Source organism: Theropithecus gelada, chromosome 10 (genome assembly GCF_003255815.1).
Source record: "Theropithecus gelada isolate Dixy chromosome 10, Tgel_1.0, whole genome shotgun sequence".
NCBI classification, from domain to species: domain Eukaryota; kingdom Metazoa; phylum Chordata; class Mammalia; order Primates; family Cercopithecidae; genus Theropithecus; species Theropithecus gelada.
This window is the reverse complement of record NC_037678.1, coordinates 35,530,783-35,602,871: the sequence shown is the minus strand read 5'-3', so window position 1 is coordinate 35,602,871 and position 72,089 is coordinate 35,530,783. Positions and strand designations below refer to the sequence as shown.

The following is a 72,089-nucleotide window of genomic DNA, read 5'->3' as shown; positions in this document are numbered from 1 at the left end:
GCAACAGGGAGAATTGTTTGCTGTTCTGATGATCTTACTTGATTTCCCTACTACTGGTTGTAACATTGTTAGTGATTCTCAATACACCGTTTATGTTACTTCTTATATTTCTCAGGTCACTTTACCTCTTTGTGCTACTTCTTCTCTTCAAAAATTCTTTTCTTTGTTATCCTTTACTTTGAGCCAACATCGAGCTCCTTTATTCATCACTCATCTTCGTTCTCATTCTCAACTGCCTGGACCATTAGTTCATGGAAATACTCAGATTGATTCACTTCTAATTGGCCACTTGCAGGCTGCAGATCAAGAACATGCTCTACATCACACTAATAGTTCTGGCCTTCAACGACGGTTTCATTTAACTCGTAAATAAGCTCATTCTCTCATTCGAGCTTGTCCTTTCTGTGCTCCTTTGAGCATTCCATCCTTCTATCCTAGAGTTAACCTGAGAGGTACTCATGTTAATCAAATTTGACAAATGAATGTTATACATATTCCTTCTTTTAGACGATTAAAGTATGTTCATCATACCATTGATACTTTTTCTCATTTTCAATGGGCCACTCCGTTGCCATCTGAGAAAGCTGATTCTGTTATTACACATCTCTTAGCTTGTTTTGCCATTATGGGCATTCTTTTTATACTTAAAACTGATAATGCCCCTGCCTATGTCTCTCATAAATTACAAGTTTTCTTACAACAATACAATATTCAACATATCACCGGGATCCCGGGCAACAGTCAAGGTCAAGCCATCATTGAGCGTGCAAATTTAACTTTAAAAACTCAACTATTAAAACAAAAAGGGGAAAATGAGCCCCCCCAAAAAACCAGATTTTTTTGAAGGTTAACCTTTCTACCTTAATTTTTTTGATTTTGAAGGTTCTTTTTACCTTAATTATTTTTTGAATCAATGGAGACAATTGCAAGACTCTGCTGTCGTAACCCATCTTTCCTCAACTCCCTCGGTGATAGTCCCTGCTGACAGTTTAAAGGTTTGGTATCCTAATGAAGAAGGTAAGTATGTTCAAGGACAAGTTCTAAAACAGGGACGGGGCTATGCTCTTGTCCTTACAGGGAGTGGACCTGAGTGGTTTCCTACAAGATGATTGAAACCCTGTTGAAAAGAAAACTGGATTCAGCATGCATTTCTTCCTTTGTTAGATGTGCCTCGGCGGGGGACTTATTTCTCTTAGTGAGGCTTTGTATGAATATTGGACTTATATTCCCTTTCCACCCTTGTATCAGGGAGTCGCCTGGGAGGAGGCGGAAATTAAGGTTTTCACCAATAACATTACTTGGATGCCGTCCCCCTATATGGACAAGGACAACATAGAACGGAAAACAGCAATTATAATCAGCACATACCAATTTGGAGTGAAAGGACTTCCAATATATATGGGAAATAGTCCTCATTGTCTCCGAAAATCGCATGAAGCTTGGGCTGTTTGTTATAATCATAGTCATGTGGCTGCTAATACTGTTATTATTGTAACTAGAAGTTTTTAATATAATCATACTGTATATAATAATGAAACTATTCCTAGTTCTTTACTTTTTTGTCCTATTCTAGAGGTTTCTCCTAATATTGAGGTGCTAGAGTGACAACAATGTCGGGGAACTAAACCCCGGATTTTATTAGAATACAATGAGATGCAAATAACTGATTAAAGTGTGCACGGTGATTTTCAAATAAAATTTAGTCACATACCTTTGAAATGGCACCGGGTAAATAAAAGTATTGCTGCTAACAGTAATGAAACCTTGGTATGGCGTGAAAGAGGCCTGAAGTACAGAGTTATTTTTGGAAGTTGTTAGTTGCAGGCGATGCCATTAGCACTTTTGTGGGGAATATGCCCCTTAATCTTTCTAACCTGAATAACTCCTTTCATATTCAATTATATCGGAATACCTCCTGATATATTATTGCTTGTGTCTGTGAGCCCTACCTATTATTAGCAGGAAATTTGACATGGGATAATCTTACGGGGATTGTTAATTGTACAGATACGTGTACATTTTTGTCTTGCCTCAATCATTCCTAGTGGCACAACTTTACTGGGGATATTTATATCCTCAGGGCTCGTAAGGAAATTTGGCTACCTGTTAACCTTACGCGACCATGGGGGGCATCACCTCTTGAAACTTATATTTGGACTTCTCTCCAGCGAACCCTCCATGCCCTTGGACTTATAATTGCCTTGGTGATGAGCCTTGTCGCCATCGTCTCCACTGCAGCCATAGCAGGACTCGCTCTTCGTCAAAGCATACAAAATGCTGAATTTATGCAGCAATGGCACGAACAATCTCACCGGTTATGGCTTCAACAACGAAACATTGATTCTCAACTTGCTAAAAGATTGGACAACATGGAGCAAGCGTTAACATGGCTTGGAGATCAGCTCACTGTACTCAGTACTCGGGTAACATTACAATGTGATTGGAATTCCACTCAATTTTGTGTAATGCCTGTGCCTTTTAACATCTCTCAAAATTGGACTGTAATCCGAAAATTATTAGTAGGCCATAAAAATATTAGTTTGGACATCCAAGAACTCACTCAGAACATTTCCGAAGCATTTCGACAACAATTACGTGTGTTGTCCGGAACTATAACCCTTCAGGAGCTGGGTCAGCGCCTTGCTGCCTTTAACTCATAGACCCAGATGAAGACATGGATTTCTACAATCTTTGGAAGTATATTGCTTTGGGCACTTGGTTTGGGTCTACTTCTTTTGGTGATTTGATGCTCCCTCCGTCGCCACCAAAAACAAAAGAAAACACAGGAACAAATATGGGCTACCTTTTTAGGATTGAGGCAAAACAAAATTAAAAGGGGAAAAATGCAGGGGCCTTTGAAAACAGTATGCTGAGATAGATAGGGCTCAAGGACAGTATCTCCAACTGAACTTTTAATGAACTCCCGTAGGCGCCAAGAAGGCGGGTAGATAAGAAAGAATATAGAAACAAGGTACTGAGTAAAAGGTTACATGTGGGAAAAGAAAGTTTGTTTTGCATTGCATTCTTTCTGCTGACGTGAGGTTTATGGAGTATAAATAAAGTGAGGCGGAGGCTCTGAGTGCGGCCGCCATGTTCTCTGTGTGTCTTTGTCTTTGTGTGTGTTCTTTCATTCTCCACCACCCCCGGTGCGGCCCCCAACACCATATGAAATTATAATCTTAGATAAATAATACAAAGAACAATGTTATGGCAAATATGGCAGATAAAGTGACGTTATAACCATACAGCTTTTGTTGTTTCTGTTGCTTTTTGAGATGGAATTTCACTCTTTTTGTCCAGGCTGAAATGCAATGGTGTGATCTCAGCTCCCTGCAACCTCTGCTTCCTGGATTCAAGTGATTCTCCTGCCTCCACCTCCCAGGTAGCTGGGATTAAAAGTGTGTACCACCACTCTGGGCTCATTTTGTATTTTTAGTAGAAATGGTGTTTCACCGTGTTGGTCGGACTGGTCTTGAACTCCTGACCTCAAATGATCCACCCACCTTGGCCTCCCAAAGTGCTGGGATTACAAGTGTGAGCCACCACACCTGGTCTAACCATACACTTTTTGTAAATAAACTATTCATATCCATGTTGGTATACTAAGATAAAATAACCTATTACTAAATATAATCCATAATCCAGAGATGAGTAACCAAGATATAAAAGTAAAACACATATGTTTGAAAAAGACACAAAAATACATTTTGATACCCATTGACCACAGTCTATAAGAAGAAAAAAAAGTACACACAAAAAGCATCAAGGACATTGTTCAATGTAGAAAAAGAGAAGTAAGAAAACATCTTTAATATCTGAGTTAAGGAGAAAATGGAAACAGGCAGTTTTAGAAAAAAGGAAAGGGGCAGAGAGTTGTGTGATGATTTAAAGACTTTGAAGAAGAGATCTAAAGATCTTTGCTGACATAATGTCAACAAAATGAAAGAGATACAAAGCCACATAGAGAAAGGAAATGACAGAAAAATGTAGATTAGAATCAGAAAACCAACTTAAGGGCTCAGGAAATAAATAGAAAAGTAGCTGTGTTCAGGGCTTCAAAAACACATTCCATTAAAAAATAAAAAATCTGTGACCAAAACATGAATGCTCATTTTACTTTTAAGTTTTACAAATATTTTTATATATATGAAATTTATTTCTTTAAAATAGAAGTTCAATAACATGTATACTTCATGTATACAATGGAGTTATCTGTGTAAAATGAGTAAATTTCCGAGTTTTATATGTAAAAGAAAAGGAAAGAAGTGGAAACAAAATAGAAGCTACATATCAAGATAAATTTTGATGTTAAAGAATGACACAAATAGGTCTTCTTTAAAGAATTTGAATGCAGCAGAGGATACTACAAAAGGAAGAAAAGATGACCACAGACAGCAAAAATACCTTCAGAAATAAAAATTCAAACTAGATAATGAAAAGTGCACTTGACATTATATGTCCAAGGCTTTATCATTGTTTTCAAAATCATTAAAGAATAAGTGGCCAGGCATGGTGGCTCATGCCACTTTGGGAGGCCGAGATGGGCAGATCATGAGGCCAGGAGTTTGAGAACAGCCTGACCAGCTTGGCAAAACCCCGTCTCTACTAAAAATGCAAAAATTAGCCGGGCATAGTGGCACATGCCTGTAATCCCAACTACTCAGGAGGCTGAGATAGGAGAATTGCTTCGAGGCATAGGTTGCAGTGAGCCGAGATGGCGCCATTGCACTCTAGCCTGTGAGACAGAGCCAGACTCTGTCTCAAAAAAAAAAAAAGTAAATAAAAAGAAAGTAAGTATAAAATTTTGGCATTTTAAAAAACGTTCAGATTATGTTGTTTCCCTTTTATACATATTTTTCATATAAATTTTTTCATCCCAACATTGCCTCAGCAGCTCAGCTGACTCCCGCCCCAATGATGCACATACCTATAAAGTTGAGTTGTGAGTTTCTGAAATACATTTTAAAATAGAATTTGTTTAATTATGAAAATGCGGACATAAAATAAATTTGTGTCTCAATTTTGGTCAAGTAAAATTAGAGTTAAATCGATTAATGTATGATTAACCTGTTCTACAATATGAAAACCATACCCAGTTGCCTCTTCTTCTAATTCACGATTTTCCTTTCTTATTTGATTCACGTTATACTCCAGTGATGATACTAACAAAAAGTTTCCTTAACTATGAAGTTTCTGTGTCCAAAATCTAGTTGCTGTCTGGGTTTTGATCACAGATTGCAATATTTATCAACAATTCCCAGCTTCCCAGGTTTTTGAGAAGTCTTACTATTGATGGTTGAAGTAGCAGAAATATAATCTACACTATCTGAAAATAAAGTTTTTATTTATTACAATGTAAATAGTAATGCAAACTGTAATAAAGTATAAAATGTATTTCTTCACTGAAGCAGTACCGTATTGTCCTCTACCCCTACAAACACACTACTTCTTTATGGTCTAATGTATTTTACAAGTCCTGTAATTGCTGTTAGACAAGTTTACTTAACTAAAATCTCTCACTTTGTTCTAAGGTTTTGGTATTTTCGACAATTTCCTTTGAGTCACTCAATGATGTCTACTATACATTTTGTTTTCCATGAGAAATTTGTTTTTTAATAATGAAGATTCTTCAGAGATAAGAAAATATTTGAATAACTACCTTTGTGCATAAACACATTAAGGTTAAATACCCATGACATTACTGTGTGTTTCTGTGTACTAGAGACAAAAACTTCAAAAAATATTTTAATGAATATACATTAAATTAAAAATTACTTTCATTAAACTGAGATGATCTTCCCTCAATGCATGAATACTTTCAGAATTCATATGTGAAGCCTTAAATATAGACCAAAGATTTGTATGAAATATAATAGCCTTTAAAAATCTTCTTTGTAGCTGGCACAATGACTCCCTCCTGTAATCCCAGCACATTGGAAAGCTGAATTGGGCAGATCACCAGAGGTCAGGAGTTGGAGAGCACCCTGGCCAACACGATGAAACCTCATCTCCAATAAAAATAAAAAAATTAGCAGGGTGTGGTAGCACATGCATGTGGTATCAGCTAGTCGAGGGGCTGAGGAAGGAGAATTGCTTGAACTCAAGAGGAAGAGGTTGTAATGAGCCAAGACTGAGCCACTGTACTCCAGCCTGGTTGACAGAGCAAGACTCTGTCTCAAAAACACAAACAAACAAACAAACAAAAAACCTAATTGTTCCCATATAGAAAAAGTCTAGTTCAAACTAGATCTGAAACATACACAATGCTGTGAGACAGGATAGAAATATATTTAACAAGTTATATTCCTGGTTTCTGTATAAATGAAACTGTTGAACTTAAACTTTTAAGACAAGTCAAGGAAAAGATAAAAAATTGCAAAAGTGAAACTTGAAAGTTCATTTCACCCTCAAGGGCTCATGATCACTAGACATTCACAAACTATATATATTGTTTGAAACGTTAGTTCTGAATTTTGATCTGAGTATCCTCGGAGTTTAAATTTCATTCAAGGATGTTCAAGAGGTCAAGTAAGACAATGCCATTTGCTCTTTTCAGTTTTCTTTTTCTGAGAAGAGCACAGCAAACTTCTTCAGAGAAATGAATTGTCCTAACTTCAGAGACTAAAGACTCGTGAGTCATAGTTCTAAGTGCATTTATAAAATATGGTGGTGCATGCTTGCATTCTGAATTTTTCAGCTTTAAACTCATATAGTAAACATGAGTAGATACAAACTGATTGAACAAAAGCCTTTTTAATCTGACATTATATTTGTTTTTATCTCTTTCTTCATTTGTCAACAACAGGAGAGTAACTAAATGTGGTAAAGTGGTCTAAGGGAATACAGTGAAAAGTGTAAAATGAATTAAACCAGAGATAATCATATCACTGTGGATACATCTGGAAGATATAATACAACGTACACCAAAGAAAGTGACAGAAAGGTATGTAAAGTGTATAACCACTCACATATCATTTTAGGACACAAATAAAAATTCTGCATATTATTTCTGAGCATCACAATATAGTTAAAGATTTGAATAGGGCATTGAAATGGAAAACAACCAATTTGTGATGTTGGTGGCCTCTATGCAACCATGTTTCAAAAACCTTAACATCAAAAAGTCTCAAAATCACCATTCTAAAAGACTGTGTCTACCAGTTATAAATGAATAAATACTTTCCTCATTTTTAATAATCAAAGATGCAACAAACACACACACACACACACACCTATACATACACATACACACACAGTCTGCTCATTAGAACATCTGATTGGCTTCAGATCATCAGTGTAAAAACACTAGCAGCAAGTCTCTAAAGTTAAAACAGAAACTGACACATTAATCAGTTAAGATTTCCTCTAGGTAAAGATCAGAACTCCAACTGGTACATAACTCACTGGAAATATCTGAGAGTCTCGAAATTCACTGCTTTGAATCCCTGACAAGAATAAAAATTTTGTATTGAAAACTTTATGCTTTTCAAAACATTAAAGCAGAAACATCTGAGTGAAAGCTTGCATTTTCAAAATATTTTTTATGCTTCTAAATTTATTTTTATTCAAATATAGATACCAATAGTAACATTTATATCAATGTTTTCCATTCAATTTCAGACAAATAGAATTAGGAGTTAAGAATAATGTGAGTACTTCCAATCATTTGATGCTCTTATTTCCCACATTAAATTTATATTGAAAACGTACCTGCTCACAATGTCTGAACATTCTTCCTTTGTACTGCTCCTTTCACAGCAGGATCTTCCATTTCAGTGTTAGGCTGAATGGGTTTTAAAAGAAAATGATTCATAAATCATATATATTTTGTACAATGTGGAGTTAGTGATTCAAAAAATATATATAATTAATAACCTTCAAGGAACGATGTTGTTCAAGAGGCCCTAGAAAGCAAAGGGGATATGTCATCAATTATATGTAAGTATGACAGGGCCAATCAAACATTCATGCAGTATTATTATCAAGCTGAGTTCTAATGCCTGGCTACAAAAAAATTACTTAAGGTTTTGAAGGTTCTTCTTAACATCTTCTTTTCATTGCCTATGACAACAACATGACAGAAATATAATGCAGAAGATACAAATATAGGATTACTCAAACGAACTACATTTCAATAGTGAGATTGTGTTTCAAACACCTTTGCCTAAAACAGAAAAGCGTGGATGTCACTGTGAACACATGGGCTCATGAGGGGAAAAGAGACCATTAAACAGAGGAGCAAACCAAACCTGAGGGAATCAATGTCAAAGCTGATGGTGAATGTACGGTGTATTTTTTTTTTTTTTTATTTTCAAAAATTTTTTTATTATACTTTAAGTTCTAGGGTACATGTGCACAATGTGCAGGTTTGTTACATATGTATACATGTGCCATGTTGGTGTGCTGCACCCCTTAACTCATCATTTCCATTAGGTATATCTCCTAATTCTATCCCTCCCCCCAGTTCCCCACAATAGGATCTGGTGTGTGATGATCCCCTTCCTGGTTCAAGTGTTCTCATTGTTCAATTCCCACCTATGAGTGAGAACATGTGGTGCTTGGTTTTCTGTTCTTGTGATAGTTTGCTGAGAATGATGGTTTCCAGCTGCATCCATGTCCCTAAAAAGGACACGAACTCATCCTTTTTTATAACTGCATAGTATTCCATGGTGTATATGTGCCACATTTTCTTAATCCAGTCTGTCACTGATGGACACTTGGGTTGATTCCAAGTCTTTGCTATTGTGAATAGTGCCGCAATAAACATACGTGTGCATGGGTCTTTATAGTAGCATGACTTATAATCCTTTGGGTATGTCCCTAGGAATGGGATGGCTGGGTCAAATGGTATTTCTAGTTCCAGATCCTTGAGAAATCGCCACACTATTTTCCACAATGGTTGAACTAGTTCACAGTCCCACCAACAGTGCAAAAGTGTTCCTATTTCTCCACATCCTCTCCAGCACCTATTGTTTCCTGATTTTTTAATGATTGCCATTCTAACTGGTGTGAGATGGTATCTCATTGTGGTTTTGATTTGCATTTCTTTGATGGCAAGTGATGATGAGCCTATTTTCATGTGTCTGTTGGCTGTATGAATGTCTTCTTTTGAGAAGTTTCTGTTCACATCCTTTGCCCACTTTTTGATGAGGTTGTTTGCTTTTTTCTTGTAAATGTGTTAGAGTTCTTTATAGGTTCTGGATATTAGCCCTTTGTCAGATTAGTAGATTGCAAAAATTTTCTCTCATTCTGTAGGTTGCCTGTTCACTCTGATGGTAGTTTCTTTTGCTGTGCAGAAGCTCTTTAGTTTAATTAGATCCCATTTGTCCATTTTGGCTTTTGTTGCCATTGCTTTTGGTGTTTTAGACATGAAGTCCTTGCCCATGCTTATGTCCTGAATGATATTACCTAGGTTTTTCTTCTAGGGATTTTATGGTTTTAGGCCTAACATTTAAGTCTCTAATCCATCTTGAATTAATTTTTGTATAAGGAGTAAGGAAAGGATCCAGTTTCAGCTTTCTACACATGACTACCCAATTTTCCCAACACCATTCATTAAATAGGAATCCTTTCCCCATTTCTTGTTTTTGTCAGGTTTGTCAAAGATCAAATGGCTGTAGATGTGTGGTATTATTTCTGAGGGCTCTGTTCTGTTCCATTGGTCTTTATCTCTGTTATGGTACCAGTACCATGCTGTTTTGGTTACTGTAGCCTTGTAGTATAGTTTGAAGTCAGGTAGCGTGATGCCCCCAGCTTTGTTCTTTTGGCTTAGGATTGTCTTGGCAATGTAGCGTCTTTTTTGTTTCCATATGAACTTTAAAGCAGTTTTTTCCAATTCTGTGAAGAAAGTCATTGGTAGCTTAATGGGGATGGCATTGAATCTGTAAATTACCTTGGGCAGTATGGCCATTTTCACAATATTGATTATTCCTATCCATTAGCATGGTATATTCTTCCATTTATTTGTGTCCTCTTTGATTTCACAGATTATTTTAACTCAACACATCAGAGGCATTGCTGCCAGCACACCACAAATAAATTTCCCTTGTCCTGTCGCTGAAGAAATACACAGTTGTGATGAGAGTTCAGATGAACGTGCAATTCACCTCTCATCGAAGAAAGTGTTCTAAATTGATCAGCTAGGATACACACATATGAAATGACAGCAAATCAAAATACTAATTTTTCCCATGACCACATGGGCTACCGCAGCACCTACGTTTCTCCTATCCCCTCGTTAGGCCTTGAATTAGAGCTCCTTGGTCCACTCATGCAAGGCAGTCCAGAAAACACATCAAATAAACCGTGTAGAATAAGATTCCAATATCAAAATATTTATCAAAAAAGGAAACATTGAATTACCACAGACTTGCTGGATATGAATACAGTTTTATATTTCAAAATCAGTACAGGATACTTTGAAAATGACAATTTTGGTATTCACAGAATGGATTTTATATTATGACTGCTTCTAAAATTAGCTAAGTTTGGTATATCATCTTACCCTGTAAAGGACTTTTATAAAACACCTATCATATCAAAGAGCTAACTGTCTCAAAAAAAATTAGCCAAATCATCTATATGCAACTTAATCACATCTTATTCACTCACGTCAATGAGACTTCTCTCTCTGAGGCCTGACAGTTATGAAGTGAAATGAGCGGCTGTGGTTTACCCCAATTCTAGCACTCCCTCCTGCCTCCAGCACTCTACACAGCAATAACCTCTTTTGTGAGGCTGGGCATATGCTGAAGCCACTGGAAGTGAATTGTCTCAAGTTTACTTCGCCTTAACTCCCAGGACTGCAGCGAATGTCTTTCCTTCCTCCCTCTTTGTCCTTTCACAATCACTCTTCCTTTGAAAAAGTAATATTTATATCTGTCATCCTGATGTTTCCCTTCCTACCTGTTTTTTATAGATAACTGCGACCACTTTTTTCATCTGTATTCAGCAGTAGTATACACATGTAATCTCTATTTTCTCATCTCATACTCTCTCCCTGTGGCTAGAATCATGCTCAGAAATAAAAGGAAATTAATGCTTGCCCTTGATTCTGTTTTTCTTCACATTGTTGTCCAATGGTTCTTTTTCCACATTTATCTAAAGGAAGACTATTCCCTTGCTATTCAGAGCTATGCCCAAGGACCAACACCAAAATCACCTGAGTGAGAAATACAGAATCGACCAGAGTGTGCATTTTCCAGAAGCTCTTCAACTAATTCATGAAAATTTGAATGCCCTGTTCTACCCTGATGTGCTTTCATATTTGTTTACCCTAGTTGCCCTTTTTGGCCTAGCCTCAATTTCTTCCCTGTTATGTCCCTGAATTAATTACTACTTTATAAGCCATAGTGTTCCTAATGAACTTTTCATCAGGCAATACCTTCTTTAATTAATTTCTTCTCCATATATCACCCAACACTATTCTTTTCAATTATGTTAATTTGACCTACATGATACTATCCCATGAGGTTACCACACTATCTATGAAACTTAATTCTAGCCATACATGGCTAACCATTTTTGGTGATGCTTATCTATGGTAGATAAAACGCAAGTCTGTGTGGTAAAGTACCTCAATCCTTAACACCTCCCCAGTAGTGAGGATGACAGTAAGAGTAGGAAAATGTTACTCTAATTCTCTGACACATGGTGGTCCTGGAAGCTCAATTTATCTTCTTTCCTATTTCTAACACCCTGTTTTTCCTTCTTCTACAAAATAATTTCACTTTACTACCCTCCATTACATGCACCAACATATTTTTTAAAAATTTATTCCATGTACACTCCACCCTCCTTATTCTTACTTTCTTTTATTCATTTCCTCTTTTCTCTTTCCTGATTTGGTTCAGGTCTTAGAGTATCTTAAAATAGAACTCATAACTCAGCTCCTTTAGTGGTACTCCCAATAGAATCAACTGCTGACCCTTGGTTAGAGACACAACTTATCACCATTTGACTTCTCCTTTACTTATTATACAGATAACAGGACATTTTACTTAGCTATTAGACTATGTTAGTACCCATATTTTAAAAGAAACATTCCATCAAGTGATTTTTAAATAAAATACGGTTCTCACCTTCTCCTTTTCCATTGACTATTCTGTTTTCTTTTTCATGGGAAGGTCCAGGTAAAGGCTCTGACACTTTCTTGGGGACATGCTGCTGAGGTAATATCAAGAATGAGTTTCCATTTTAAAAATTATAATGAGTTGCATCAAGAGATTCTTATGAATCTCTTTTTATGAAACTGGGTCTCACTCTGTAAAACCAGGGATGAATGTAGTGGCATGATTACGGCTCACTACAGTCTCAACATCCTGACTTCAAGAAATATTCCTACCTCAACTTCCTGAATAGCTGGAACTACAGGTGCATATCGTCATGCCAGGCTAATGTTTTATTGTTATTTTTGTAGAGACAAAGCCTCATTATATTGCCCAGGCTGGTCTCAAACTCCTAGGCTCAAGGAAACCTTCTACTTCTGCCTCCCAAAATGTTGAGATAACCAGTGTGCAACACCATACTCAGCCCTCATCAATTCCTTTAAATAAACCTCAATGTTGCCCAGGCATGGTGGCTCACACCTGTAATCACAGCCCTTTGCCAAACCAAGGTGGGTAGATTGCTTGAGTTCAGGAATTTGAGACCAGCCTGGGCAACATAATGAGAACACATCACTACACAGAAACACAAAAAGGAGTCACGCCTGATGGTGTGTGCCTGTATCCCAGCTGCTCGGGAAGCTGATGTGGGAGAATCACTTGAGCTTTAGAGGTGGGGACTGTGGTGAGCCACGATCATGCCACTGTACTCCAGCCTGGGCAACAGAGCAAGACCCTGACTCCACAAAAATTTCAATTTAAAATATGAGAACAAAGTGAAATACAAACAAAAAACAAACATAATTGCTCAATGAAATACGAGCTTAAGCCAAGAAAGAAAGGAAACCACATGAAGTACAATAAAGTACATGGAGAGATAGATCTCTAACAGGGCATTTTAGTCTTTCATATCTCTAATAATACTAATTAATATTTATGCTGCAATTAGATTTTGTAAGTACTTCTGTGATAGAGATTATTACTATAAGACATTTAATTACTTAGATATGGTCATCTACCACTACCTGAAAGAATATTATTGTGACAGAGAGAGAAACCTGAAACTTACTACTTTCCACCTAGAAAAATAATTGGTCACCAGAATTCTAAAGAGTAATTTATGGCTTGAAAAGGTATATTTCATAGAACGTGAGTGGGAGCTAATAAAATGTATAAGAAATGTGAATCTGCAATAACAATGTTATGATTCCAGTTGAATGATACTAGAAAATACATTGTAATCCTCTTTTCTACTGATGACCTCTTTCTTTCTTTTTTTTTTTTTGAGACAGAATCTCTCTCTGTCACCCAGGCTGGATGGCAGTGGCCGGATCTCAGCTCACTGCAAGCTCTGTCTCCCAGGTTTATGCCATTCTCCTGCCTCAGCCTCCCGAGTAGCCGGGACTACAGGCATCTGCCACCTCGCCTGGCTAGTTTTTTTGTATTTTTTAGTAGAGATGGGGTTTCACCATGTTAACCAGGATGGTCTCGATCTCCTGACCTCGTGATCCACCTGTCTCGGCTTCCCAAATTGCTGGGATTACAGGCTTAAGCCACCGCGCCTGGCCTGATGACTTATTTCTAGTTTATTTCCTTTTAATGAATGGCATAGTTTCTCAATATAACACCTTAAAATTTATACATCCTTCAATATTAAAAAATAAAACGAATGTAAGCAATATTTTAAATATTTAATTGTGAGATACTTGAGGTATATGACTTGAAACATTCCATTATATAAAAATTCACTTGTTTATTTATTCAGATTAAACAACTATTAAGGCTGAATGTCTCATGCCTGTAATTCCAGCACTTTGAGAGGCTGAGGCAGGCAGAACACTTGAGCCAAAGAGTTCAAGACCAGCCTGGGCAACAAGACAAAACCCAATCTCTACAAAAACTACAAAAATCAGCTGAGCACGGTGACACAGGTCTATGGTCCCAACTACTTGGATGGCTGAGGTGTGAGGATCACCTGAGCCCAGAAAATGGAGATGGGATTGAGCCAAGATCTCACCACTGCATTCCAGCCTCAGTTACAAAGTGAATCACCGTCTCAAAAAACAACAATTAAAATACTTCTTACATGGAAGACTGTATTCTAGGTACTCCAGGATACACACTAATATGTTGACTGACCTCCAGTACCTCATGGTATGCAGGAGCTTCCAATGATTCTTTAAACAACTAAATATAAAAATTTCTGAAACTCAAAATTTTAGAATGTGATATAAGGAGTTTGAGTGGTTATTTTATTTTGTAAGATGTAGTCTTGTCCTGTCACCCTGACTGGAGTGCAATCATGCGATCTTGGCTCACTGCAACTTCTGCCTCCTGGGTTCAAGTGATTCTCCCACCTCGGCCTCCTGAGCAGCTGGGAATACAAGCATGTGCCATCATGCCCAGATAATTTATGTGTTTTTTCTTCTTTTAGAGGCAAGATTTCACCATGCTGGCCAGGCTGATATCGAACTCCTGACCTCAAGTTATGCCCCACCTCGGCCTCCCACAGTGCTGGGATTACAGGCATGAACCACTGGGCCTGAGCAAGTAAATAGTTTAGATAAATGCAATGACAAAATTATGATGTTAAAGTCTTAACATATTGGTATTAAGAGTCTCTGCTTTGAGAAATGTTTATTTGCAGCAAAATACACGTTATTCAATTAGATGAAGAGTTTTATAGAAACCCTCATGGACAACTTATAAAACACACAAAAATCCCTTTACGATACAAATTTTGAAAGCATAAATTTAAATTTCTACATTTTCACAATTTATATTTTTAAGTCAGATACAGTATTTTTATGTTGTCCAGGTTTTTCTGAAACTCTTGGGCTCAAGCAATCTTCGTGCCTCAAACTCTAAAGTAGCAGGGACCACAGGTCTACACCACCACACTCAATGATTTTTCTACAATTTTTAATATTATTTTAGTCTCGCTACAGAACCAATAATATAAGAAGAGAAACAATCCCTCCTAACAACTGTGTGATACCAAAATTGTAAGTTTCCAAGGGGGGAAAAAAAAATCTATAGACTATGTGCTCAACGTTTGGCAACTAAAAGGTACTGGTGGATTCCATGATTACTGCAAATAATTTGATCCCCTGAAGATTTATACAAGCATATATATGATAGTTACCCTCATATGATTTAAAAGTCAAAGTGTTAGTATTTATCCAAATAAACCTTAACCAAATTTCATGTTTCGTCTATTGGAGAAGCATTTCCTAATGTGATTTTCCTGTCACTACTTATTTTCCAGTTCGTTTTTTTCAGCTCACACCCTGTCACAGTACTTACCAATCTTTGTTAGTTACCAAAGTTAAACAAATTTTTTGAATCAACTAGCCCCATGTATGATTTTCTCTGACCAACTTTCCATTACCATCATAAAACTATGATAGGTATACCACTGCTAAGTTTTAAAAGTAAATACTATGCAAAACTAGATTCAGAGTGAGAAAATTAATTTTACAAGAGACCACTTTATCTTAGTAGCAACACTCAAGTCTTTGTCATCTGATGTAGGCAATGAACCCACACACAGTTCATGGAAAATTCTGGAAAGCAAAAATATACAATAAAAATGAGCAAGTTGATTTGTTTACATTTTTTTTAACTGCCAGTTTATATCCAGCTTTCCCATCAAAAAAGGAAAACATAATCTGGGGAAAGGTCAGTGACCTATATATTAAATAATGATTCTTGATATAATTAAAATATGTCCTCTGCTGTAAAAGATTTTAGTTACCTACTTCTGCCTCCACCTGTCTAAATCTATAAAATATTCAATGAAAACTGACCTTGAGCTCTACAACAAATAGTGACAGTAATTTACCCTCACAAATTATCTGTCCTGAAGCTGAACTTTAAATTCAATTAATGGATGACATAAATTTTGTTACCTAATCTGGAAGAAAACCGATGACCTAAAACAAGGTAGAGAGATCCACTGTCTCTTGTCCATGATCTATCTCTGGTTAAAAGACTAATCTGCTTTACTTCAAAATGTCAATCTTGATTCCTCAGCATGGAAAAAACTTAGGAAGGTCCTATTGCTTTCCTTTTCCCTAAATCAGTAGAGGGAAACCCCTGCAATTTTGAAATGTACGAAAGCTAAATGCCCAAAAGTCAAAAAACAAAGGTGTATATTCTTATTGAGAATACTTTTTCCAGAAAGATTAAAATTCTAACAATTATAAAATCCCATTGTTTTTACTCTATAGGTCCTTACCTTATTCAGGTCCATATAAACTAGCAAGCCCTTAAAAATTTTCATAGGCACTCAGGTACACAAGGACAGAGACTGCTGAAAAAAATAGAGTCCTGGTAGTTGTGCCTCTATTTCTCTAACTACTATCTAAATATCTTTCTTCCTTCCTATGGGCTCCCAAGTCCAGATTCCACTTCTGCAAGGCTCCACAGAAGTCTCCAACCTTCAAATCTTCAGTCTATGAATGCACAGATTCCTGAAAGGATGGCCTCAAATGACCAAGTGTAGGAGCCCTCTATATCCCTGCTCCTGAAAAACAAGCTAACTGGACTCTCCATCACCTGCCCCCAGCATAGACATACTACCAACTACCCAACTGAACTCCATGACTGATTTCAAGCCAATCATGCCCCTGACCTAGGCTACATCAACAAGGGAAGGACATCAGTGAATTGGGAAAAGAGGCAGAGGTGAGGAGACCACTTGTCCTGGGCCACAGATCTATGTAGTTCAGCAATCTCCAGCCCCTTAGTATTCCAGGGGCTCTAAGCCATGCTCTGTAAGTCAGGATGGAAGTAGATGATACCACATTTCTCTCTGCTATAGACACTACTCCCAGTGTCTCAAAATGTTTTAGCATCTTTCAGTAAAAATCCTCATTTGTCAGTCCTTGATAAGAAAAAAAAAGCAGCAAATTTTTTTACAGCTCCCTTGAACCTTCTATTTTAATGTGCCTTTGTAGATAATTCCCAACATCTTGTGTGTCCATCATCTTTATAATTTATCGATTGATAATTGTTTCTCTTCAAACTTGGCCTTCCCCTGCTTATTCCATTCTTACCCACTTTCCTTGGGTTCACTAGTTAATTCCACACACATTTTAGACATTGGGTGCACGAGACTCACTCCCGTTTGTATTACTAAAACACAAGTCAATAGGATATAAAAAGAAGGAAAAGTATTGGGCTTTAAAATGAGCACAAATCTCATTTCTGCCAATTCCTATATCTAAGAAAAAAATCCTTATCTTTTTGAGACTCAAGTTCTCTATGTAAAGAATCACTTGACCAGAATGTTCAACCACATGTGACAATACTAGAAGGTATTTTAATTCATTCTAAGATTCCTTAAAATTCTGTAATTCTATGTGCTTTGGATTCTGGGAATACAAAGCCAGCAGAATTTGAAAAAAGAATAGAAATAAAGAAACACCAAAAAAAAGCAGAGAAGAACGTTTTAAAAAATCAAGACAAGACTATAGAAAATTCATGGATAAAGAAACAAGACTACAAAAAGTATTATGGAAGTAAGCAGAAATACTAGCCTAAATGAAAAACAAAATTGGGAAATCAAATAATTTCTAAGACTTGCCTAAACTTGCTTTTGTAAAACTTACTGTCCCATGGCGAAAGCTAAGTAAGATCTGTCCTCAAGGCTTTGATGGCAAAAAGAAGATACTGGTTGCCACTGAAATTGTCAAATTTATTACGACAGACTCTTGGACTAACCACATTCTAATGATAACATTAAATGAGTGTTGAAGGTATTTAAACTCTCATTAATTTAGACATTAATTAAATTAATGAATCTAATTCATCTGATTCAGACCTATACCATGATCCAAGTGCTGCACAGATGTCTATCAATTTATGCTGAGCAGCAAGGGAAGGGACTTGGAAGGCAGGCAGGCTGACAATCAACGTGGGTCAGCTACCTTGTTAAGAATAGGATCAAAAGCCTATTAATCCACTGCTTATATCCATAGTTGTTTATTTAATAAATGGTAGGTTATAGGAACACAGATGTTGTGATGGCCTTATGAGATGATAAATGCATAGGACATAATAGGATGTCGAGCCCAGAATGCAACACTCAACAGATGTTAGTTTCTTGCATCTATATTTACTTGGTTAACATAATTTTTTAAATCTATAAAATCCTACCTGACTCCAGATTAATCAGAACTTCCAAAATCTATTAAAGAAAAAGGCAAAATGCATTTTAAATTAATAATAAATGTATAGATTATTAAAAGCATAAGAATGCACAGAGATGCATGCCTGTAATCCAAACTACTCAGGAGGTTGAGGCAGGAGGATCACTTGAGGAACCCAGAACTTTGATACCAGCTTGGGAAACAAAGCAAGACTCTACCTTAATAAAAAAACTTGTGCACACCTGTGTGTATGCTTTAGATCCAGTTTTTGTTGTTGTTATTGTTGTTTTTGTTTTGTTTTGTTTTGTTTTTTATGCATAAGACTGATGCTTTGTTACAAAGAATTCCTTTGTGAGCATGCCTGGGACGTTATTAGAATTAACATCGATTATACTTATTGGTAGGTAATTAATGCAACAAGAACTGCTACTTCCCTTTGCATATATTAAATACAAAGAATAATAAAAATATTAAACTTTGGTATCTTCAAGTGAACTGAAGTATACAAATCATCCTAGCCAAACCCTATGAGATTGAGTAAAAATTTTATTGTTAGCAGAACAGGTGTGAAGAGTCAACAGTGTCAAAGAGCATGATTTCTGGAACAAAATATGAGGGGCAGTTAAAACAGAGTATACAGTACTATCCCTTATCCACTATATGTGCAGAAAGACATACTTGATATGGTTTTCTCTGCTGTCACACCACAATAACAATCATCAACAAAGAAGGCTTCTGTGGCCAAATGTGTGGAGAGTTTTTCCCCACCAACAAGCAAGCAATCATGTCTGCTGATGACACAATTCAATTCTCCACTCTATCTGCAGATAACATCAGATTTAATTTAATTTAGAAATTAAACTTTATCCTAGATATGTATGTATAGGAAAAAACAGTTTATAATTCAGTACTATTCGTGGTTCCATGCATCCAATGGGGGTCTTGGAATGTATTTCCCATGGTTAAAGGGGAACTACTGCACTTATATTTTAATAAGACAACATAGCCTCTCTAGCTCTTCAGTTCAAACTGTTCAGTTTAGGAGAAAACACCCTTTCACCAGAAGCCTGCAAAACATAGGAAACAGATCAGAAACAGGAATCCTTGCAAAGACTTTCCAGCCACCAGTGGAAAAGAGCTCCAAAGAGATCAATGTGTTACTCTGGCTACTTCTCTTTGGGGAAGGTGCTGGGTGGTTTACTTAGTGGTAGCTATTTGCTCTGCCCTCCATACAACAAGGCCCAAATTCACCTGCCATTTTACCTCCCACAGAAAAACCACTGGAAATATCACTCTTTTAAGAGCTTATCCACTATGAACCACAACTCACATTCAGAAAGAAGCTTAAGAAACACTGGGGAGGTGTGACAGGCTGCCAGGCAATACTATATGATGCGAAAAATATATAGAAAGAAAGCTATATCAAAGCCCTTTTACTACCAGAAAGTTCCAATGCTTGCCCTTCTCCCTAGTAAGGGAAATAATTCTTTTTCACCTTACATAAAGCAAAACTCTCTTGCCATCCCTCATGACAGAATCTAGTTGTAGGTGAGTCATATCAATATAATAGACTGTTGTCAAACTTATCGCGCAAAGGAAGAGGATCAGTGAGGAACCTATCTATATACCTATAGCATTCACCATCTGCTCTTATTTCTAACCGAAGGTAAGTAAGAAAGACTTTGTGATTCCAGTTTTATAAAATACAATCCCTTGAACTTGTCCCCTTTCATTGCTAGAGAGTCTGTCAGAACCCATCTCACGGAACAAGAAGTCCCAGTTTGGGCTGTGTGGTACTACACGGTGTCCTTTTCCTCAATCCTTTCCATTATGTGGCAAATACCTATACAATCATGTTTTCTAAGTATGTAAAGCATACATCAACAGCATATATCATTCTTTACAATGATAAAGAAGCAAAAGAAAAACAAAAGGAAAAAGAACATCTCAAATGACTACATTCAATTATGGTGGAGCTCTTTTTATATATAACTATTCTAAAAGATATCCACTGTAGTATTCCAAGTATATGACTCTTCTGAAAAAAGTAAAATTAAGAAGACAGAGTAAAGATCAATGGTTGCCAGGTGCTGCCAGGTAGAAAGTGAGAGGTGAACATGCATATTTTAGAGAATTTTTAGGGTAGTGAAACTGTTCTGTCAATAACATTACAATAATAGATACATATCATTATACATTTGTCCAAATTCACAGAATGTACAGCATCAAGAGTGAAGCCTGATGTAAACTATAAATTTTAAGTGATTATAATGTGTTGATGTAGGTTCATCAGTTGTGCCAAATGTACCACTCTGGTGGAAAATACTAATAATGGGGTAGGCTATGCATTTGTGGGAGGCATGGATCATATGAGAAATCTCTGTACCTTCCTCTCAATTTTGCTGTGAACCTAAAACTGCTCTAAGAAATAAAGTTATTGATTTAACAAACATATTCACAGCTGGGCACGGTGGCTCATGCCTATAATCTCGGCACTTTGGGAGGGATTAGAGTCCCTCACCCCACATTATTCATGGGTCAACTGTGATTATTTGTTTACTGAATATAAACCATTTATTATAAAAATGAAATAGAAGATCCATTTGTATAAAAAGTTCAATTTGTTGTAATGTGACTATAGAGGAAACATACAACAGACTAACTTAAAAATCTTTTTTCTTATTTTTGTGAAAATATATGGTTTTAGCAATTATATTTAAATAAATGAATTTTCTCAGACAATAATGTTTGAGATTATTAATTAGCTACAACTACCTTCTTAAATAAATCTGAATTTCAAACTAAAGAAGTTAAATTTTAAAAAATTAATTTACTTTTGTATATACATATATACACATGCAATTGATACATATTTTTTAACTAGCCTTTTTTGATTAACCAGGTCTCTTATACAGACCTTGTGTCTTCTGTTCAGTTTTTCAATTCATACAAAACAGCATCCAGGCCATCACCAATCATTCTATGCGACAAATGCTCCTTCTAACAACCCCACAATATCGCCTCTTACCACAAGATCTCCCTTCAGCTTAATCTCTCCCATTCTAGGTTCCCATGCTGCCCCTAATCCCACTTGAAGCAGTCCTGAGAAAAGTCGCCAAATCTCTCTCCGTATTGCCACCCCAAAATTTTTGCCACCCCAGCAATTCAACACTATTTTGTTTTATTTTTCTTATCAATATAAGAAGGCAGAAATGTCAGGCATCTGAGCCCAAGCTAAGCTATTGCATCCCCTGTGACTTGTGCATATATGCCTGTGACTTGCACGTCCGCATCCCTTGTGACTTACAGGTATACCCCCAGATGGCCTGAAGTAACTGAAGAATCACAAAAGAAGTGAAAATGCTCTGCCCCACCTTAACTGATGACATTCCACCATAAAAGAAGTGAAAATGGCCAGTCCTTGCCTTAAGGGATGACATTATCTTGTGCCTTGCTCATCCTGGCTCAAAAAGCTCCCCAACTGAGCACCTTGTGACTCCCACTCCTGCCCACCAGAGAAGAACCTCCCTTTGACTGGAATTTTCCTTTACCTACCAAATTCCTATAAAACGGCCCCACAGTTATCTCCCTTCGCTGACTCTCTTTTCGAATTCAGCTTGCCTGCATCCAGGTGATTAAAAAGTTTTATTGCTCACACAAAGCCTGTTTGGTGGTCTCTTCACAGGGTCGTGCATGGCACAGTATATGCTTAACTTTGTAAATTACATCACTCAAATTCTCCATCTGCTCCAGCCAGAGAATTGTGAGGGATGGAAAACAGCTGAGGGCCCGTTTGGCTCCACAGCTCGTAGAGTGCATGGCACCCTCCAAGGTCCAGTCCCAGGGGCTGCAGGGAAGCCGGGCCTGGGGACCCCCTCCTACCCTGGGACTGAGCCCCCGCTACCTGTGCTGCTTGTCTTGGTCTCCGCTCCAGCACACCAGGCAGCGCTCCACTTCCCCGGCATCACACTTGACAGCCGTCCTCTGGATCTTCTGCAGTTCGGTGTCCCAGATTCGGTACCTGGAACCCGTGTAGATGTGGCCTATGGAGCTCAGGACCGTCTGGCCTCTGCGGCTCCTGAAGCCAAACGACTTCATGGTGGTGAGCTCTTCTCAGACCCCCAACCACCGGCTCTTAAGTGGGGGCAGTTCCCTGTCACATTTTCACCACCTGTCACATTTTCACCACCACCACCCCCCCTCGATCCCCACCAACCCAGCTCCAAATCCCCTATCCAACCACAAGTACTTGATCCAACCCCAAATCCGTGATCCAAGCTCCAATCTGCGAATGCAATTCTGTGATCTACTCCAAAATCCACGATCCAGCCCGGTCCACCACATCCTTCAGCAGTGACACTCACAGCCTCCAACCTTTCAGACCAAGTGAGCCTAGCAAAGCCAAAGAGCACGTGTCTGCACCACTCCTGGAAGTCGCTTGCAGGCTGAGCATGCCAGCAGGTGGAGCGCTGCCTAGCATGCAAGAGTAGAGATGTGGATGCCATGGACAAGCAGCACAGGCAGTGGAGGCTCAACCTCGGGGTGGGAGGGGGTCCCCAGGCCCGGCTTCTGTGCCACCCCTTGGACTGGAGCTTGGAGTGCACTGTGCACTCTCTGAGCAGCAGAGCAAAAAGGACCCTCAGCTGTTTTCCATCACTCATAATTCTCTGGCTGGAGCAGGTGAAGTTGAGTGATTTAACTTACAAAGTTAAGCATCTAGGGTGTTTTATTTTTAACGAACACCTTTAAAACATGGTTTATATACATTATAGGAGGTGCCTAATGAGAAAACTCATTCCCCTATCAAAAATAGCATGAGTTATTTTCAGTAGGCGAAAAGTTCTCAGAGAAAACTGTCCGTTTTACATCCGTATCCACCTGCGTAGGTAGGTTCTTTACTTGGAATTGGGAGGTGGGTTCTGTGTTCTTGAATGGGAAGGCACATTTTTCTCAAAATGTGAGTTCTTCCTGTATTTATCAATTTTACATAGACCGAATGAAATTATCAAGGTTTTAACATTTTTCTGTGACACCTGCTGTCTTTCACTATTGTGATGGCATTTTAAAAAATCTCATAATGGAGTGAAAAACACTTGCTCCTCTAGATAGCAACATGTGCTATTAATGCCTACAATTAATCATTTACTGACAGCTGAAAAGACAAATGCATGGAGCAGAGTAGGAAACCCAGAAACCCTGAAATTATGTAAGGCTAGAAGTAAAGATTGATGAAGTAGGAAAGGATGAGTTATTAATGAAAAAAAGGCTGATATTTGAAGAAAATTAATGAAATTTTATGTCACAAACATGAGTTCCTGATGGAATACAGGTTGAAATTTTTACATATGCAACTGAGTAAGGTACCAGAGGAAACACAAATTCTTATTTTGCAGGTACATTTTATGTTGACAAAGGCCTTCTTAAGAATGACCTCATAAGCAGACATACTGAAGGTTGATTTAGCAAACTAAAAATTAAAACTGCCTGTGTTTCAGGAAGAAACATAACAAAATAAAACAGATTATTTGAAAAATATTAACTATATTTTATATATATATATTCAGATGAAAAGTATGTTTTCATTTTATAGGGAATTCATTATATTCTTTTTTTTTTTTTTTGAATCAGAATCTTGTTTCTTTGCCCAGGCTGGTGTCCAGTGGCACAGTCTTGGCTCCCTGCAACCTCTGTCTCCCAGGTTCAAGCAATTCTCCTTCCTCAGCCTCCCAAGTAGCTGGGATTACAGGAAGGTGCCAGCATGCTCAGCTAATTTTTGCATCTTTAGTAGAGAGGGGGTTTCAGCATGTTGGCCAGGCTGGTCTCAAACTCCTGACCTCAAGTGATCTGCCTGACTTGGCATTCCAAAGTGCTGGGATTACAGATATGAGCCACCATGCCTGGTCTATATTGTTTACTATATATCAGATGATATATATTGCTGATATATATACCATATATATTACAGATATAATGTTATGTAAGTTATATATACACATTAGATGAAAAGTAATATGTACATATACACATTAGATGAAAAGTACATTTTCATTTTACAGGGAATTCTTTCAAATCAAACCTTCAAAAATTCTAAAATAGATCACGGACAAGAGAGAGTGGATCTCTCTACCTTGGTTTAGGTGATCGGTTTTTTTCCAGATTAGGTAACAAAATTTATGTCATCCATTAATTGAATTTTAAATTCAGCTTGAGGACAGATAATTTGTGAGGGTAAATTATTGTCAGGCTCTGCCAATATATTGACTGTCACTCTTTGTTATAGAACTCAAAGTCAGTTTTCATTGAATATTTTACAGATTTAGAGAGCTGGAGGCAGATATAGGTAACTAAAAACTTTTACAGCAGAAGACGTATTTTAATTATATCAAGAATCATTATTTAGTAAATCAATCACCGACCTTTCCCCAGATTATGTTTTCCTTTTTTGAGGGGAAAGCTGTATATAAACTGGCAGTTAAAAAAGTTGTAAAGAAATCAGCTTGCTCATTTGCATTGTACATTTTTGCTTTCAAGCATTTTCCATGAACTGTGTGTGGATTCATTGCCTACATCAGATGACAAAGACTTGAGTGTTGCTACTAAGGTAACGTGGTCTCTTGTAAAATTAATTTTCTCACTCTGAATCTAGTTTTGCATAGTATTTACTTTTAAAACTTAGCAGTGGTATACCTATCATAGTTTTATGGCGGTAATGGACAGTTGGTCAGGGAAAAACATACATATGGCTAGTTGATTCAAAAAATTTGTTTAACTTTGATAACTAACAAAGATTGATAGGTACTGTGACAGGGTGTGAGCAGAAAAAAAATGAACAGGAAAATAAGTAGTGACAGGAAAATCACATTAGGAAATGCTTTCTCCAATAGACGAAACATGAAATTTGGTTAAGGTTTATTTGGATAAATACTAACACTTTGACTTTTAAATCATATGAGGGTAACTATCATATTTATGCTTGTATAAATCTTCAGGGGATCAAATTATGTGCAGTAATCAAGGAATCCCCCAGTCCCTTTTATTTGTAAAAACGTTGAGCACAAAGCCTATAGCTTTTTTTTTTTTTTTTTCCTGGAAACTTATAATTTTGGTATTGTATAGTTTTTAGGAGAGATTGTTTCTCTGCTTATATTGTTGGTTCTGTAGTGAGACTAAAATAATATCAAAAATTGTAGAAAATTCACTGAGTGTGGTGGTGTAGACGTGTGGTCTCTGCTACTTTAGAGTATGAGGCAAGAAGATTGCTAGAGCCCAGGAATTTCAGAAAAGCCTGGGCAACATAACAATACTGTATCTGACTTAAAAATATAAATTGTGAAAATGTAGAAATTTAAATTTATGCTCTCAAAATTTGTATTGCAACGGGATTTTTGTGTGTTTTATAAGTTGTCCATGAAGAGTTTCTTTAAAACACTTCATCTAATCGAATAATATGCATTTTGCTGCAAATAAACATTTCTCAAAGCAGAGACTCTTAATACCAATATGTTAAGAGTTTAACATCATAATTTTGTCATTGTAGTTTATCTAAACTATTTACTTGGCTGGGCCCAGTGGCTCACACCTTTAATCCCAGCACTGTGGGAGGCCGAGGTGGGGGATCACTTGAGGTCAGGGGTTCGAGATCAGTCTGGCCAGCATGGTGAAACATTGCCTGTAAAATACGAAAAAACACAAAAATTAGCCAGGCATGATGCTGCATGCTTGTATTTCCAGCTGCTCAGGAAGTCAAGGTGGAGAATCACTTGAACCTGGGAGGCGGAAGTTGCAGTGAGCCAAGATCACACGATTGCACTCCAGTCAGTGTGACAGAGCAATACTACCTCTTACAAAATAATATAACCACTCAAACTCCTTATATCACATTCTAAAATTTTGAGTTTCAGAAATTTTTATAATTAGTTGTTTAAGGAATCATTGGAAGCTCCTGCATATCATGAGGTACTGGAGGTCAGTCAACATATTTGTGTGTATCCTGGAGTACCTAGAATACAGTCTTCCATGTAAGAAGCATTTTAATTGTTGTTTTTTGAGATGGGGATTAACTCTGTAACCGAGGCTGGAGTGCAGTGGTGAGAAATTAACTCACTCCCATCTCCATTTCCTGGGCTCAGTTGATCTTCACACCTCAGCCATCTAAGTACTTGGTACTGCAGACCTGTGTCACCATGCTCGGCTGATTTTTGTAGTTTTTGTAGAGACGGGGTTTTGCCTTGTTGCCCAGGTTGGTCTTGAACTGTTGGGCTCAAATGTTCTGTCTGCCTCAGCCTCTCAAAGTGCTGGAGTTACAGGCATGAGACATTCAGCCTTAATAGTTGCTTAATCTGAATAAATAGACAAATGAATTTTTATATAATGGAATATTCCAAGTCACATACCTCATGTATCTAACAATTAAATATTTAAAATATTGCATACATTTGTATTATTGTTTAACATTTGAGGATGTATAAGTTTTGGGGTGTTATATTGAGAAATTATGCCATATAAAAAGGAAATAAATTAGAAATAGGTCATCGGTAGCAAAGAGGATTATAATGTATTTTCTAGTATCATTCAACTGGAATCATAACATTATTATTGCAGATTCACATTTCTTATACTTTTTATTAGCTCCCACTCACGTTCTATGAAATATACCTTTTCAAGCCATACATTACTCTTTAGAATTCTGGTGACCAATTATTTTTCTAGGTGGAAAGTTGAAAGTTCCAGGTTTCTCTCTCTGTTATAATAATGTTCTTTCAGGTAGTGGTAGATGACCATATTTAAGTAATTGAAGGTCTTATAATAATAAATTCTATCCCAGAAATACTTACAAAAAACTAATTCTAGCATAAATATTAATTAGTATTATTAGGGATACGAAAGACTAAAATGCTGTTATAGATCTATATCTCCATGTTCTTTATTGTACTTCATGTGGTTTCCTTTTTTTCTTCGCTTAAACTCATATTTCATTTACCAATTAGGCTTGTTTTTTGTTTGTATTTTCCTTCGTTCTCACATTTTAAATTGAAATTTTTGTGGAGTCAGGGTCTTGCTCTGTTGCCCAGGCTGGAGTACAGTGGCATGATTGTGGCTCACTACAGTCCCCACCTCTAAAGCTCAAGTGATCCTCCCTCATCAGCCTCCCGAGCACCTGGGATACAGGCACACACCATCAGGCGTGACTCCTTTTTGTGTTTCTGTGTAGTGATGTGTTCTCATTATGTTGCCCAGGCTGGCCTCAAATTCTGGTGACCAATTATTTTTCTAGGAGGAAAGTTGAAAGTTCCAGGTTTCTCTCTCTGTTACAATAATATTCTTTCAGGTAGTGGTAGATGACCATATCTAAGTAATTAAATGTCTTATAGTAATAATCTCTATCACAGAAGTACTTACAAAATCTAATTGCAGCATAAATATTAATTAGTATTATTAGAGATATGAAAGACTAAAATGCTCTGTTAGAGATCTATCTCTCCATGTACTTTATTGTACTTCATGTGGTTTCCTTTCTTTCTTGGCTTAAGCTCATATTTCATTGAGCAATTAGGCTTGTTTTTTGTTTGTATTTCACTTCATTCTCACATTTTAAATTGAAATTTTTGTGGTGTCAGGGTCTTGCTCTGTTGCCCAGGCTGGAGTACAGTGGCATGATCTTGGCTCACTACAGTCTCCACCTCTAAAGCTCAAGTGATCCTCCCACAGCAGCCTCCCGAGCACCTGGGATACAGGCACACAACATCATGCCTGACTCCCTTTTGTATTTGTGTGTAGAGATGTGTTCTCATTTTGTTGTCCAGGCTGGTCTCAAATTCCTGAACTCAAGCCATCCACCCACCTTGGCCTGGCAAATGGGCTGTGATTACAGGTGTGAGCCACCATGTCTGGGCAACATTGAGTTTATTTAAAGGAATTGATGAGGGCTGAGTATGGTTTTGCACACTGGTTATCTCAACACTTTGGGAGGCAGAAGTTGAAAGTTTCCTTAAGCCTAGGAGTTTGAGACCAGCCTGGACATATAATGAGGCTTTGTCTCTACAAAAATAACAATAAATACATTAGCCAGGCATGATGGTATGCACCTGTAGTTCCAGCTATTCAGGAAGTTGAGGTGGGAATATTGCTTGAAGTCAGGATGTTGAGACTGTAGTGAGCTGTAATCATGCCACTGCATTCAGCTCTGGTTGACAGAGTGAGACCCAGTTTCATAAAAAGAGATTCATAAGAAACTCTTGATGCAACTCATAATTTTTAAAATGGGAATTCCTTCTTGATATTACCTTAGCAGCATGTCCCCGAGAAAGTGTCAGAGCCTTTACCTGGACCTTCCCATGAAAAAGGAAATAGTATAGTCAATGGAAAAGAAGAAGTTGAGAACCATATTTTATTTAAAAAGTCATTTGATAGAATGCTTCTTTTAAAATATGAGTATGAACATAGTCTAATAGCTAAGTAAAATGTCCTGTTAACTGTATAATAAGTAAAGGAGAAGTCAAATGGTGATAAGTTGTGTCTCTAACCAAGGGTCAGCAGTTGATTCTATTGGGAGTACCACTAAAGGAGCTGAGTTATGAGTTCCATTTTAAGATACTCTAAGACCTGAGGCAAGTCACTAAAGAGGGAAGAGGAAATGAATAAAAGAGAAAGAAAGCCTGAGGAGGGCGGAGTGTACATGGAATAAATATTAAAAAAGTGGATATATATATTGGAGGGTAGTAAAGTCAAACTATTCTATAGAAGATGGAAGAACAGGGTGTTAGAAATAAGAAAGAAGATAGTGAGCTTCCAATACCAAAATGTGTCAGAGAATTACAGTAACGTTTTTCTAGTCTTGTTGTTACCCTCACTACTGGGGAGGCATTAAGGATTGACGTACTTTACCACACAGACCTGTGTTTTATCTACACATAACACTCTCCGTTATGCACACTCATTCACGCTAACAAACATACTCAGCCACATGTACAGTCATACAGACACTCACACACACATCCTTGCTCACAGTCACACACATTCTCTCTCACAAACTCACACTCACAGTGACATACTCAATCCCACTCACACCCACACTCTCACTCACTCACACTTTCTCTAGTACTCACCCTCAAACATTCATACTCATTCACATGCACACTCACACTTGCATGTTCACTCACTCATACTGTCACACACTCACAGACAGTAACAAGGTCACTCACACTCACTCTCACTCACTCTCACAAACACACGCACTCACACTCACTTTCACTTACACACACACTCACACTCTTCTTCATGCACACTCACTCACACTCACCCACACCCACACACATGCACACTCACACTGTCACTCACACAAATTCACACTCTCACTCACTGTCACTCATTCACATTCTCACTCACAAACTCACACTCACACTCAGTCACAGACTCAACTCCACTCACACTCACTCACACTTTCACTCATGCTCACCCTCACACACACTCACTCTCATGCACACTCACCCTTGAACACTCACTCACACTGTCACACTCACTCACAGACACTAACACTGACACTCACAATCACTAACACTCACACACTAACATTCACACACTTACACAAAGTCACTCACTCACACACACTCACACTAACATGCACTCCAACTCACACTCACTCACAGTTTTTTTTCTCCAACACGTGCCTCTCCATCCCTCCCTCAAACCTTATCTTCCCATCAGGGGCCTTCTCTGTGATGTGTGGTACACTACCTGGTCCGAGATGCACCCTGGGTTAAAACCAGGGATGCCAGGATCTTCAGGTGGCAGCGCAGGAGCTCATGGGAAGGCACTTTCATCTGGGGAGACCCAGGAACACGTTTCATTATTTTCTGCCATGTATGCCCGACCTCCCCTCACTCCAACCTTACTATCCCCTCAGGAGCATCTGGCCCTCTTTGTGTTAATGCTAACGGGCCCAAAAGGCACACTGATTTCAAAACAGGGAACCCAGGATGCCCACAGAACACTGCTGTGGCTGATGGGAAGTCACTTTCTTCATGGGGAGCCCATTAACGTTCCTCAGTGGCATAAATTTTTTTCTTTTTTTGCCACAGGAGCCCCATACACCCTCCTTCTAACCTCACCTTCCCCTCAGGGTCTTTCTGTCCATTTTGGAGTACCCTGCAGGGCCCGAGACCCACCCTGATTTTGAACCATGGACCCCATGGTCCCCAGGGGCCAGTGTAGGGCCTGATATGAAGGCATTTTTGTCCTTGTGGGAGCCAGGAACACTTCTCAGCTGTGCGATTTTCTTTTATTTTTTCTGCCACAAGTGCACCAGCTCCCATTCCTCAAAGCTAAACTTCCCCTCTGGTACCTTCTTCCTTCTCTGGAGCACCCATAGTGTTACCAAGACACATCTTGGTTAAGAGTCGGATAGACAAGGGTCCCCGGGCCCCAGTGCAGGGGCTGTTGGGAAGGCACTTTCTTCCATTGGGGATCAGAAATGCTTCTTGAAGACCCATTTTTTTTGTTGTTGTAATATCACAAGTAACCCAGCTCACAAACACTCACACTCTCACTCACTCACACTCACACAATCACTCACACTCACAGTCACTCACATACTCATACAAACACACACTCACACACAAGCAACCTCACACACACAGTCACACACATTCACACACACTATCACTCACACTCGCACTTGCACTCACTCACTCTCACACTCACAAACACACACATTCACACTCACTTTCACTCACACACACTTACACTCACACTCTCATTCATGCTCATAAACATACTCACCCACATGCACAGTCACATGCACACTCACACGCAAGCACATCCTCTCTCACAGTCACTCACATTCTCTCTCACAAACTCACACTCACACGGACACACTCAAATTCACTCACACCCACACTCTCATTCACTCACACTTTCACTCCCAGTCACCCTCACACACTCACACTCACTCACACACACACTCACACTTGCACACTCATTCACACTGTCACGCTCACTCACAGACACTAAAACTCATGGTCACTCACACTCACTCTCACACTCACAAACACACACACTCACTCACTCATTTTCACTTACACACATACACTCACAAGCACACACACTCACACTCCCTCACTTTCACTTACACACACTTACATTCACACTCTCCCTCACACACACTCACTCACACTCTCACACACACTCATACATGCACACTCACACACATGCACTCACACTCACAAAGTTGCCCTCTCACTCACAGTCACTCACTCACATTCTCTTTCACAAACTCACACTCACTCTCATTCACACACTCAACACCACTCACACCCACACTCTCACTCACTCACACTTTCACTCACACACACCATCACACACTCACATTCACTCACATGCACACTCACACTCGCACATTCACTTATACTGTCTCACTCACATTTACACTCATGGGCACTCACTCTCTCACACTCAAACTCGTACATACAATCACACTCACACATTTACTCACAGAAACTCACTCACTGACACACACTGACATACACACAGTCACACTCACTCTAACTCACACACACTCAGTTTTTTTTTCTCCAGAAAGTGCATCAACATCCCTCCCACAAAGCTTATCTTCCCATCAGGGGCCTTCTCTTTGATTTGTGATACACTACATGGCCCGAGATGCTCCCTGGGTTCGAACCAGGGACTCCAGGATCTTCAGGTACCAGCGCAGCATCTCATGTGAAGGCACTTTCGTCCGTGGAGACCCATGAACACTTCTTGGCAGCACATTTCATTTTTTTCTGCCACATATGCCCCACCTCCCCTCACTCCAACCTTACTATCCCATCAGGAGCCTCCGACCCTCTTTGTGGTACCCCTAATGGCTCTGATAGGCCCACTGAGTTTGAACCAGGGAACCTAGGTGCCCGCAGAACAGTGCTGTGGCTGATGGGAAGGCTCTTTCTTCACTGGGGAGCCCAGGAACGCTACTCACTGGCATCTAGTTTTTTCTTTTTCTGACACAGGATCCCCATATGCCCTCCTTCTAACCTCACCTTCCCCTCAGGGTCTTTCTGTCCATTTTGGAGTACCCCTGTAGGGCCTGAGATGCACCCTGGTTTTGAAGCATGGACACCACGGTCCCCAGGGACTGGTGCAGGGTCCGATATGAGGGCACTCTTGTCCGTGTGGGACCCAGGAACGCTTCTAAGTGGTGTGATTTTCTTTTGCTTTTTCTGCCACAAGTGCACCAGCTCCCCTTCCTCAAAGCTTAACTTCCCCTCTTGTGCCTTCTTCCTTCTTTGGGGCACCCATAGTGTTACTGAGACGCACCCTGGTTTGGAGCTGGATAGGCCATGATCCCCAGGGGCCAGTTCAGGGCATGATGTAATTCTTCCTTCTTTGGGGCACCCATAGAGTTACCGACATGCACCCTGCTATCCAACTGGTTAGGCCACTGTCACCGGGGATCAGTGCAGGGGATGTAGGGAAGGCAATTTCTTCTGTGGGAGACAAGGAATGCTTCTCGATGGCCCATCTTTACTTTTTGATGTATTACTGCAGAGAACCTATCTCACAAACACTCACAAACTCATTCACTCACTCACACTCACACACTCACACTCACACTCATGCTCACACATTCATACTCACACACACACAAGCAACTTCACACTCAAAGACATTCACACTCACTCACACACACTCACTCTCACACTCTCAGACTCACATTTAATCTGACTCACTCATTCTCAATCACCCTCACAAACACACACACATACAAATTCACTTTCACTCAAACACACTTGCACTCACACTCTACCTCACAGACACTCACCCACACACACACTCACTCACACTCACAAACTCCCACTCTCGCTCACAGTCACTCACATTCTCATTCACAAACTCACACTCACACTCACACACTCAACCCCACTCAACTCACACTCTCACTCACTCACACTTTCACTCACACTCACCCTCACACAAACTCACACACACACTCATACTCACACACTCACTCAACAGACTGTCACACTCACTCACAGACACTAACACCACAGTCACTCACATTCACTCACACTCACACACACTCTCAGACTCACACACTTACACAAACTCACTCTCACACGTACAAACACACACACTCACTCACTTTCACTTACACACACTTACACTCACACTCTCCCTCATGCACATTCACTCACTCTCACACACACACTCACAGGCACACAAACTCACACACACACTCACACACACTCACACTCTCGCTCCCTGTCACTCACATTCTCACTCACAAACTCACACTCACACACACTAAACCCCACTCCAACCCACACCCTCACACACACTTTCACTCACACCCTCACACACTCATACTCACTCACATGTACACTCACACTCGAACACTCACTCACTCACACTGTCACACTCCCTCACAGACACTAACACATGGTCACTCACACTTACTCACACTCACACTCACACACAGTATCACACTCACACACTTTCTGACACAAACTCATTCAATCTCACTCTCACACTCTCACTCACTCTGTCTCACAAACACACACTCACACTCACTTTCACTTACAGATGCACTCTCGCTCACACACACAAACTCACACTCACGCACACATTCACACACACTCACACTACCACACACATGTAATAATTCACACTCACACAATCATACTCTCGCTTACAGTCATTCATTCACATTCACACTCACAATCACTCACTCACACTCACAATCTCATTCTCACTCACACACTCACTGAAACTCACTCACACTAACACATTCACGTTCACACACTCACACTCAAACACAATCACACACGATCACACACTTAACTCACACTCACATTCACACCCATTCATGCACATTCACAAAAACACATTTGCACTCACACCCTCACTCACTCTCACACTCACACTCTCATTCACACTCAGTCACTCACCCACACTCACAAACTCACTCACAACCGAAGTCACTAACACTCGCATTCACACTCAAACTCACTCACACTCACACACTAACCCAAACACACACTCCCTCACACCCTCACTGGCACCCTCACTCATCACACTCACACTCACTCTGATACACACACTCACTCACACTCACACTCACTCACACTTACAGTCACACACTTACCCAGACTCACACACACACACAGACACTCACTAACACTATCACTCACTCACTCTTACGTACACTCACTCACGCTCATACTCATGCTCACACACACACATTCAGTCTCTCTCACACTTTCACACCTACTCACAGGCACTCACAGTCATACTTACACACACTCACAGTTTTTTTGTCCAACAAGTGAGTCACCATCCCTCACTCAAACCTTCTACACAGGGGCCTTCTCTCTGTTTTGTCATACCCCTACCTGGCCTGAGACTCACCCTGGGTTCGAATCACAGTTGCGAGGGTCTCCTGGAACCATCACCAGGGCTCATGGGAAGGCAATTTCGTCCCTGGAGACCTAGGAACTCTACTGGATGGCACGTTTATTTTTCTGTCACATGTGCCCCACTTCCCCTCACTCCTACCTTACCATCACCTCAGGGGCCAGGGTTCCTCTTTGTATTACAACTAACAGGCCTGAAAGGCACCCTGGTTTTGAAACAGGCACCCCAGGGTACCCGTGGCCCAACACTGGGGCCAATGGGAAGGCACTTCCATCCCTGGGGAGCCCAGGAACGCTTCTCACTGGTGCTTTTTTTCCCTTTTTCTGCCACAGGAGCCCCATATGCACTCCTTCAAAACTCACCTTCCCCTCACAGTCTATCTGTCCACTTTGGAGTACCCCTAGTTGTACCAAGCTGCACCCTGGGTTTGAGCCAGGGATGCCAGGGTCCCAGGCCCCAGTGCAGGGGCTGATGGGAAGGCACGGTTGTCCGTGTGGGACCCAGGAATGCTTCTAAGTGCTGCGAATTTCTTTTATTTTTTTCTGCCTCATGTGAACCATCTCCCCTTCCTCAAAACTTACACACACTCACACACACTCACACTCACTCACACCCGCATTCACACTCACACTCACTCACATTCATTCACACACAGAAACAGTCACATGCAGTCACACTCACCCACACTCTGACAAACTCACACACTAGCTCCCTCGCTCACACTCACTCACACTCACTTAAACTCACACACTCACTCACACTCACACTCACTCACACACACCCTCACACACTCACTCACACTCACACAGTCTCACACACTCTCACACATGCACTCACACTCTCACTCACTCACACCCTCACTCACTATCACTCTCATTCGCACTTGCACTCACACTCACATTCACAGTCACTCACACACACTCACACTCACAAACTCACAGTCACACTCACTCCCTCATTTACCCTCACTCACACACTCACACTCACACTAACATTCACTCACACACACTCACTCACACTCTCACTCACATTCTCACATTCACACTCACTCACCTGAGGCCTGAGATGCACCCTGGGTTTGAACCATGGATGATAGGGTCCCTTGGGCCTAAAGAAGGGCCTTATGGGAAGGTACTGTTTTACCTGTGGGTCTGGGGAATGCTTATCAGTGATGCATTTTTTTTCCTGTTTGGTGACACCAGTGCCTTGGCTCCCCTCCCTGGAAAGTTACCATCCCCTCAGGTGCCTTCTGCCTGCTTTGGGGTACCCCAAGTCAGCCTGAGACACACCCTGGATTTGAACCGGTGAGGCCTAGGTCCCCCAGGCCCACTGCAGGCGCTGATGTGAAGGCACTGTCTTCCGTAGGGGATGAGGAATGCTTCTCCGTGGTGCTTTATTTTTATTTCACAGGAAATCTACCTCCCTGCCCTCAAACCTTACCTTCCCCTTAGGGGCCTTTGTCCCCATTTCAGGTACCACTAGTGGGGCCAAAACACAGCCTACTCTTGAACAAGGGACTCCAGTGTTCCCAGGGCCCAGCGCCAGGGCTGGTGGGAAGGCACTTTCATCCATGATGAACCCAGGATAGCTTCTCAGAATCGCGATTTTTTTTTCTGCCACAGCTGCAGCACCTCACCTCCCTCACTATTAGCCTTCCCCTCAGGAGACTTCAGCTCACTGTTGGGTACCCTTCACACTCCCAAGATGCACACTGCATTCAAACGAGAGACTGCAGGTTCCCCAAGGTGCATCACAGGGGCTGATCAGAAGGCATTTTGGTCCATTGTGACCCATGACCTGATTCCCAGTAGCGCTTTTTTTCCTCTCCAACAGGTGTCTCACCATCCCTCCCTCAAGCCTTATGTTCGAATCAGGGGCCTTCTCTGTGATTTGTGGTACCCTACCTGACCCGATACACAACCTGGATTAGAACCAGGGATGCCAGGATCTCCAGGTAACAACGCAGGTGCTCATGGGAAGGCACTTACATCTGTGGAGACACAGGAACACTTCTTGGTGGCACGTTCTTTTTTGTTTCTGCCACATATACCCCACGTAACATCACTGCAACCTTACTATCCCCTCAGGTGCCTAAGGCCCTCTTTGTGGTACACCTAACGGGCCTGATAGGCACAGTGTGTTCGAATCAGGGAACCCAGGGTGCCTACAGAACTGTGCTGTGGCTGATGGGAATGCGCTTTTGTCCCTGGGGAGCCCAGAAATGCTCATTGCTGGCATTCATTTTTTACTTTTTCTGACACAGGAGCCCCATATGCCCTTCTTCTAAACTAATCTTCCCTCAGGGTCTTTCTGTCCGTTTTTGAGTACCCCTGCAGGGCCCGAGATGCACCCTGATTTTGATCCATAGATGCCACAGTCCCCAGGGGCCAGTGCAGAGCCTGATATGAAGGCACTGTTGTCCGTGTGGGACCCAGGAAAGCTTCTAGGTGGTGCAATTTTCTTTTATTTTTTCTGCCACAAGTGCACCAGCTCCCACTCCTCAAAGCTTAACTTCCCCTCTGTTGCCATCTTCCTTCTTTGGGACACCCATAGTGTTACCGAGATGCACCCTGGTTTCGAGCCGGACAGGCTGCAGTACCTGGGGTCCACTGCAGGGGATGTCAGAGCGGCACTTTCTTCCATGGGGGATGAGGAATGCTTCTCGACGTCCAGTTTTTATTATTGGTTGTAATACCACAGGTAACCCAGCTAACAAACACTCACACACTCACTCACTCACACTCCCACACTCACACTCACACAGTCACTCACACTCACACATTCATACTGACACACACACAAGCACACTCACACTCACTCACACACACTCACTCTCCCTCACACTCCCTCACAATCTCACACTCACCCTCACTCTCACTCAGTCAATTTCACTCACACTCACAAACACACACTCTCACTCACTTTCACTCACACACTTACACTCACACTCTCCCTCATGCACACTCACTTACACTCACAAACTCACACACACACTCAAACCCATACTCACTCACTCACACACACTCACACACTCGCACATTCATTCACTCACACTGTCACACTCACAGACCCTAACATTCACGGTCACTCACACACACAGTCACACTCACACACTCACACAACTCACTCTCTCACACACACTCACATACTCACACTCACACTCACTCAAACTCACACTCACTCACAGTTTTTATTTTTCCGCCAACAGATGCCTCACCATCCCTCCCTCAAACCTTGTGTTCCATTCAGGGGCCTTCTCTGTGATTTGTGGTAACTTACCTGGCCTGAGACGCACCCTGGGCTTGAACCAGGGGCACCAGGATCTCCAGGTACCAGTGCAGGGGCTCATGGGAAGGCACTTTCATCCGTGGAGATCCAGGAACACTTCTTGGTGGCACGTTTTATTTTTCCTGCCACATATGCCCCAAGTCCTCTCACTCCAACCTTAATATTCCCTCAGGAACCTCAGGCCCTCTTTGTGGTACCCCTAACGGGCCTGGTAGGCACACTGGGTTCGAACCAGGGTGCTTGAAGAACAGTGCTGTGGCTGATGGGAAGGCACTTTCATCCATGGGGAGCCTATTAATGCTCCTCACTGGCATCCAGTTTTTTCTTTTTCTGCCACAGGAGCCCCATACCCCCTCCTTCTAACCTCACCTTCCCCTCAGGGTCTTTCTGTCCATTTTGGAGTACCCCTCAGGGCCCAAGATACACCCTGGTTTTGATGCATGGACACCATGGTCCCCAGGGGCTGGTGCAGGGTCCGATATGAAGGCATTCTTGTCCGTGTGGGACCCAGGAATGCTTCTAACTGGTGTGATTTTCTTTCATTTTTTCTGCCACAAGTGCACCAGCTCCTCTTCCTCAAAGCTTTACTTCCCCTCTTGTGCCTTCTTCCTTCTTTGGGGCACCCATAGTGTTACTGATACGCACCCTGGTTTTGAGCCGGTTGGGCCACAGTCCCCGGGGCCCAGTGCAGGTCTATTGGGAAGGCAGTTTCTTCCGTGGGATACAAGGATAGCTTTTAGATGGCCCTTTTATATTATTTGTTGTAATACCACAGGTAACATAGCTCAGAAGCACTCACACATTAACTCACTCACACACACACTCACACACACAGTCACTCACACTAACACAATCACACTCACACACCCACTCACACACAAGCACCCTCACAGTGACACACACACACTCACTCACACACATTCACTCTCACTCACACTCACTCTCTTACATTCACACTCACTCTCACACTCACAAACACACACACTGACACTCACTCACTTTCACTTACACACACATTCACACTCTCCCTCATGCTCACTCACACTCACACACACTCACCCACATGCAAACTCACACACACTCACACTCTCACTCACAGTCACTGTCACATTCTAACTCAGAAACACATTCACACTCACTCACACACTCAACCCCACTCACACTCACACTCTCACTCACTCACACTCACTCTCATACACTCACCCTGACTCACATGCACACTCAGACTTGCACACTCACACTGTCACACTCACTCACAGACACACAGTCACATTCACTCACAGTCACAAACACTCACAGTCACTCACATGCACGCACTCACTCACTCAGACACACACTCACACTCACACTCACTCAAACTCACACTCGCTCACAGTTTTCTTTTTCTCCAAGAGTTGCCTCACCATCCATCCCTCAAACCTCATGTTCCAATCAGGGGCCTTCTCTGAGATTTGTGGTACCCTTCCTGGCCTGAGACACACCCTGGGTTCGAACCAGGGATGCCAGGATCTTCAGGTCACAGCACAAGGGCTCCTGGGAAGGCCCTTTCTTCCGTGGGGGACAAGGAATGCTTCTCAGTGGCCCGTTTTTATTTATTGTTGTAATTCCACTATTAAACCAGCTCACAAACACTCACACAGTCACTCACTCACTCACACATAATCACTCACACTCACAGTCACTCACACACTCACACATTCAAAGTCACACACTCACACGCATGCACCCTCACACTGACTCACACTCACTCTCACTCACACACTCTCACCCACTCACTCTCACTCACACTCAACAACACACACACTCAAACTCACTTTCACTCACACACACTTCCACTAACACTCCCTCATGCACACTAACTCACACTCACAAACTCACCCACAAGAACACTCACACACACACTATCACCCACACTCACACACTAACACTCACTCACAGTCACTCACTCACATTCTCACTCACAAACTCACACTCACATTCACACACTCAACCCCACTCACACCCACACTCTCATTCACTCACACTTTCACTCACATTCACCCTCACACACTCACAATCACTCACATGCACACTCACACTTGAACACTCACTCACACTCTCACACTCACAGACACTAACACGGTGACTCACACTAATCTTCACACTCTCACTCACTCTCACTCACACTCACAAACGCATTCACTCACTTTCTCTTACACACACTCACACTCTCCCTCTTGAACACAAACTCACACTCACACACACTCACAACACCCCCATACACACTCACTCAAACTCACTCACAGTCACTCACATTCTCACGCACAAACTCGCACTCACACCCACTGTCACACTCAACCACACTCACACTCATACTCTCACTCACACTCACACTGTCACTCACTTTCAGTCACACTCACAAACACTCACACTCATTCACTTTCACTTACATACACTCACACTCCCTCACACACACTCACACCTGCACACACACCCACACTCACACACACTCTCACTAACACTCACACACTCATACTCTTCCTCACAGTCACTCACATTCTCACTCACAAACTTGTAACCACACACTCAACCCCACTCACAACCACTCACTCACTCACCCTTTCACTCATACTCACCCTCACACACTGACACTCACATGCACACTCACACCTGCACACTCACTCAATCACACTTTCACACTCAATCACAGACCCTAACACTCATGGTCACTCACACTCACACACACTCACATTCACATACATTCACACTGACAAAATTACTCACACAAACTCACTCACTCACACACACTGACATACACTCACAGTCACTCAAACTCACCCTCACAGTATTTTTTTTCTACAACTGGTGCCTCACCATCCCTCCCTCAAATCTTATGTTCCATTCAGGGGCCTTCTCTGTGGTTTGTGGTACCATACCTGGCCTGAGACGCACCCTGGGTTCGAACCAGGGACTCCAGGATCTCCAGGTACCAGCACAGGGTCTCATGGGAAGGCACTTTCGTCTGCCAAGATGCAGGAAAACTTCTTGGCCTCAAGTTTCATTTTTTTCTACCACATATGCCACTCTTCCCCTCACTCCAACCTTACTATCCCCTCAGGAGCCTCTGGCCCCTTTTTGATACCCCTAATGGGTCTGATAGGCACTCTGGTTTCGAACCAGGGACCCCAGGGTGCCCAAAGAACAGTGCTGTGGCTGATGGGAAGACATTTTCATCCCTGGGGAGCCCATTACCACTCCTCCCTGGCATCAATTTTATTCTTTTTCTGCCAGAAGAGCCCCATACGCCCTCCTTCTAAACTCACCCTACCCTCAGGGTCTTTCTGTCCGTTATGGAGTACCCCTGTAGGGACTGAGATGCACCCTGATTTCAAACCATGGATGCCATGGTCCCCAGGGGCCAGTGCAGGGTCTGATATGAAGGCACTGTTGTCTGTGTGGGACTCAGGAATGCTTCCAAGTGGTGCAATTTTCTTTTATTTTTTCCACCACAAAAGCAGCAGCTCCCCTTCCTCAAGGCTTACCTTCCCCTCTGGTGCCTTCTTCCTTCTTTGGGTCACCCATAGTGTTACTGAGACACACCCTGGTTTTGAGCCCGTTAGGCCACGGACCCCGGGGCCCTGTGAAGGGGCTGTTGGGATGTCACATTCTTCCATGGGGGACAAGGAATGCTTCTCGACTGCCCTCTTTTATTTTTCGTTGTAATACCACAGCTAACCCAGCTCACACTCACTCACACTCACACAATCACTCACTCTCACAGTGACTCATACACTCACAGAGTGAAACTCACACACTTACACACAAGCCAGCTCACACACACTCACACTTACTAACACACACTCACTCTCATTCACATTCACTTACACTCTCACACTCACACTCACTCTCATTCACTCTCACACAAAAATACACTCCCTCACTTTCACTCACACACACTTACACTCATACTCTCCCTCATGCACACTCACACTCACAAACGCACACACCCACATGCACAGTCACACACTCATTCACACTCACACCCCCACACCCAACTCCACTCACACCCACACTCTCACTAACTCACAATTTCACACACTCACACTCTCACACTCACACACACACATTCACACTCACCACTCACATTGTCACACTCACAGACACTATCACTCACACTCACACTCACACTCACCTCACTCACTCACTCTCACACTCACAAACACACTCACTCACTTACACTTACACTTACACTCTCTCTCACACACACTCACTCACACTCACACACACTCACACACATGCACATGCAGACTCACCCAGACTCACTTACACTCACACACTCACACTCTCACTCAGTCACTCACACACATTCTCACTCACAAACTCATGTTCACACTCCTACGCTCAACCCCACTCACACACTCTCACTCACACTTTCACTCACACTCACCCTCACACACTAACATGCACACTCACACTCACACTCTCACTCACACTTTCACACTCACACTTACACTCATGGTCACTCAAACTCACTCACACTCGCACACACACTCACCCTCACACTCACACACTTACACAAACTCACTCACTCATACACAGTCACACTCTCTGTAACTCACATGCATTCAGAGATTTTTTTCTCCAACAGGTGCCTCACCATCCCTCCCTCAAACCTTATCTTCCCATCAGGGGCCTTCTTTGTGATTTGTGGTACCCTACGTGGCCTGAGACGCACCCTGTGGCTGAACCAGGGACACCAGGGTCTTCAGGTAACAGTGCAGGGACTTGTGGGAAAGCATTTTCATCTGTGGAGACCTAGGAACACTTCTTGGAGGCATGTTTTATTTTTTTCTGCCACATATGCCCCACCTCCCCTCACTCCAATCTTACTATCCCCTCTTTGTGGTACCCCTAATGGGCCCGATGGGCACACTGGCTTTGAACCAGGGAACCCACCCCTCAGGGTCTTTCTCTCCGTTTTGGAGTACCACTGAAGGGCCTGAGAAGCTCCCTGATTTCGAACCATGGATGCCATAGACCCCAGGGGCCAGTGCAGGGTCTGATATGAAGGCACTGTTGTCCGCATGGAACCCAGGAGTGCTGCTAAGCAGTGCAATTTTCTTTTAATTTTTCTGCCACAAGAGCACCAGCTCCCATTCCTCAAAGCTTAACTTTCCCTCTGGTGCCTTCTTCCTTCTTTGGTGCACCCGAGATGCACCAAGGTATCGAGCCTTTTAGGCCACGGACCCTGGGGCCCAGTGCAAGGGCTGTAGGGAAGGCACTTACTTCCATGGGGTACAAGGAATTCTTGATGGCCCATTTTCATTTTTTGTTGTAATACCACAGGTAACCCAGCTCACACACACTCACTCACTCACACGCAATCACCCACACTCACAGTCACTCACACTCACACATTCATACTCACACTCACACACAAGCACCCTCACACTCACACACACTCACACTCACTTACATACTCTCACAATCACTCACACTCACACTATCACACACTCACTCTCACACTCACAAGCACACACACTCACAAATCACTTACTTTCACTCACATACACTCACACTCTCCACAGGCACACTCACTGACACTCACAAACACACTCACACTAATGCACACTCACGCACATACACTCACACTCATGCTAACAGTCAAATTCTCACTCACAATCTCACATTTGCACTCACACATTCAACCCCACTCACACTCACAATCTCATTCACTCACACACTTTCACACTCACCCTCGCACACTCACACTCACACACTCACTCACACTGTCACACTCACAGACACTAACACTCACGGTCACTCACACACACACACTCTCACACTCACACACTTACACAAACTCACTCATTCACACACACACACATACTCAAACTCATACCCATAGTTTTTTTTTTCTCCAACATGTGCATCACCATCCCTCCCTCAAAACTTTAGTTCCAATAAAGGGCCTTCTCTATGATTTCTGGTAATGCACCTGGCCCGAGATGCATGCTGGGATCGAACAAGGGATGCCATGATCTCCAGGTACCAGCACAGGGGTTCATGGTAAGGCACTTTCGTCCCTGGATACCCAGGAACAGTTCTCAGCAGCACATTTTATTTTTTCTGCCACATATGCCTCAACTCCTCTCACTCCAACCTTACTACCCCTCAGTGGCCTATGGCCCTCTTTGTTGTACCTGTAATGGGCCTGATAGGCACACTGGGTTTGAACCAGGGAATCCAGGGTGCCCACAGAACTGTGCTGTGGCTGATGGGAAGGCACTTTAGTCCCTGGGTACCCCAGGAACACTCATCACTGGCGTCCATTTTCTTTTTCTGCCACAGGAGCCCATATGCCTTCACCTCAGGGTTTTTCTGTCAGTTTTGGAGTACCACTGCAGTGTCCAAGATGCACCCTGATTTCGATCCATGGATGCCACGGTCCCCAGGGGCCAATGCAGGGCCTGATATGAAGGCAGTGTTGTCTGTGTGGGACCCAGGAATGCTTCTAAGCAGTGTAATTTTCTTTTATTTTTTCTGCCACAAGTGCACCAGCTCCCCTTCCTCAAAGCACCAGCTCCCCTCTGGTGCCTTCTTCCTTCTTTGGGGCACCCATAGTGTTATGGGGATGTACCCTTGTCTTGAGCTGGTTAGGCCACAGTCCCCTGGACGCAGTGCATGGGCTGTCGGGAAGGCACTTTCTTCCATGGGGGACAAGGATTGCTTCTCGATGGCACGTTTTTATTTTTTGTTGAAATACCACAGGTCACCCAGCTCACACTCACACATTCACTCACTCAAACTCACACAATCACTCACACTCACAGTCACACACATTCACAGGTACACATTCATATGCACACACTCACACAGAAGCACCCTCACACTCATACACTCACACTCACTCATACATGCTCACTCTCATTCACACTCACACTCTCACATTCACTCACGCTCACTCTCACTCTCACTCACACACACGCTCACACTCACTTTCACTCACACACACTTACACTCTCCCTCATGCACACTCAATCACAAGCTCACATGCACTCATCCACATGCACGCTCACACACACACTCATTCACTCACACCCACACATTCTCACTCTTGTTCAGTCACTCATTCACATTCTCACAAACTCACACTCACAATCACACACTCAATCCCACTCACACCCACACTCTCACACCTTCACTCACATTCACCCTCACACACACTCACTCACACGCACACTCACACATACACACTCACACTCACACATACACACAGACACTAACACTGTTACTCACACTCACATTCACTCCAAATCACACTCACTCACTCTCACAAACACACTCCCTCACTTTCTCTTACACACACTTACACACACTCTCCTTCTCCCACCAAAACTCACAATCACACACATACTTACACACACTCACACACTCTCACAATCACACACACTCTCGCTCACAGTCACTCACATTCTCACTCACAAACTCACACTCACTCTCACACTCAACCATACTCACATGCTCACTCACACTTTCACTCATGCTCACCCTCACATGCTCACTCCCACACACTCACACTTGCACACTCATTCACTCACACTGTCACACTCACTCACAGACACAATCACGGTCACTCACATTCACTCTGACTCTCATTCACACTCACAAACACACACACTCACTCACTTTCACTCAAACACACTTACACTCACTCCAACACACACACTCACACTCACACTCACACACACTCTAGCTCACAGTCTATTACTCACATTCTCACTCACAAACTCACACTCACACTCACACACTCAACCCCACTCACACTCACATTCTTACAATTTCACTCGCACTCACCCTCACACACTCACTCACACTTGCACACTCACTCAACACACTGTCACACTCACAGACCCTAACAGGGTCCCTCACACTCACACTCACACACACGCTCTCACATCCACACTTACACACATAAGCTCATTCACTGACACTCACAAACACACAGACTCACGCTTACTTTCACTTACACACACTTAATCTCACACTCTCCCTCACGCACACTCACGCTCACACACTCACACACACTCTCGCTCACATACACTCTCTCTCATAGTCACTCACATTCTCACTCACAAACTCACATTCACGCTCACACTCTCAACCCCACTCACACTCACACTCACTCACTCACACTTTCACTCACACTCACCCTTACACACTTACACTCACACGAATACTCACACTCCCACACTCACTCACTCACACTCTCATACTCACTCACAGACACTAACATGGTCACTCACACTCACTCTCACACACTGTCACACTCACACACTGACTCATACAAACTCACTCACACACATTCACACTCACTCAAACTCACACTCAGTTTTTGTTTTCTCCATCATGTGCCTCAGAATCCCTCCCTCAAACCTTATCTTCCCATCAGGAGCCTTCTCTGGGATTTGTGGTACCCTACCTGGCCCGAGACGCACCCTGGGTTTGAAACAGGGAGGCCAGGATTTACAGGTACCAGCACAGTGGATCATGGGAAGATACTTACATCGGTGGAGACCCAGGAACACTTCTCGGCGGCATGTTTTATGTTTTTCTGCCACATATGCCACACCTCCCCTCACTCCAACCTTACTATCCCCTCAGGAGCCTCTGGCCCTCTTTGTGGTATCCCTAAAGACCTGATAGGCACACTGGGTTCGAACCAGGGAACCCAGGGCGCTCACAGAACAGTGCTGTGGCTGATGGGAAGGCACTTTCTTCCCTGGGGAACCCAGGAATGCTCCTCACTGGCATCCATCTTTTTCTTTCTCTGACACAGTAGCCCCATATGCCCTCCTTCTAATTTTACCTTCCCCTCAGGGTCTTTCTGTCCATTTTGTAGTATGCCTGCAGAGCCTAAGACACACCCTGATTTCGAACCATGGATGCCACAGTCCCTAGGGGCCAGGGCACGGCCTGATATGAAGGCACTATTGTCCATATGGGACCCATGAATACTTCTAAGTGCTGTGATTCTTTTATTTTCTCTGCCACAAGTGCACCAGCTCTCCTTCCTCAAAGCTTAAGTTCCCCTCTGGTGCCTTCTTCCTTCTTTGGGGCACCCATCATGTTACTGAGATGCAGCCTGGTTTGGAGTTGGGTAGGCCACGGTCCCTGGGGCCCTGTGCAGGGGCTGATGGGAAGGCACTTTCTTCTGTGGGGGACAAGGAATGCTTCTTGATGGCCCAATTTTATTTTTTGTTGTAATACCCCAGGAAACGCAGCTCACACACACTCACTCACACTCACACACTCAGTCACACTCACAGTCACAGTCACACTCACACTTTCATACACACAGGCAGCCTCAAACTCACACACACTCACACTCACACACACTCTCAGTCACACTCACACTCTCAAACTCTCACTCACTCTCATGCACTAACACTCACACTCACAAACACACACCCACACTCACTCACTTTCACTCACACACACTCACACTCTCACTCATGCTCACATTCATAAACAAACACACACAAGCACACTCACACACTCACACTCTCACTCACAGTCACTCCCATTCTCACAACTCACACTCACACATTCAATCCCATGCACACTCACACTGTCACTCACACTTTCACACACACTCACACTCACAAACTCACACTCACTCACACGAACAGTCACACTTGCACACTCACTCACAGTGTCACACTCTCTCACATACACTAACATTCACAGTCACTCATACTCACACTCATTCACACTCTCACTCACTCTCATATTCACAAACTCACATAATCACACTCACTCACTTTCACTTACAAACAGACACATTCTCCCTCATGCACAATCACTCACACTCACACAAACTCACACACATGCACAGTCACAAACACACTCACTCATAGTCACACTCACACTCTAGCTCACAGTCACTCACTCACACTCTCTCTCACAATCTCATACTCACACTCACATGCTCAACCCCACTCACACCCACACTCTCACTCACACTTTCACTCACACTCACCCTCACACACTCACACTCATTCACATGCACACTCACACTCGAACACTCACTCACTCACACTGTCACACACACAGACACAAACACGGTCACTTACACTCTCTCTCACTCAGTCACTCTCCCTTATCTTCTTATCAGGAAACTTCTCTCTGATTTGTTGTACCCCTACCTCACCGAGATACACCTTGAGTTCGAAACAGAGATGCCAGGGTCTCCAGGTACCAGTGCAGGGACTCATGGGAAGGCACTTTCATCCGTTGAGACCCAGGAACACTTCTTGGTGGTGTGTTGTTTTTTTCTGCCACATATGCCACACCCTCGCTCACTCCAACCTTACAATCACTTCAGGAGCCTCTTGCCCTCTTTGTGGTACCGCTAAGAGGCATGAAAGACACCCTGAGTTTGAACCAGGGGCCCCATGGTTCCTGGGGCCCAGAGCTGGGGCTGATGGGAAGGCACTTTCATCCCTGGGAACCCCAGGAACTCTTCTCACAGCAGCATTTTTTTTCCTTTTCTGCCACAGGAGCCCCATATGCCCTCCTTCAAACCCCACCTTCCCCAGGGTCTTTCTGTCCGCTTTAGAGTAACCCTAGCTGTCCCAAGATGCACCCTGGGTTCAAACCAGGGATGCCAGCGTCCTCAGGGCCCAGCGCAGGAGCTGATAGGAAAGCACTGTTATCTGTGTGGGACCCAGGAATACTTCCAAGTGGTGCGATTTTCTTTTATTTTTTCTGCCACAAGGGCACCAGCTCCCTTTCCTCAAAGATTAACTTCCCCTCTTGGTCCTTCTTCCATCTTTGGGGCACCCACAGTGTTACCAAGATGCACCCTGGTTTCGAGCCAGTTAGGCCACGGTCCCCAATGCCAGTGCAGGGGCTATTGGGAAGACACTTTCCTTGTGGGGGAAAATGAATGCCTCTCGATGGCCTGTGTTTACTTTTTGTGGTAATACCACTGGTAACTCAGTTCACAAACACACACCCACTCACTCACTCACACTCCCACACTCACACTCAATCCCACTCACACCCACAATCTCACTCACTCACACTTTCACTCACACTCACCCTCACACACTCATACTCTCTCACACTCATACTCACACTCACACACTCACTCACTCAAACTGTCACACTGATTCACAGACAGTCATGCTCACTCACACTCACTCATGCTACACAGACACACTCACACACTTACTCACACAAACTCACTCACACTCATTCACATTCTCTCACTCACAAAATCACACTCACTCAATTTTATTCACACACACTCACACTCACAGTTACTCAAACTCACACTCACAGTTTTATTTTTCTCCATTGGGTGTCTTTCTATCCCTCCTTCAAACCTTATCTTCACATCAGGGACCTTTTCTGTGATTTGTGTTACACTGTCTAGCCTGAGATGCACTCTGGGTTCGATCCAGGGATGCTAGAATGTACAGGTACCAGTTAAGGGGCTCATGGGAAGGCACTTATGTCCGTGGAGACCCAGGAACGTTTCTTTTTGGCACGTTATATTTTTTTCTGCTGCATATGCACCACCTCCCCTCACTCCAACCTTACTATCCCCTCAGGAGCCTCTGGCCCTCTTTGTGGTACCCCTAACAGGCCCGATAGGCACACATACTGCGTTCTAACCAGGGATCCCAGGGTGCCTGCAGAACTGTGCTTTGACTGATGGGAAGACCCTTTCATCCCTGGGGATCCCAGGAAGGCTCCTCACTGGCATCCATTTTCTTCTTTTTCTGCCACAGGAGCCCCATATGCCCCGCTTCTAACCTCACCTTCCTCTCAGGGTCTTTCCATTTTGGAGTATCCCTGCAGAGCTTGAGATGCACCCTGATTTCCAACCAGGGATGCCATGGTCCCCAGGGGACAGTGCAGGGTCTGATGTGAAGGTCCTGTTTTCCAGGTGGGACCCAGGAACGCTTCTAAGTGGTGCGATTTTCTTTTATTTTTCTGCCACAAGTGCAGTAACTCCCCTTACTCAAAGCTTAACTTCCCCTCTGCTGCCTCCTTACTTCTTTGGTGCACCCATAGTGTTACTGCAATGAATCCTGGTTTCGAGCTGGTTAGGCCACTGTCCCCAGTGCCCAGTGCAGGGGCTGTCAGGAAGGCACTTTCTTTCATGGGGGAGAAGGAATGCTTCTCGATGGCCCGTTTTTACTTTTCGTTGTAATACAAGCAACCCAGCTCACAAACATTCACACATTCACTCACTCACTCACACTCACACAATCATTCACACTCACAGTCACTCACACTCACACAAGCACCCTCACACTCACACACACGCACACTCACACCCACCCACTCTCACTCACACTCACTCACACACATCCAGTCTCACTCACACTCTCACACTCACTCACACTCACTCACTTTCACTCACACACACACTCATGCTCTCCCTCATGAACACTCGCTCACACTCACAAACATACTCACACACATGCACACTCACACTCTCACTCATGGTCACTCACATTCTCTCTCACAAACTCACACTCACACTCACACTCAACCCCACTGACACCTGAATTCTCATGCACACTTTCACTCACACTCACCGTCACACACACAAGCACACTCACACTGTCACTCTCACTCACAGACACTAACACGGTCACTCACACTCACACTCAATCACACTCTCACTCACTCTTACAAAAACAAACACTCACACTCACTCACTTTCATTTTCACACACTTACAATCACAATCTACCTCAAGCACACTCACACACACTCACACTCACACACTCTCTCTCTCTCACAGTCACTCACACCAGAAAGAAGTTTTCTGAGAAAGTTCTTTGTGATGTGTGTATTCATCTCACAGAGATACAGGACTTTTTTCATGGAACAGTTTGCTAACACTGTTTTCGTGGAATCTGCAAAGGCACATTTGGGAGCGCATTGAGATCTAGGGTGAAAAAGGAAATATCCTCACATAAAAACTAGAAAGAAGCTTTCTGAGAAACTGTGTGTGATGTGTGAATTCATCTCACAGAGTTACACTGTTCTTTGCATTGGGCAGTTTGCTTACTCTTTTCTTGGAGTCTACAATCTGATATATCAGAGAGCATTGAAGCTTATGGTGACAAGGGAAATATCCTCAGGTAAAAGCTGCAAAGGAGCTTACTGAGAAACTGCTTTGTGATCTGTTAATTCATCACACAGAGTTACAGGATTCCTTTCATATAGCAGTTTGGTAGCACTGTTTTTAGGGAATCTGAGAAGGAATTTTTTTTTGTTTTGTTTGTTTTTTTTTTTTTTTTTTTTTTTTGAGACGGAGTCTCGCTCTGTGGCCCAGGCTGGAGTGCAGTGGCCGATCTCAGCTCACTGCAAGCTCCGCCTCCCGGGTTCACGCCGTTCTCCTGTCTCAGCCTCCCGAGTAGCTGGGACTACAGACGCCCGCCACCTCGCCCGGCTAGTTTTTCTTATTTTTTAGTAGAGACGGGGTTTCACGGTTTCACCGTGTTAGCCAGGATGGTCTCAATCTCCTGACCTCGTGATCCACCCGTTTCAGCCTCCCAAAGTGCTGGGATTACTGGCTTGAGCCACCGCGCCCGGCCGAGAAGGAATGTTTTGAATGGTGTTTAAACCTATGGAGACAAAGGAAATATCCTCAGAAAAAATCTAGAAAGAACCTTTCTTAGACAGTTCTTCATGATGTGTGAATTCCTCTCAAAGAGTTGCACTTTTGGGATCTCATTGAGACCTATAGTGAGCAAGAAAATATCCTGTCATAAAAACTAGAAAGAAGCTTTTGAGAACCTGCTTTGTGATGTTTGAATTCATCTCACAGAGATACATTGTTCTTTTCATTCAGCAGTTAGCTAACACAGTTTTTGTGGAATCTGCAATAGGTAATTTGGGAATACATTGAAGCCTATGGTGACAAAGGAAATATCCTCAGATAAAAACCATTAAGAAGCTTTCTGAGAAACTGCTTTGTGATATTTGAATTCCTCTCACAGAGTTACACTGTTCTTTTCATTGAGCAGTTTGCTAACACTGTTTTCTTGGAATCTGCAATGGGATATTTCAGAATGCATTGAAGCCTAAGGTGACAAAGGAAATATCCTCAGACAAAAACTAGAAAGACGTTTTCTGAGAAACCACTTTGAGATTTGTGAATTCATCTCACAGAGCTACATGATTCTACTCATGGAACAGTTTGGTAGCACTGTTTCTTGTAAATCAGAGAAGGGATATTTTGGATCACATTGAAGCCTATGATGACAAAGGAAATATCCTCAGGTAAAAACTAGGAAGATATTTTCTGAGAACGTTTTTGTGATGTGTGAGTTCATCTTACAGTGTTACACCTTTCTCTTCATAAAACAGCTTGGTAATATGGTTTTTGGGGAGTCTGAGAATGAATATTTGGATCGCAATGAAGCCTATGGTGAAAACGGAAATATCCTGAGATGAAATCTAGAAAGAAGCTTTCTGAGAAACTGTTGATAACACCATCTTACTGGAAACTGCAAAGAATATTTGGGAGCTCAATGAAACCTATGCAGTCAAAGGAAATATCCTCAGACAAAAACCCAAAAGAAGCTTACTGAGGGACGGCTTTGTGATGTGTGAATTGATCTCACATAGTTACACTGCTCTTTTCATTGAGCAGTTTGCTAATACTGTTTTCTTGGTATCTGCAATGGGATATTTCTGATTGCATTGAGGCTTCTGGGGACAAAGGAAATATCCTCAGACAAAAACCAGAAAGAACCTTTCTGAGAATCAACTAGGTGATTTTTGAATTCATCTCACAAAGTTACACCTTTCTTTTCATGGAGCAGTATGATAGCACTGTTTTGGGGGAACCTGAGAAGGGATATTTGGGATGTCTTTGAAGCTTATGGTGACAAAGGATATATCTTTCTTTTCATGAAGCAGTTTGGAAACATTTTTTCATGGAATCTGCATATGGATATTTGGGATTGCATTTAATCTGCAATGGGATATTCAGGAGCACTTTGAGGAATATGGTGAAAAAGGAAATATCCTCAGAAAAAACTAAAAAGAGTTTTTCTGTGAAGCATCTTTGTTATATGTGAACTCATGTCACAGAGTTACAACATTCTATTCAAGGAACAGTTTGATATCACTGTTTTTGAGGAATCTCAGAAGTGATATTTTGGGGCACTTTGAAGTCTTTCCTGAAGTATCCTCAGATAAAACTAGAAGTAACTTTTCTGGGAAACTACTTTATGATATGTGAATTCATCTCAGAGAGTTACACTGTGGTTTTCATTGAGCAGTTTAATAACACTGTTTTCATGGAATCTGCAATAGGATATTTCGGAGTGCATTGAAGCCTATGGCTACAAAGGAAATATCTTCAGACAAAAACCAAAAAGAATCTATCTCAGAAACTGCTTTGTGATGTATGAATTCATCTCACCGATTTATACCTTCCTTTTCATGGAGCAACTTGCTAACACTAAATTCGTGGTATCTGCAAAGGGATATTCACAAGCACCTTCTGGCTAATGCTGAAAAAGGTAACATTCTACAACAAAAACGAGAAAGAAGCTTTCTGAAAAACTGCTTTGTGATTTGTGAATTCACCTCACAGAGTTACACGATTCTTTTCATGGAGCAGTTTTGTGGCACTGTTTTGGGGGAATCTGAGAAGGGATACGTTGGATTGCATTGAAGTCTATGGTGACAAAGGAAATATCCTTAGTTAAAACCTAGAAAGAAACTTTCTGAGAAAGTTCTTTGTGATGTATGAATTCATCCCATATAGTTATACCTTTCTTTTCCTGGAGCAGCTTGCTAACAGTGTTTTCATGGAATCTGCAATGGGATATTCTGGAGTGCTTTAATGCCTATAGTGAAAAAGGGAATATCCTCAGATAAAAACTAGAAAGAAGCTTTATGAGAAAAGTACTTTAGCTTGTTTCTAGTTTTTATTTGATGGTATTTACTTTGTCACCATAGGCTTCTAGGCCATTGAAAATATCCCTCCTCAGATTCCCCAAAAACAGTGCTACCAAACTGCTCCATGAAAGCAGTGGTGTAACTCTGTGAGATGAATTCACCCATCATAAATGAAAAGAACAGAAAGTGCTTTTTATGTGTGAATTCATCTCACAGAGTTACACTGTTCTTTGCATTGAGCAGTTTGCTTACACTGTTTTCTTGGAATCTGCAATCTGATATTTTGGAGCACTTTGAAGCTTATAGTGAAAACAGAAATATCCTCATATAAAAACTAGAAAGAAGATTTCTGATAAATTGGTTTGTTATGTTTTAATTCATCTCACACAGTTGCATGATTCTTTTCATTGAGTAGGTTGGTAGCACTGTTTTTGGTGAATCTGAGAAGTGATATTTTGGATGGCATTAAACCTACGGTGGCAAAGGAACTATTATCAGATAAAAACTAGAAAGAAGGTTTCTGAGAAAGTTCTCTGTGACATGTGAATTCAACGAACAGAGTTACACTTTCCTTTTCATGGAGGAGTTTGCAAACACTGTTTTCGTGGAATCTGCAAAAGGGATATTTGCAACTGCTTTCTGAGAAAGTTCCTTGTGATGAGTGAATTCATCTCACAGAGTTATACCTTCCTTTCATGGAACAGTTTGCTAAAATTTTTGTTGTGGGATCTGCAAAGGGATATTTGGGAGTGTATTGAGGCCTATAATGGAAAAGTAAATATGCTCAGATAAAAACTAGAAAGAAGCTTTTGAGAAAATGTCGTGTGATGTTTGAATTCGTCTCACAGAGCTACACTGTTCTTTTCATTGAGCAGTTTGATAACACTGTTTTTGTGGAATTGGAAATAGGATATTTGGGAGAGCATTGAGGCCTATGGTGACAAAGGAAATATCCACAGAGAAAAACTAGAAAGAAGCTTTCTGAGAAACTACTTGTGATGTGTGAATTCATCTCAGATGTTTACAAGGCTCTTTTCATTGAGCGGTTTGATTACACTGTTTTTGTCTAATCTGCAATAGGATGCTGGGGAGTGCAAAGAAGCCTATTTTGACAAAGGAAATATCTTCAGATAAAAACTAGAAAGAAACTTTACGAGAAACTGCTTTGTGCTGTGTGAATTAATCACACAGAGTACACCATTGTTTTCATGGAGCCATTCGCAGTGTTTTCATGCAATCTGGAAAGGGATATTTGGAATGCATTGAGGCCTATTGTGATAGAGGAAATATCCTCAGATAAAAATTAGAAGGAACCTTTCTGAGAAACTGCTTTGTGATGTGTGAATTCATGTCACAGAGTTCCACCATTGTTTTCATTGAGCAGTTTACTAACAATATATTTGTGGAATCTGCAAAGGGATACTTCAGAGGGCATTGAAACTTAAGGTGACAAAGGAAATACAATCATATAAAAACTAGAAAGAATCTTTCTGAGAAACCGCCTTATGATATGTTAATTCATCTCACAGAGTTAAATGATTACTTTCATAGATCAATATGGTAGCTGGTTTTGGGGAATCTGAGAAGGGATATTTTGGATTGCTTTGAAGCCTATGGTGACAAAGGAATTATCCTCAGATAAAAAAAGAAGGAAGCTTTCTGAGAAAGTTCCTTGTGATGTGTGAATTCATCTCACAGAGTTATACCTTTCTCTTCAAGGAACAGTTTCCTAACACAGTTGTCATGGAATCGGCAAAGGTATATTTGAGAGCACATTGAGGCCTATAGTGAAAACTTAAATATCCTCAGATAAAAACGAGAAAGAAGCTTTCTGAGAAACTGCTTTGTTATGTGTTAATTCATCTCACAGAGTTACATGATTCCTTTCATATGTTAGTTTTGTAGCACTGCTTTTGGGGAATCTGAGAAGGGATATTTTGGATCACCTTGAAGCCTATGGTGGCAAAGGAAATACTCTCAGATAAAAACTAGAAAGGAGCATTCTGAGAAATTTCTTTGTGAAGAGTGAATTCATCTCACAGAGTTTCACTTTTGTTTTCAAGGAGCAGTTTGCTAACACTGTTTTCATGGAATCTGCAAAGGGATATATGCGAGTACATTGAGGCCTAGGGTGCAAAACTAAATATCCTCAGATAAAAACTAGAAGGAAGCTTTCTGAGAGACTACTTTGTGACATGTGAATTCATCTCATAGAGTTACACAACTCTTTTCATAGATCAGTTTGGTGGCACTTTTTTGGGGAAGTCGGAGAAGGGATAATATCAATCACATTGAAGCATATATTGAGAAAGGAAATATCCTCAGATAAAAACTAGAAAGAAACTTTCTGAGAAAGTTTTTTGTGATATGTGAATTCATCTCCCAGATTTACACATTTCTTTTCATGGAGCCGTTTGCTAACACTATTTTCATGGAATCTGCAAAGGGACATTTGGGAGTGCATTGAGGCCTATAGTGAAAAAAGGAAATATCCTCAGACAAAAACCAGAAAGAATTTTTCTTAAAAACTGCTGCATGATATGTGTATTCACCTCACAGAGCTGCACCATTCTTTTCAATGGGCGGTTTGATAACACTTTTCTCGTGGATTTTGCAATAGGATATTTGGGAGTGCAATGAAGCCTGTGGTGACAAAGGAAATATCCTCAGATAAAAACCAAAAACAAGCTTTCTGAGAAACTGCTTTGTAATGTGTGAATTCATCTCACAGAACTGCTCTGTTCTTTTCATTGAGCAGTTTGCTAACACTGTTTTCATGGAATCTGCAATGGGATATTTCAGAGTGCATTGAAGCTTAAGGTGAGAAAGGAAATACCCTCATATAAAAACTGGAAATAAGCTTTCTGAGAAACCACTTTTTGATGTGTGAATTCATCTCACAGAACTACACTCTTTTATTCATTGTGCAGTCTGTTAACACTGTTTTCGTGGATTCTGCAATATGATATTTTGGAGCACATTGAAGCCTATGGTGATAAAGGAAATATCCTCAGACAAAAACTAGAAAGAAGCTTTCTGACACACTTTTTGTGATTTTTGAATTCACCTCACACAGTCACAGCTTTCTTTTCATGGAGAAGTTTGGTAACACTGTTTTTGTGGAATCTGCAAAGGGATATTTGGGAGCACATTGAGGCCTATGGTACAAAAGGAAGTATCCTCAGATAAAAATTGGAAAGAAGCTTTCTGAGAAACTGCTTTGTGATGTGTGAATTCATCTCACAGAGCTACACTGTTCTTTTCATTGAGCAGTTTGATAACACTGTTTTTGTGGAATTGGAAATAGGATATTTGGGAGAGCATTGAGGCCTATGGTGACAAAGGAAATACCCTCATATAAAAACTAGAAAAAAGCTTTCTGAGAAACTGCTTTGTGATTTCTGAATTCATCTCAGAGAGTTACATGATTCCTTTCATGGAGCAGTTTGGTAGCACTGTTTTTGGGGAATCTAAGAAGTGATATTTTGGATTACCTTTAAGTCTATGGTGACAGTGGAAATATCCTCAGATTAAAACTATAAAGAAGCATTCTGAGAAACTTCTTCAAGATCTGGGAATTCATCTCACAGTGTTACTACTTTCTTTTCATGAGCAGTATGCTAACACTGTTTTTGTGTAACCTACAAAGTTATATTTGGGAGCGAATCGAGGCCTACGGTGAAAAAGGAAATATCCTCAGATAAAAAATAGAAAGAAGTTTTCTGAGAAACGGCTTTGTGATGTGTGAATTCATCTCACAGTGTTACACTGTTCTCTTCATTTAGCAGTCTGCTAACACTGTTGTCTTGAAACCTGCAATGGGAAGTTTTGGAGCACATTGAAGCTTATGGTGACATAGAAAATATCGTCATAAAGAACTAGAAAGAAGTTTTCTGAGAAATCACTTTGTGATACATGAGTTTATCTCACAGAGCTACACCATTCTTTTCATTGAGCAGGTTCATAATAGTTTTCATAGAATCTGTGATAGGATATTTGGGAGTGCATTGAAGCCTATACTGACAAAGGAAATGTCCTCAGATAAAAAGGAAAAAGAAACTTTCTGAGAAACTGCTTTGTGATGTATGAATTCATCTTACAGATTTCACTGTTCTTTTCATTGAGCAGTATGCTAACACTGTTTTCTTGGAATCTGCAATGTGATATTATGGATCACATTGAAGCATATAGTGACAAACGAATTATCCTCAGATAAAAACTAGAAACAAGGTTTCTGACAAACCACTTTGAGATGTGTTAATTCATTGCACAGAGTTACACAGTTCTTTTCATGGATCAATTTTTTAGCACTGTTTTTGGGGAATCTGAGTAGGGATATTTTGGATAGCATTGAAGCCTAGGGTGACAAGAAATTATCCTCAGATAAAAACTAGAAAGAAGCTTTCTGAGAAAGGCTTTGGTGATGTGTGAATTCATCTCACAGAGTTACACCTTTGTTTTCATGGAGCAGTTTGCTAACACTGTATTCGTGGAATCTGCAAAGGGATATTTGGGACTGCATTGAGGCCTATAGTGAAAAAAGAATTATTCTCAGATAAAAACTAAAAAGAAACTTTGTGAGAAACTGCTTTGTACTGTGTGAATTCATCTCACACAGATACAGTGTTCATTTAATGGAGCAGTTTGGTAGCAGTGTTTTTGGGGAATCTGAGAAGGGATATTTTGGATTGCATTGACGCCTGTGGTGACAAAGGAAATATCCTCTGATATAAAAGTAGAAAGAAGATTTCTGAGAATGTTCTTCATATTGTGTGAATTCATGTGACAAATTTCAACCTTTCTTTTCATGGGTTCAGTTTGCTAACACTCTTTAAGTGACATCAACAAAAGGATATTTGGGAGTGCATTGAGGCCTATGGTGAAAAAGAAGTATCCTCAGATAAAAACTAGAAAGAAGCCTTGTGAGAAACTGCTTTCAGATGTGTGAATTCATCTCACAGTGTTTCACTGTTCTTTTCAGTGAGCAGTTTGCTAACAGTGTTTTCTTGGAATCTGCAGTGGGATATTTCGGAGTGCATTGAAGCTTATGGTGACAAAGGATATAACCTCATACAAAAACTACAAAGAAGCTTTCTGGGAAACTACTATGTGATTTGTGAATTCATCTCGCAGAGTTACACGATTCATTCCTTGGATCATTTTGTTAGCACTGTTTTGGGGGAATCTCAGAAGGGATATTTTGGGTCACATTGAAGCCTATGATGACAAATTAAATATCCTCAGATAAAACTAAAAAGAAGCTCTATGAGAACCTGTTTTGTGATGTGTGCATTCATCTCACAGAGTTACATGATTCTTTACCTGGAGCAGCATGCTAACACTTTTTTCAAGGAATCTGAAAAGGGATATATGCGAGCGCATTGAAGCCTATGGAGACAAAGGAAACATCCTCAGATGAAAACCACAAAGAAGCTTTCTGAAAACTGCTTTGTGATGTGTGAATTCATCTCACAGAGTTATACCTTTCTTTTCATTGAGCAGTTTGCTAACACTGTTTTCTTGGAATCCACAAAGGGATATTTGGGATCGCCTTAAGGCCTATAGTGAATAAAGAAAAATCCTCAGTTAAAACTAGAAAGAAACTTTCTGAGCAACTGTTTTGTGATGTGTGAATTCACCTTACAGTGTTACACCATTCTTTTCATTGAGCAGTTTGAAAACCCTGTTGTCTTGGAATGTGCAATAGGATATTTGGGAATGCATTTAAACCCATGGTGACAAAGGAAATATCATCAGATGAAAACCAAAAAGAAGCTTTCTGAGAAACTGCCTTGTGATGTGTTAACTTGTCTCACAGAGGTATATGATTCTTTTCATGGAGCAGTTTGGTAGCACTCTTTTTAGGGAATCTGAGAAGGGATATTTTGGATCATTTTGAAGCCTATGGTGACAAAAGAAATATCCTCATTTACAAACTAGAAAGAAGCTTTCTGAGAAAGTTCTTCATGATGTGTGAATTCACCTCACAGGGTTTTACCTTTCTTTTCATGGAGCAGTTTTCTAACACTGTTTTCATGGAACTTACAGAGGGTTATTTGCGAGTGCATTGAGTCCTTTGGTTAAAAAGGATTTATCCTCAGATAAAAACTAGAAAGAAGCTTTCTGTGAAACTGCTTTGTGACGTGTGAATTCATCTCACAGAGTTACACCATTGTTTTCTTTGAGAAGTTTGCTAACAATTTTTTCGTTTAAATTGCAATGGGATATTCCAGAGAGCATTGAGAAATATGGAGATAAAGGAAACATCCTGTGATAAAAACTAGAAAGAAGCTTTCTGAGAAACTGGTTTCTGATGTGTGTATTCCCCTAACAGAGTTACACCTTTCTTTTCATGGAGCAGTTTGCTAACACTGTTTTCGTGGAATCTGCAAAGGGATATTTGGAAATGCATTCAGGCCTATGGTGAAAAAGGAAATATCCTCAGATAAAAACTAGAAAGAAGCTTTCTGAGAAACTGCTTTGTGATATGTCAATTCATCTCACAGAGTTACACTGTTCTTTTCACTGAGCAGTTTGCTAACACTGTTTTCTTGGAATCTGCAATGAGGTATTTTGGGGGAGCCTGAGAAGGGATATTTTGGAGTGCATTGAAGTATATGGTGATAAATGCAATATCCTCAGACAAAAACCAAAAAGAAGCTTTCTGGGAAACTTCTTTGTGATGTGGGAATTCATCTCACAGAGTTGCACATTTCTTTGATTGGAGCAGTTTGGTAGCACCGTTTTTGGGGAATCTGAGAACGGATATTTTGGATTACATTGAAGCTTATGGTGATAAAGGAAATATCCTCAGATAAAAACTAGAAAGAAGCTTTCTGAGAAACTTTTTTGGGAGGTGTGTATTCATCTCACAGAGTAACACCTTTCTTTTCATGGAGTAGTTTGCTAACACTGTTTTCATGGAATCTACAAAGGGATATTTGGGAGTGAGTTGAGGCCTATGGTGGAAAAGGAAATATCCTCAGATAAAAACTAGAAAGAAGCTTTGTAAGAAACTACTTTGGTATTTGTGACTTCGTCTCACAGAGATACACGATTCTTTTCATATAGCAGTTTTGTAGCACTGTTATTGGGGAATCTGAGAAGGGATATTTTGGATCGCATTGAAGCCAATGGTGACAAAAGAAATATCCTCAGATAGAAACTAGAAAGAAGCTTTCTGAGGAAGTTCTTTGTGATGTGTGAATTCACCTCAGAGAGTTACACGTTTTTTTTCATGGAGTGGATGCTAACACTGTTTTCATGGAATCTGCAATAGGATGTTTGAGAGCACCTCAAAGCCTACAGTGACAATGGAAATACCCTCATATAAAAACTAGAAAGAAGCTTTCTGAGAAAGTGCTTTGTGATGTGTGAATTCATCTCACAGATTTACAACTTTCTTGTCATGGAGGAGTTTACTAACACTATTTTTGTGGAATCTACAAAGGGATATTCCAGTGTTCCTTGAGGAATATGGTGAAAAAGTAAATATCATCAGATAAAAACCAAAAAGCAGCTTTCTGAGAAACTACTTTGTGATGTGTGAATTCATCACCCAGAGTTAAACTATTCTTTTCATTGAGCAGTTTGGTAACACTGTTTTCTTGGAATCTTCAATGGGATATTTTGGAGTGCATTGTAGCTTATGGTGACAAAGGAAATTTCCTCAGACAAAAACTAGAAAGAAGCTTTCTGTGTAACTGATTTGTTATTTGTTAATTCATCTCACAGAGTTACAACTTTCTTTTCATGCGGCGGTTTGATAGGACTCTTTTTGTGGAATCAGAGAAGGGATAGTTTGGATTGCATTGAATCCTATGGTGACAAAGGAAATATCCTCAGAAAAAACTAGAAAGAAGCTTTCTGAGAAACTTCTTGGTGATGTTTGAATTCATCACACAGAGTAACACGTTTCTTTTCATGCAGTAGTTTGCTAACACTGTTTTTGTGTAAACTGCAATTGGATATTTGGGAGTGCATTGAGTCCTATGGTGAAAAACAGAATATTCTCACATAAAAACTGGAAAGTACCCTCCTGAGAAAGTGCTTTGTGATGTGTGAATTCATCTCACAGAGTCACACCATTCTTTTCATTGAGCTGTTTGCTAACACTGTTTTCACGAAATCTGCAATGGGATATATGGGAGCACATTGAGGCCTATGGAGAAAAAGGAATTATCTTGAGATAAAACTAGAAAGTAGCTTTCTGAAAAACTGCTTTGTGATATTTGAGTTCATCTCACAAAGTTACACTGTTGTTTGCATTGAGCAGATTGATAACGCTGTTTTTGTGGAATCTGCAATAGGATATTTGGTAGCGCCTTGAATCTTACGGTGTAAAGGAAATATTCCCACACAAAAACCAAGAAGAAGCCTTCTGTGAAACTGCTTTGTGATGCGTGAATTCATCTCACAGATTTACACCTTTCTTTTCATTGAGAAGTTTGCTAACACTTTCGTGGAATCTGTAATGCGATATTCAGGAGTGCAGTTAGGAATATGGTGATAAATGAAATATCTTCAAATAATAACTAGAAAGAAGCTCTCTGATAAACTGCTTTGTGACGTGTGATTCATCTCAGAGAGTTACAATGCTGTTTTCATTGAGCAGATTGCTAACACTGTTTTCTTGGAATCTGCAATTGGATATTTCAGAGCTCATTGAAACTTATGGTGACAAAGGAAATATCCTCATATACAAATTAGACAGAAGATTTCTGAGAAACTCCTTAGTGATTTGTGAATTCATCTCACAGAGTTACACTATTCTTTTCATGGAGCAGTTTAATAGCACTCTTTTTGGGGAATTTGAGAAGGGATATTTTGGCTTTCATTGAAGCCTATGGTGAAAAGGGAAATATCCTCAGATAAAAGCTACAAGGAATCTTTCTCAGAAACTTCTTTGTGGTGTGTGTATTCATCTCACAGAGTAGCATGATTCTTTTTTTGGAGCAGTTTGGTAAATTTTTTTGCAGAATCTCAGATAGGATATTTGGGAGCACATTGAAGCCTATGGTGGCAAAGGAAATATCCTCAGGCAAAAACCAAAAAAAAGCATTCTCAGAAACTGCTATGTGATGTGTAAATTCATCTCACAGATTTACACCATTCTTTTCATGGAATAGTTTGCTAAAATTGTTTTTGTGTAATCTGAAAAGGGATATTCACGAGCTCAGTGAGGCCTGCAGTGAAAAAACAAATATCCTCAGACAAAAACTAGAAAGAAGCTTTCTATGAAACTTTTTTCTGAGTTGTGAATTCATCTCACAGATTTACACAATTCTTTTCATGGAACAGCTTGGTAGCAGTGTTTTTGGGGAATCTGAGAAGGGATATTTTGGATTACATTGAAGCCTATGGTGACAAAGGGAATATTCTGAGATAAAAACTAGATAGAAGCTTTCTGAGAAACTGATTTTTGATGCATATATTCCTCTCAAAGAGTAGCATGATGCTTTTCTTGGAGCAGCTTGCTAAAACACTTTTCGTGGATCTGCAAAAGGATATTTGGAGCACATTGAGGAATATGGTGAAAAATGAATTATCCTCAGATAAAGAGTAGAAAGAAGCTTTCTGAGAAACGGTTTTGTGACGTGAAAATTCATCTCATAGTGTTACAGCACACTTTTCATGAAGATATTTATTGGCACTCTTTTTGGGTAATTTGAGAAAGGATATTTAGAATTGCTTTGAGGCCTACAGTGACAAAGGAAATATCCTCAGATAAAAATTAGAAAGAAGTTTTCTGAGAAACTGCTTTGTGATGTGTGGATTCATCTCAGAGAGTTATAATGTTGTTTTCATTGAGCAGTTTGTGAACACTGTTTTCTTTTTATCTACAATTGGATTGGATATTTCGGATTGCATTCAAGCTTATGGTGACAAAGGAAATATCCTCATATAAAAATGAGAAAGAAGTTTTCTGAGAAACTGCCTGTGATGTCTTAATTCATCTTACAGAGTTACATGATTCTTATCATGTATCACTTTGGTAGCACTGTTTTTGGGGAATTTGCAATAGGATATTTGGGAGCACATTGAAGCCTATGATGACAAAGAAAATATCCTCAGACAAAAAAACAAAAGAAGCATTCTTAGAAACTGCTTTGTGATGTGTGAATTCATCTCACAGATTTACACCATTCTCTTCATGGAATTGTTTGCTAACACTAATTTTGTGGAATCTGCAAAGGGATATTCACAAGCGCATTGAGGCCTATTATGAAAAAGGAAATATCCTCAGACCAAAACTAGAAAGAAGCGTTCTGAGAAACTGCTTTGTGATTTATGAATTCATCTCACAGTGTTACATGATTCTTTTCATGGAGCAGTTTGGTAGCACTGTTTTCTTGGAATCCGCAATGGGATATTTCAGAGTGCATTGAAGCCTATGGTAACTGCTCAGTGAAATAAAAGAGGACACAAACAAATGGAAGAACATACCATGCTCATGGATAGGAAGAATCAATATTGTAAAAATGGCCATACTGCCCAAGGTCATTTATAGATTCAATGCCATCCCCATCAAGCTAATAATGACATTCTTCACAGAATTGAAAAAAACTGCTTTAAAGTTCATATGGAAAGAAAAAATAACCCTCATTGCCAAGATAATCCTACGTCAAAAGAACAAAGCTGGAGAAGCATCACGCTACCTGACTTCAAACTATACTACAAGGCTACAGTAACCAAAACAGCATGGTACTGGTACCAAAACAGAGATATAGACCAATGGAACAGAATAGAGCCCTCAGAAATAATACCACACATCTACAGTCATCTGATCTTTGACAAACTTGACAAAAACAAGAAATGGGGAAAGGATTCCCTATTTAATAAATTGTGCCGAGAAAATTGGCTAACCATAAGCAAAAAGCTGAAAATTGATCCTTTCCTTACTTCTTATACAAAAATTAATTCAAGATGGATTAGAGACTTAAATGTTAGACATAATACCATAAAAACCCTAGAAGAAAACCTAGGTAATACAATGCAAGACATAGGCATGGCAACGACTTCATGTCTAAAACACCAAAAGCAATGGCAACAAAAGCCAAAATTGACAAATGAGATCTAATTAAGCTAAAGAGCTTCTGCACAGCAAAAGAAACTACCATCAAAGTGAACAGGCAACCTACAGAATGGGAGAAAATTTTTGCAATCTACTCATCTGACAAATGGTTAATATCCAGAACCTACAAAGAACTCAAACAAATTTACAAGAAAAAAACAAACAACCCCATCAAAAAGTGGGCAAAGGATATGAGCAGACATTTCTCAAAAGAAGACATTCATACAGCCAAAGCACACACGAAAAAATGCTCATCATCACTGGCCATCAGAGAAATGCAAATCAAAACTACAATGAGATACCATCTCACACCAGTTAGAATGGCAATCATTAAAAAGTCAGGAAACAACAGGTGCTGGAGAAGATGTAGAAAAATAGGAACACTTTTACACTGTTGGTGGGATTGTAAACTAGTTCAGCCATTGTGGACAACAGTATGGCGATTGCTCAAGGATCTAGAACTAGAAATACCATATGACCCAGCCATCCCTTTGCTGGGGATATACCCAAAGGATTATAAATCATGCTGCTGTAAAGACACATGCACACGTATGTTTATTGCAGCACAATTCACAATAACAAAGGCTTGGAATCAACCCAAATGTCCATAAGTGACAGACTGGGTTAAGAAAATGTGGCACATATACACCATACAGTACTATGCAGCCATAAAAGAGGATGAGTTCGTGTCATTTGTAGGGACATGGATGTAGCTGGAAACCATCATTCTCAGCAAACTATCACAAGAACAGAAAATCAAACACCGCATGTTCTCACTCACAGGTGGGAATTGAACATTGAGATCACTTGGACATAGGAAGTGGAACATTACACACTGGGGCCTATTGTGGGGAAGGGGGGAGGAGGGTAGGATGACATTGGCAGTTAAACCTGATGTAAACGATGAGTTGAAGGGTGCTGACGAGTTGATGGGTGCAGCACACCAACATGGCCCATGTCTACATATGTAACAAACCTCCACATTGTGCATATGTACCCTAGAACTTAAAGTATAATAAAAAATATAAAAAATCATTAATAAATAAAATACTACTTGTAGCACTGGACTAGGTGCGGGGTATACAGTACTGAAAAAAGCCAAAAAAAAAAAAAAAAAAAGGAAATATCCTAATATAATAACCCGAAAGAAGCTTTCTGAGAAATTTCTTTGTGTTGTGTTAATTCATCTCACAGAGTTACCCATTTTTTTCCATGGAGCAGATTGTTAGTACTATTTTTGTGTAATATTAGCAGGGATTCTTTGAATCACACTGAAGCCCATGGTGACAAAGGAAATATCCTCAGATAAAAACTAGAAAGAAGCATTCTGCGAAACTTCTATGTGATGTGTGAATTCATTTCACAGAGTTACACTGTTCTTTTCAGTGAGAAATCTGCTAACACTGTTTTCATGGAATCTGCAATAGGATATTTGGGAGTGCATTGAAGCCTATGGTGACAAAGGAAATATCCTCTGATTAAAAAGGAATAGAAGCTTTCTGATAAACTGCTTTGTGATGTGTCAATTTTTCCCACAGAGTTACACTGTCCTTTTCATTGAGTAGCTTGCTAACACTGTTTTCCTGGAATCTGCAATGGGATATTTCAGAGCACATTGAAGCTTATGTTGACAAAGGAAATAACCTCAGACAAAAACTAAAAAGAAGTTTCTGACAAACTGCTTTCCAATTTGTGAATTCATCTCAGGGACTTACAATTTCCTTTCATGGAGCAGTTTGTTAGCACTGATTTTGGGGAATATGAGAAGAGATATTCTGGATCGCATTGAAGCGTGTGGTGTTAAAGGAAATATCCTCAGATTAAAAATAGAAAGAAGCATTCTGTGAAACTGCTTTGTGATGTGTGTATTCATCTCACAGAGTAGCATGATTCTTTTCTTGGTACCGTTTGGTAAAACTGTTTTCACAGAATCTGCAATAGGATATTTGGGAGCACATTGAAGCCTATGGTGACCAAAGAAATATCCTCAGACAAAAAAACAAAAAGGAGCTTTCTGAGAAACTGCTATGTGATGTGTGAATTCATCTCACAGGTTTACATCTTTCTTTTTTGTGGAGCAGTTTTCTAACACTATTTTCGTGTAATCTGCAAAGGCATATTCACAAGCACAATGAGACCTGTGGTGAAAAAGGAAATATCCTCAGACAAAAACTAGAAAGGTTTCTATGAAAATGCTTTCTGATTTGTGAATATATCTCACAGACTTACAGGATATTTTTCATGGAGGATTTTGGTAGCACTGTTTTTGGAGAATCTGAGAAGGGCTATTTTGGATCACATTGAAGCCTATGGTGACAAAGGAAATATCCTCAAATAAAAATTAGAAAGAACCTTTCTGAGAAATCGCTTTGTGATGTGTAATTCATCTCACAGAGATATACAATTCTTTTCATGGATTGGTGTGCTAGCACTGTTTTTGGGGAATCTGCAATAGGATATTTGGGAGCACATTGAAGCCCATGGTGACAAAGGAAATATCCTCAGACAAAAACCAAAAAGAAACATTCTGAGAAACTGCTTTATGATGTGTGAATTCATCTCAGAGATTTACACCTTTCTTTTCATGGAGCAGTTTGGTAACACTATTTTCGTGGAATCTGCAAAGGGATATTCTCAAGTTCATCGAGGCCTTTTTAGAAAAAGGAAATATCCTCAGACAAAAACTAGAAAGAATTTTTCTGAGAAACACCTTTGTGATTTGTGAATTCATGTCACAGTGTTACCCAAGTCTATTCAGGTAGCAGTTTGTTAGCACTGTTTTCTTGGAATCCACAATGGGATATTTTGGTGTGCATTGAAGCTTATGATGAAAAAGGAAATACCCTAACATGAAAACTACAAAGAAGCTTTTTGAGAAAGGCCTTTGTGATAATTCATTTCACAGAATTACCCATTTTTTTCGATGGAGCAGTTTGTTAGTACTGTTTCTGGGGAATATGAGAAGGGATATTTTGGATCGTATTGAAGCCCATGGTGACAAATGAACTATTCTCAGACAAAAACTAGAAAGAAGCATTCTGAGAAACTTTTTTGGGATGTGTGAATTCATTTCACAGAGTTACACTGTTCTTTTCTTTGAGCAGTTTGCTAACACTGTTTTCATGGAATCTGCAATAAGATATTTGAGAGCACATTGAAGCCTATGGTGACAAAGGTAATATCCTCAGACAAAAATGGAAAAGAAACTTTCTGAGAATCTGCTTTGTGATGTGTCAATTTGTCTCACAGAGTTACACTGTTCTTTTCATTGAGCAGTTTGCTAACACTGTATTCCTGGAATCTGCAATGGAATATTTCAGAGTGCAATGAAGCTTTTGGTGACAAAGGAAATATCCTCAGACAAAAACTAGAAAGAAGATTTATGACAAACTGCTTTCTAATTTGCGAATTCATCTCACAGAGTTACACCATTCTTTTCGTGGAGGAGTTTAGTAGCTCTGTTTTTGGGGAATTGAGAAGGGATAATTTGATCACATGGAAGCCTATGGTGAAAAAGAAAATATCCTCAGATAAAAACTGGAAAGCAGCTTTCTGAGAAACTTCTTTGTGATGTGTGAATATATCGCACAAAATAGCACGATTCTCTTTTTGGAGCAGTTTGGTAAAACATTTTTTGTGGAATCTGCAATAGGATATTCGGGAGTGCATTGAAGCCTATGGTGACCAAGGAAATATCCTCACTCAAAAAACAAAAAGAACCTTTCTGAGAAACTGCTTTGTGAAGTGTGAATTCATCTCACAGATTTACTAATTTCTTTTCGTGGAGCAGTTTGCTAACATTATTTTCGTGGAATCTGCAAAGGGATATTTATGAGTGCAATGAGGCCTGTGGTGAAAAATGAAATATCCTCCGACAAAAACTAGGAGGAAGCTTTCTATGAAAAAGTTTTCTGATTTGTGTATTCATCTCACAGATTTACATGATTCTTTTCATGGAGTATTTCGGTAGCACTGTTTTTGGAGAATCTGAGAAGGGCTATTTTGGATTGCATTAAAGCTTAAGGTGAGAAAGGGAATATTGTCAGATAAAAACTAGATAGAAGCTTTCCAGGAAACTGCTTTGTGATGTGTGTATTCATCTCCCAGAGAATCACGTTTCTTTTCTTGGAGCAGGTTGCTAAAACTGTTTTTGTGGAATCTGCAAAGGGATATTTGGGAAAGCATTGAGGAATATAATGAAAAGGGAAATATTCTCAGATAAAAACTGGAAATAAGCTTTCTGAGAAACAGTTTTGTGATGTGATAATTCATCTCATACAGTTACACCACACATTTCATGAAGCAATTTGGTAGCACTGCTTTGGGGGAATTTGAGAAGGGATAGTTTGAATTGCATTGAAGCCTATGGTGACAAAGGAAATATCCTCAGATAAAAACTAGAAAGAAGCTTTCTGAGAAACTACTTTGTGATGTGTGAACTCACCTCAGAGAGTTACACTATTCTTTTAATAGAGCATTTTATAACACTATTTTCATGGAATCTGCTGTAGGATGTTTTGGAGGGCATTGAAGTCTATGGTGACAAATTACATATCCTCAGATTAAAACTGAGAAGAAACTTTCTGCGATACCACTTTGTGATGTGTCAATCTACTTCACAGAGTTACACTGTTCTTTGCATTGAGAAGTTTGCTAACACTGTATTCTGAAATCTGTAATGTGATATTTCGGAGCACATTGAAGTTTATGGTGACAAAGGAAATGTCCTCAGACAAAAACTAGAGAGAAGCTTTGTGAGAAACCATTTTGTGATGTGTTATTTCTGCTCACAGATTTACATGGTTCTTTTCATGGATCAGTTTGGTAGCACTGTTTTTGGGGAATCTGAGAAGGGGTATTTTGGATCACATTGAAGCCAATGGTGAGAAAGGAAATATCCTCAGGCAAAAAGGAAGAAGAAGCTTTCTGAGAAATGTCTTTGTGATGTGTGAATTTATCTCATGGAGTTACACCCCTATATTCGTGGAGCAGTTTGCTGACACTATTTTCTTTTCTTTTTTTTTTTTTTTTTTTTGAGATGGAGTCTGGCTCTGTCGCCCGGGCTGGAGTGCAGTGGCCGGATCTCAGCTCACTGCAAGCTCCGCCTCCCGGGTTTATGCCATTCTCCTGGCTCAGCCTCCCGAGTAGCTGGGACTACAGCTGACACTATTTTCATGGAATTGGCAATAGGATAGTCCGGAGCACATTGAGGACTATCATGAAAAAGGAAATATCCCCATGTTAAAATTCAAAATAAACTTTCTGAGAAACCACTTTGTGATCTATTTCATCTCACAGAGGTACACAAACATTTTCATGTATCAGATTGCAGCAGTGTTTTTGAGGGAATCTGAGATGGGATATTTTGGATTGCCTTGAAGCCTATGGTGACAAACAAATATCCTCAGATAAGAACTAGAAAGAAAATTTCTGAGAAACTGCTTGGTGATATGTGAATTCATCTCACAGAGTTATATTGTTCTTTTCATTCAGCAGTTTGATAACACTGTTTTTGTGGAATCTGCAATAGCATATTTGGGAGCACACTGAAGTGTATGGTGACAAATGAGATATCCTCAGATAAAAACTAGAAAGAAGCTTTCTGACAAACTGCTTTGTGATGTTTTAATTCATCTGACACAGTTACACAATTCTTTTCATGGAGCAGTTTAGTTGCGCTGTTTTTGGGAAATCTGAGAAGGGATAGTTTGAATCGCATTGAAAAATATGGTGAAAAAGGAAATATCCTCAGATAAAAACTAGAAGAAAGATTTCTGAGGAAGTTCTTTGTGATGCGTGAATTCAACTCACAGAGTTACACCTTTCTTTTCCTGGAGCAGTTGGCAAACACTTGTTTCATGGAATCTGCAAAGGGATATTTTGAGCACTTTTAGGTTTATGGTGAAAAACTAAATATCCTCAGATAAAAACTAGAAAGAAGTTTTCTGAGAAACTGCTTTGTGATGTGTGAATTCATCACACAGAGTTACACCTTTCTTTTCATTGAACTGTTTGCTAACACTGTTTTCTTGGAATCAGCAATGGGCTATTTCAGAGTGCTTTGAAGCTTAATGTGACAAAGGAAATATCCTTATATAAAAACTAGAAAGAAGCTTTCTGAGAATCTGTTTTCTGATGTGTGAAATCATCTCACAGAGTTACATGATTCTTTCCATGGATTAGTTTGGTAGCACTGCTTTTAGGGAATCTGAGAAGGGATATATTGGAATACATTGAAACCTTTGGTGACAAAGGAAGTATCCTCAAATAAAACCTAGACAGAAGCTTCCTGAGGAAGTTCTTTGTGATGTGTGAATTAATCTCACAGAGTTACACCTTTCTTTTCATGGAGAAGTTTGCTAACAATGCTTTCCTGGTATCTGCAAAGGGATATTTGGGATCACCTTGAGGCCTATGATGAAAAAGGAAATATCCTCAGATAAAAAGTATAAAGAAGCTTTCTGAGAAACTGCTTTGTGATGAGTGAATTGATCGCACAGAATTACATCTTTCTTTTCATTGTGCAGTTTGGTAGCACTGTTTTTGGGGAATCTGCAAAGGGATTTTCAGGAGCTCATAGAGGCCTATGTTGAAAAAGGAAATATCTTAAGATTAAAAATTGGATTAAAAATTAAGATTAAAAAGGTTTTTGAGAAAGTGTTTTGTGATGTGTGTATTCACCTCATAGAGATAAACCATTTTGTTGATTGAGGAGTTTGGCATCACTGTTTGTGTGGTGTCTGAGAAGGGATATTTGGGAGCACATTGAAGCTAAAAACTAGAGAGAAACTTTCTGAGAGACTCTTTTGTGACGGGTGAATTCATCTCACAGAATTAAATCTTTCTTTTCATTGAGCAGTTTGCTAACACTGTTTTTGTGGAATATGGAAAAGGATATTCAGGAGCAGATAGAGGCCAATGTTGAAAAAGAAAATATCTTCAGATAAAAACTGGAGAGAAAGTTTCTGATAACTCCTTTATGATGTATGCATTCATCTCATAGAGGTAAAGCTTTCTGTTGAGAGAGCACTTTGGCATCACAGTTTTGTGGTTTCTGAGAAGGGATATTTGGGAGCACATGGAAGCTGATGATGGAAAAGGAAATATTCTGAGGTAAAAACTAGAAAGAAGAGTTCTG

At 40.7% G+C, this 72,089-nt stretch overlaps 1 protein-coding gene across 1 annotated transcript; it reads right to left on the bottom strand.

Moving 5' to 3' along the window:
- Positions 1 to 12,098: 12,098 nt before the first annotated feature.
- LOC112633775 (putative ankyrin repeat domain-containing protein 20A5) lies at positions 12,099 to 22,357 on the bottom strand. Its single transcript, XM_025400687.1, has 2 exons — positions 22,164 to 22,357; positions 12,099 to 12,165 (listed from the first exon to the last, which is right to left on the bottom strand). The coding sequence occupies exons 1-2, from the start codon at positions 22,355 to 22,357 to the stop codon at positions 12,099 to 12,101; spliced, it is 261 nt and encodes an 86-aa protein (XP_025256472.1).
- Between the last annotated feature and the right edge of the window lie 49,732 nt (positions 22,358 to 72,089).

Coding starts and splice junctions, on each gene's coding strand:
- LOC112633775 (XM_025400687.1), bottom strand. CDS start 22,357: ATGAAGTCGTTTGGCTTCAGGAGCCGCAGAGGCCAGACGGTCCTGAGC. Junction 12,166..22,163: donor GACCAAGACAAGCAGCACAG/GTAGCGGGGGCT, acceptor ATATTACCTCAG/CAGCATGTCCCCAAGAAAGT.